The 72,089-nt window shown below is 34.2% G+C and overlaps 1 protein-coding gene across 1 annotated transcript; it reads right to left on the bottom strand.

Moving 5' to 3' along the window:
• Positions 1-12,500: 12,500 nt before the first annotated feature.
• LOC134727781 (uncharacterized) lies at positions 12,501-66,086 on the bottom strand. The gene is made up of 9 exons (XM_063592168.1): positions 65,987-66,086; positions 65,506-65,643; positions 63,581-63,762; positions 62,316-62,385; positions 61,491-61,814; positions 21,660-21,971; positions 18,143-18,187; positions 13,062-14,944; positions 12,501-12,794 (listed from the first exon to the last, which is right to left on the bottom strand). The coding sequence occupies exons 1-9, from the start codon at positions 66,084-66,086 to the stop codon at positions 12,501-12,503; spliced, it is 3,348 nt and encodes a 1,115-aa protein (XP_063448238.1).
• Between the last annotated feature and the right edge of the window lie 6,003 nt (positions 66,087-72,089).

The raw sequence follows: 72,089 nt of genomic DNA, 5'->3' as shown, positions 1-72,089 counted from the left end.
GCTATCCAAAAATGAATTCTATTGCACACTAGCTCTCATATTTGAAAAATCCACAGGGTCCAAAATGAGAAACTACACACCTAACTGTGGAGTGCTACCTTAACTGTAATTGCCGTTTTCTAGTGTTTTAACTGTAATTGCCGTTCCCTCTTGGTTTAATTGTAATTGCCGTTCCCTCTTGTTTTAATTGTAATTATCATTGATTGTTTTAATTACAATTGCCGTTTCCTTTTGGTTTAACTGTTATTGCCGTTCCCTCCTGTTTTAACTGTAATTGCTGTTCCCTCTTGTTTTAATCGTAATTGCCGTTCCCTCTGGTTTTAATTGTAATTGCCGTTTCCTCTTGGTTTAACTGTAATTACCGTTTCCTCTTGTTTTAACTGTAATTGCCGTTTCCTCTTGTCTAACTGTAATTGCCGTTCCCTCTTATTTTAACTGTAATTGCCGTTCCCTCTTGTTTTAACTGTAATTGCCGTTCACTCTTGTTTTAATCGTAATTGCCGTTCACTCTTGTTTTAATCGTAATTGCCGTTCCCTCTGGTTTTAATTGTAATTGCCGTTTCCTCTTGGTTTAACTGTAATTACCGTTCCCTCTTATTTTAACTGTAATTGCCGTTCCCTCTTGTATTAACTGTAATTGCCGTTTCCTCTTGTCTAACTGTAATTGCCGTTTCCTCTTGTCTAACTGTAATTGCCGTTCCCTCTTATTTTAACTGTAATTGCCGTTTCCTCTTGTCTAACTGTAACTGCCGTTCCCTCTTATTTTAACTGTGATTGCCGTTCCCTCTTGTTTTAACTGTAGTTGCCGTTTCTTCTTGTTTCAACTGTAATTGTCGTTTCCTCTTGTTTTAATTGTAATTGCCTTTTCCTCTTGTTTAATTGTAATTGCCGTTTCCTCTTGTTTTAATTGTAATTGTCGTTTCCTCTTGTTTCAATTGTAATTACCGTTTCCTCTTGTTTTAACTGTAATTGCCGTTTCCTCTTGTCTAACTGTAATTGCCGTTCCCTCTAATTTTAACTGTAATTGCTGTTTCCTCTTGTCTAACTGTAACTGCCGTTCCCTCTTATTTTAACTGTGATTGCCGTTCCCTCTTGTTTTAACTTTAGTTGCCGTTCCCTCTTGTTTTAACTGTAGTTGCCGTTTCCTCTTATTTTAACTGTAATTGCCGTTCCCTCTTGTTTTAACTGTAATTGCCGTTCCCTCTTATTTTAACTGTAATTGTCGTTTCCTCTTGTTTAACTGTAATTGCCGGTCCCTTTTGTTTTAACTGTAATTGCCGTTTCCTCTTGTCTAACTGGAATTGCCGTTCCCTCTTATTTTAACTGTAATTGCCGTTTCCTCTTGTCTAACTGTAACTGCCGTTCCCTCTTATTTTAACTGTGATTGCCGTTCCCTCTTGTTTTAACTGTAGTTGCCGTTCCCTCTTGTTTTAACAGTAGTTGCCGTTTCCTCTTGTTTTAACTGTAATTGCCGTTCCCTCTTGTTTTAACTGTAATTGCCGTTCCCTTTAATTTTTTAACTGTAATTGTCGTTTCCTCTTGTTTAACTGTAATTGCCGTTCCCTCTTGTTTTAACGGTAATTGCCGTTTCCCCTTGTCTAACTGTAATTGCCGTTCCCTCTTATTTTAACTGTAATTGCCGTTTCCTCTTGTCTAACTGTAACTGCCGTTTCCTCTTATTTTAACTGTGATTGCCGTTCCCTCTTGTTTTAACTGTAGTTGCCGTTCCCTCTTGTTTTAACTGTAGTTGCCGTTTCCTCTTGTCTCAACTGTAATTGTCGTTTCCTCCTGTTTTAATTGTAATTGCCGTTTCCTCTTGTTTAATTGTAATTGCCGTGTCCTCTTGGTTTAACTGTAATTACCGTTTCCTCTTGTTTTAACTGTAATTGCCGTTTCCTCTTGTCTAACTGTAAATGCCGTTCCCTCTTGTTTTAATTGTAATTGCCGTTTCCTCTTGTCTAACTGTAATTGCCGTTCCCTCTTATTTTAACTGTAATTGCCGTTCCCTCTTGTTTTAACTGTAATTGCCGTTTCCTCTTGTCTAACTGTAATTGCCGTTCCCTCTTATTTTAACTGTAATTGCCGTTTCCTCTTGTCTAACTGTAATTGCCGTTCCCTCTTATTTTAACTGCAATTGCCGTTCCCTCTTGTTTTAACTGTAATTGCCGTTTCCTCTTGTCTAACTGTAATTGCCGTTCCCTCTTATTTTAACTGTAATTGCCGTTTCCCCTTGTCTAACTGTAACTGCCGTTCCCTCTTATTTTAACTGTGATTGCCGTTCCCTCTTGTTTTAACTGTAGTTGCCGTTTCCTCTTGTTTCAACTGTAATTGTCGTTTCCTCTTGTTTTAATTGTAATTGCCTTTTCCTCTTGTTTAATTGTAATTGCCGTTTCCTCTTGTTTTAATTGTAATTGTCGTTTTCTCTTGTTTTAATTGTAATTGTCGTTTTCTCTTGTTTTAATTGTAATTACCGTTTCCTCTTGTTTTAACTGTAATTGCCGTTTCCTCTTGTCTAACTGTAATTGCCGTTCCCTCTAATTTTAACTGTAATTGCCGTTTCCTCTTGTCTAACTGTAACTGCCTTTCCGTCTTATTTTAACTGTGATTGCCGTTCCCTCTTGTTTTAACTGTAGTTGCCGTTCCCTCTTGTTTTAACTGTAGTTGCCGTTTCCTCTTATTTTAACTGTAATTGCCGTTCCCTCTTGTTTTAACTGTAATTGCCGTTCCCTCTTATTTTAACTGTAATTGTCGTTTCCTCTTGTCTAACTGTAACTGCCGTTCCCTCTTATTTTAACTGTGATTGCCGTTCCCTCTTGTTTTAACTGTAGTTGCCGTTCCCTCTTGTTTTAACTGTAGTTGCCGTTTCCTCTTGTTTTAACTGTAATTGCCGTTCCCTCTTGTTTTAACTGTAATTGCCGTTCCCTTTTATTTTAACTGTAATTGTCGTTTCCTCTTTTTTAACTGTAATTGCCGTTCCCTCTTGTTTTAACGGTAATTGCCGTTTCCCCTTGTCTAACTGTAATTGCCGTTCCCTCTTATTTTAACTGTAATTACCGTTTCCTCTTGTCTAACTGTAACTGCCGTTCCCTCTTATTTTAACTGTGATTGCCGTTCCCTCTTGTTTTAACTGTAGTTGCCGTTCCCTCTTGTTTTAACTGTAGTTGCCGTTTCCTCTTGTCTCAACTGTAATTGTCGTTTCCTCCTGTTTTAATTGTAATTGCCGTTTCCTCTTGTTTAATTGTAATTGCCGTTTCCTCTTGGTTTAACTGTAATTACCGTTTCCTCTTGTTTTAACTGTAATTGCGATTTCCTCTTGTCTAACTGTAAATGCCATTCCCTCTTGTTTTAATTGTAATTGCCGTTTCCTGAAGTTTCAACTGTGATTGTCGTTTCCTGTTGTTTAACTGTAATTACCTTTTCCTCTTGGTTTAGATAGCACTCCACAGTTAGAAAATTAATTTAAAAATGATCCACAAAATGTTTTATCATCTTGTTTCCCTGGGTTTCTAATACATTAACCTGACTGTTTGTGTTGTAAATGTGCATATGTATGTAATCAGTATCTTCCATAGATTCGATTTGCAAAAGTTAAAGGGTGAAAATTAATTCATTTTATGTGTATCAATGGCAACATTCTGCATTTATTTCCCATAACATATTGCAAAAAGGGGGGTGAACATGTTACATTTCCCCCAAAAATTGGATTAAACTAGAATTTCAATGCCTTTGAGTGATACCTTTTTATAAACTGTTTTCCTAAATCTTCCTAATGATCAAATAAAAAATGGGTGTCTTTCGCCTCATTTTTTCGTAAAATCCAATCACAAAGTTCGTGCGATAAAAAGTTGGAAAAAAACATTACCATAAATGCCGGACCGATGTATGGCAGGGACATGCAAATAAGGACTATCATACAAAAAAGTCTTTATTACATACATTACATAACCTTGATTTTAATATAAACCCAATACAAGGGCTATTTTAATACTCAGCTATCCAAAAATGAATTCTATTGCACACTAGCTCTCATATTTGAAAAATCCACAGGGTCCAAAATGAGAAACTACACACCTAACTGTGGAGTGCTACCTTAACTGTAATTGCCGTTTTCTAGTGTTTTAACTGTAATTGCCGTTCCCTCTTGGTTTAATTGTAATTGCCGTTCCCTCTTGTTTTAATTGTAATTATCATTGATTGTTTTAATTACAATTGCCGTTTCCTTTTGGTTTAACTGTTATTGCCGTTCCCTCCTGTTTTAACTGTAATTGCTGTTCCCTCTTGTTTTAATCGTAATTGCCGTTCCCTCTGGTTTTAATTGTAATTGCCGTTTCCTCTTGGTTTAACTGTAATTACCGTTTCCTCTTGTTTTAACTGTAATTGCCGTTTCCTCTTGTCTAACTGTAATTGCCGTTCCCTCTTATTTTAACTGTAATTGCCGTTCCCTCTTGTTTTAACTGTAATTGCCGTTTCCTCTTGTCTAACTGTAATTGCCGTTCCCTCTTATTTTGACTGTAATTGCCGTTTCCTCTTGTCTAACTGTAACTGCCGTTCCCTCTTATTTTAACTGTGATTGCCGTTCCCTCTTGTTTTAACTGTAGTTGCCGTTCCCTCTTGTTTTAACTGTAGTTGCCGTTTCCTCTTGTTTCAACTGTAATTGTCGTTTCCTCCTGTTTTAATTGTAATTGCCGTTTCCTCTTGTTTAATTGTAATTGCCGTTTCCTCTTGTTTAATTGTAATTGCCGTTTCCTCTTGTTTAATTGTAATTGTCGTTTCCTCCTGTTTTAATTGTAATTGCCGTTTCCTCTTGTTTCAATTGTGATTGTCGTTTCCTCTTGTTTCAATTGTGATTGCCGTTTCCCCTTGTTTCAATTGTAATTGCCGTTTCCTCTGGTTTTAACTGTGATTGTCGTTTCCTCTTGTTCAACTGTAATTACCTTTTCCTCTTGGTTTAGGTAGCACTCCACAGTTAGAAAATAAAATTAAAAATGAGCCACTAAATGTTTTATCATCTTGTTTTCCTGGATTTCTAATACATTAACCTGACTGTTTGTGTTGTACATATGCATATGTATGTAATCAGTATCTTCCATAGATTCGATTTGCAAAAGTTAAAAGGGCGAAAATTAATTCATTGTATGTGTATCCATGGCAACATTCTGCATTTATTTCCCATAAAATATTGCAAAAAGGGGGGTGAACATGTCACATTTCCCTCTAAAATTTGGATTAAACTAGAATTTTAATGCCTTTGAGTGATACGTTTTTAGAAACTGTTTTCCTAAATCTTCCTAATGATAAAAAAAAAATGGGTGTCTTTCGCCTCATTTTTTTGTAAAATCCAATCACAAAGTTCGTGCGATAAAAAGTTGGAAAAAAACATTACCAATGTATGGTAGGGACATGCAAATACGGACTGTCATACATAAAACAGCCGATATTACATACATTACATAACTGTGATGTTCATAAAAACCCAATACAAAGGCTATCTTAATTCTCAGCTATCCAAAAATGAATTATATTGCACACTACCTCTCATATTTGAAAAATCCACAGGGGCCAAAATGCGAAACTACACACTTATAACTGGTGAGTGCTACCTTTAGATGCAAATTTTCCCCTCCTGTCTCAATATTAATTATATTTTCTGTGTTCTACCAGCTTTAACGATGAAAATGGTACCTTAGTTTTTAAAATTGGTTTAGTTATAAAGATTTTATGAAGGTTAGCAGTTGATGTTGAAACGCGACAAAAAGTGATTTTAAAATAAATGCTGGATCATAGTGAAAAACTTCAAGTCTGTCTCATTTTTGGGGTAAATTTCTAAAAATTTTCACTTTATCTTATTTAAAATCATAAAATCACCTTAAAAGAGGACAAATTGTACAATTTTTAGGCATTTGAAAGTACCTATAGGTAAATTTTGCTCTAAATAGCATACCTAACCTTGGTTTAGAAGCTCTCAAGCAGGGTATACATTTCTAGCCATACTGGCATCATTAAATGTAAGTAATCTTTGGTTGCAAGGGCAAAGCTAATGGAGTACAAATTTAAGACCGCAACATAGCTAAGTGTCAAAATGTGTAGATTTGGTTGCTAAGGACAGTAAACAATAAAATAAACATAAATTGCATTCCTAGCAGATTTTTTACCTTCAGAACTAAAACAAGAATATAACAGACTAAAGATTTGTGGTATTTTTTTTCTTAAAAAGTGCATTTCTGTGCTTTCTGATGTGCCATAAGGTAGCACTCCACCGTTAGAAAATAAAATTAAAAATGAGCCACAACTTGTTTTATCATCTCCTTTTCCTGGATTTCTAATACATTAACCTGACTGTTTATGTTGTACATGTGCATATGTATGTAATCAGTATCTTCCATAGATTCGATTTGCAAAAGTCAAACAATTAATTCATTTCATGTGTATCCATGGTAACATTCTGCATTTATTTCCCGTAAAATATTGCAAAAAGGGTGGTGTACATGTCGCATTTCCCCCCAACATTTGGATTAAACTAGAATTTCAATGCCTTTGAGTGATACCTTTTTGTTCTCCTAAATCTACCCAATGATAAAATAAAAAATGGGAGTCTTTCGCCTCAATTTTTCGTAAAATCCAATCACAAAGTTCGTGCGATAAAAAGTTGGAAAAAAACATAACCATAAATGCCGACCAATGTATGGTAGGGACATGTTAATAAGGACTTTCATACAAACAACAGCTTATATTACATACATTACATAACCTTGATGTTCATATAAACCCAATACAAAGGCTATTTTGATTGCCGTTTTAATTGAAATTGCCGTTCCCTCTTGTTTTAATTGTAATAGCCATTTACTCTTGGTTTAACTGAAATTGTCGTTCCCTTTTGTTTTAACTGTAATTGCCGTTCCCTCTTGTTTTTATTGTAATTGCCGTTCTCTCTTGTTTTAATTGAAATTGCTGTTTCGTCTTGTTTTAATTGTAATTGGCCTTCCCTCTTGTTTTAATTTTAATTGTCGTGCCCTCTTGTTTTAATTGTTATTGCCATTCCCTCTTGTTTCAACTGTGATTGTCGTTTCCTCCTGTTAAACTGTCATTGCCGTTTCCTCTTGGTTTAACTGTAATTGTCCTTCCCTCTTGTTTTAACTGTAAATGGCGTTCCTTTTTGTTTTAATTGTAATTGCCGTTTCCTCTTAGTTTAACTGCAATTGTCGTTCCCTCTTTTTTTATTTGTAATTGTCGTTCCCTCTTGTTTTAATTGCAATTGCCGTTTCCTCTTGGTTTTACTGTAATTGCTGTTCCCTCTTGTTTTGAATGTAATCGCCGTTCCCTCTTGTTTAAATTGTAACTGCCGTTCCCTCTTGCTTTAATTGTTATTGCCGTTCTCTCTTGTTTTAATTGTCATTGCCATTTCCTCTTGTTTTAATTGTAATTGCCGTTTCCTCTTGTTTCAACTGTGATTGTCGTTTCCTCTTGTTTAACTGTTGTTGCCGTTTCTTCTTGGTTTAACTGTAATTTTCGTTCCCTCTTGTTTTAACTTTGATTGGCGTTCCCTCTTGTTTTAATTGTTATTGCCGTTCCCTTTTGTTTGAATTGTAATTTCCGTTTCATCTTGGTTTAACTGTAATTGCCGTTCCCTCTTGTTTTTATTGTAATTGCAGTTTCGTCTTGTTTTAATTGTAATTGCCGTTCCCTCTTGTTTTTATTGTAAATGCCGTTCCCTCTTGTTTTAACTTTAATTGGCGTCCCCTATTGTTTTAATTGTAATTGCTGTTCCCTCTTGTTTTAATTGTAATTGCCGTTCCCTCTTGTTTTTATTGTAATTGCAGTTCCGTCTTGTTCAATTGTAATTGCAGTTCCCTCTTGTTTTAATTGCAATTGCCGTTTCCTCTTGGTTTTACTGTAATTGCCGTTCCCTCTTGTTTTTATTGTAATTGCCGTTCCCTCTTGTTATAATTGTAAATGCCGTTCCCTCTTGCTTTAATTGTGATTGCCGTTCTCTCTTGTTTAAATTGTAATTGCCATTTCCTCTTGTTTTAATTGTAATTGCCGTTTCCTCTTGTTTCAACTGTGATTGTCGTTTCCCTTTGTTTAACTGTAATTGTCGTTCCATCTTGTTTTAACTTTAATTGGCGTACCCTCTTGTTTTAATTGTAATTGCCGTTCCCTTTTGTTGTAATTGTAATTTCCGTTTCATCTTGGTTTAACTGTAATTGCCGTTCCCTCTTGTTTTAACTGTAATTGTCGTTCCCTCTCGTTTTTATTGTATTTGCCGTTCCCTCTTGTTTTAATTGTAATTGCTGTTCCCTCTTGTTTTAATTATAATTGCCGTTTCTTATTTTTTTCCATTGATAAAGGATCTTAACTCGATAATGATTGACGTGACGTCACAAACATGCACCTTGATAGTTGTTTTGTTGTATAACGCATTGTGTATAAGTTTCTTAACATTTAGTTGAGGCAACTAAGGTTAGAGAAGGGAATGATTCTTTATAGCATGTTTTCCATTTATAAAGGGGCATACCTCGAGAATGATTAAAGTGACGACATCAAAATTCAAACTTGATCTGTCCAAAAAATACAATTAGTCATACGTTTATAAGTTTATTAGAAAGTATATTAAGTAAGTATGATAAACTACAATAGTATATAATATCTATATAGTACGTGTTCCACTTCAAAAAGTAAGAAATCATTTGGTTTATTGAGGCTGTAGTTCATTTACAGTGTATGAAAGATCCATCTTCTATTGAGAATATAATCACATAATCATGATCCACTGTTCTTTAAAGACTCCAAATACAGTAATACAATAATACAATACTTTATAGATGATCACACTTCAAAGACAATATACTATAAATGTCTATTTATTTTTGTTTTGCTTTGATAATTTCTTAGAATGTGTCAAAATAAATAAACATTTCAGTTATTTCAGTTACTTGTCTACTAGTATTGAATTCTCATTTAAATCATTATTCCAAAATATGACCAAATGGAATAAATCATTTTGGTAAATATATAGATTTAAAAAAACATGTACTATACATAAAAAAAGAAGATGTGGTATGTTTGCCAATGAGACAACTCTCCACAAGAGACCAAAATGACACAGACATTTACAACTATAGACTACCGTACGGCCTTCAACAATAAGCAAACCCGATACACATATACTTTATTTATGAGACTTATGTGTCTTTTGTTTCTTTAGAGGTAAAAATATAGAAAACTTCAAAGTCTTTTCTTTTTCACCTTTAGATACAGTAAGTCATTATAACGCTCATAAAAATATTCTAAAGCAGAAAAAAAAAAAACAGTATGCAATAAAAATATACATGTTTATACATCTATTGGTCTAAAATACATTAAAATTGTCAAAGCCTGTCATCTACATGTATATCAGAATATTATCTTTATTTCCTTTTTCCCTTCTTTTTGTTGTTTATTTATATAAATTTTTACAAAATTTCCATTCTCAAACAATAAAATTTAGAATATCTGTATGCATGTTAAAATATTTTTTTCTATATTTGCATCATACATATTTTTTTGGTCCTTCTTTTGAACATTCTACTTTAATATATTTCTTATATAAATGTATAGTATATACCTACAGAAATGTGTAAGTATATTAAGTAGCTACAACTGATATAATATTGCTTTTAAATGAACTTACTGAAACTATCCTAACAGATATAAATATACATGTTCTATTACTAACAATAACAAGATATACCTCTACTAGAAATCATTATGAAAATTCAAATTCATTGATACATGTATCTTAGACTTAGGCCATGTTCACTTTGACCTAAACTCGGTGTTGTGTTAGTGTAACTCACACATAAACTAAACATAATTACGTTCCCATTGATAACACTCAATGTTTACATGTAGTTTAAATCATGTTTTGTCTACATGCAGTCGATAGTCGACGTAGGCCTTGTGTAGAGTCAGTGTACACAAAACTAGACATTCCGAACTGTAATTTTTAGTTATATGTAAAAAAGAAATAATATTTATATAAAATTGATACTTGTAACACTTATTAATTAAGTTCTTTACAGAAATATTTGTCTAAACTTGATATATTTATTTGTTATAAAATCACTTTACGGAGCCTTATTAACCCCTAATCAAAACTCATTCATCTTCATTGCTGAACACATAATTCCTTAGAAAAGATCTTCCGGACTCGACTAGACGTACACACTGACAGAAATATCTGCCACTGGTCTTTACTCAAACAACGATTCACTCATAAATGCATTACTGAAAAAGGGTGAGGTTAATTGTTTGTATGTGTAGAATCTAAGATCTGTTAAAATACAATTAGAAATAAAAAAAGTATCACCCTCTCCTTTTGCCAAAAAAAAAAACAACTTGTAGAAACAATACCATTTGAAACAAACAGGAAAGATAGAAATGTAGCGATCCTTAACATCACAATTCTTTTTCTTTGTCTATAAGCACGCTGATGCAGCCAACATTTTTAATGCGTAGTCGAGACATCTTTAAACTACTGCAAATCATCCAAAATGACTTTCTTAAATGAGCAACCAATTTACTTTTAAAAAAAAAGGGGGAGTCTGAGTCGGAATTTTTTCTCGCGCGAAAGTTAAAATTCAATTTTTTCGATGGTACCAATTAAATATTTAACACTATAATGTATGGGGAAACTTTGGAATCAGACTTTTTTTTCATTCTAATCATCTGTATGACCCAAATTGTGGAAAAATCCATCCCCCTTTTTTTTAAAAGTCATGGTCGTTCCCTTACTGTTAGAAAACTTGTTCAAAAATTTGAGTTCGGTTCTACGTAATGAACATTTCAATGACATATATAGTTTACAAGCGTGAACACATCTTGTGTACCGGTAACTAAACAAGGTGTATAGATGTGGACAAATCTTATATAAAACTAGTGTAGAGTACATTACACCAAATGTAAACATGTTTACTGTACACGGCGTAGCCGTTTGGTGTGAACACGGCCTTATATGGGTAGTTTAACATGAAACATTTAAATACTTGACCATCGATATAACATGAATAAAAAAAAATTCCATTTACCAGTATAACATAACAAAGGACTACATAATGACAGTTGGATCTAAGCTCTGAAATTAAAGTACATTAATTAATTGTACATTGATAATAAAATATATGTCAGATAGAACTACTTTTTCTCTAATTTTGACCTTTACAGTTATAGTAACCTACTTCTCATTATGTATCATCTTCAGGTAAAAATGATACTATTACTTATAGTCATGGAGGTATGATTTGGTAGATTGGTGTTTAACACCACTGTCAGCACCATTGATCCCATTACTTATAGTCATGGAGTAATGAATTGATGTGATTGGTTGGTGTTTAACGCCACTTTCAGTAATATTGATACTAGTACCTATACTAGTCATTGAGATATGCTCTGATTTGATTGGTTAGTGTATGAAGCTACTTTGAGCGCTTTTGGTAATAATACTTACTAGTCATGGAGGTATGGTATGATTTAATTGATTGGTGTTTAACGCCACTTTCAGCACTATTGATACTAGTACCTATAGTCATGAAGATATGCTCTGATTTGATTGGTTAGTGTATGAAGCCACTTTGAGCGCTTTTGGTACTAATACTTATAGTCATGGAGATATGATTTGATTGATTGATGTTTAACACCACTGTCAGCACTTTTGATACTACTAATTATAATAATGGAGATATGTCATATGATTTGATTGATTGGAGTTTAACGCCACTTTCAGCACTATTGATTCTAGTACTTATAGTCATGGAGATTTGAACTCAGATGTTAAACTAAAAAAGGCAGTGTGAACCTTCTACTTTTTATGTTCAAGATATTTTAAAAGTATTTATATATATTTGTGTGTATTTAAAAAAAAATCAATAATTTTTAAAACCACTAGGTTTTATTGAATTACAAGTCCATTTGAAATTTGCATTTGGGTTAAAAAAAATTACAATTTTACAATATTATAGAATTATTTTTTCCAAGAGATTATAATGAGGACATTCACGAAAACATTGTTTTTTTTCATTTTCAAATTTATCCAAATAACCTTTGTTATTATCTATATAATTGTTTTTCTTTTTCATATCCATCCATCTCTGTTTTTAGAGGGTGCGTACCTACTTTGCATACTGCTGGTCAATCTTTAAATGCATTCAATTCCAAATAATTTGCTTATTTTGTTTTATTGAAAAAAAACAAGTCAAAAATCATTCGAATTATTCGGAAAGACACGATTTGTATATTTGCATAAAAAGAAATTTATTGATATAGACAGGAACCTAACAATACTATTAAGAAAAACCCAAAAAACCCAACTACTGGTTAATAGAAGTACAATGTATTGACTAGTGCCAATACTTCAAACTATAAAGTATTTTCAGCTAAACATGCTATATGAGGGATTTGAGTAAATGAAATCTTATGTATGAACATGTCCAAATTCTAACAATAAAAAAAAACATCCTTTGCCACTCTCACTTGAATTGCTCATTTTGACATAAAAGTTGATTTAATCCTTTTCCCTTTAACAATGATTCTATTTCTATATGTCCTTTCTCCTGTGCTACATTTAGAGAATTTTTACCTCTAAAGTCACACTTATTGACATCAGCTGAATGTTTTAACAGTTCTTTAACAACATTAACATGTCCATTTTTACTTGCCCAATAAAGTGAGGAACATCCATCATCATCACAGAGATCAACATCAACATCATGACACTGAAGAAGTACATGTACAACCTCCATCATGTTGTTGTAACAAGCAATCTGTAATGGTGGGGTGCCATCATTCATACATTTATTGACATCAGCTGAATGTTGTAACAGTTCTTTAACAACATCAACATGTCCATTCTGACTGGCTATAAACAGAGATGATGTACCATTATGTTTACACTTATTGACATCAGCTGAATGTTGTAACAGTTCTTTAACAACATCAACATGTCCATTCTGACTTGCTATAGACAGAGGTGATGTACCATCATTAAAACATTTGTCAACATCAGCTGAATGTTGTAACAGTTCTTTAACAACATCAACATGTCCATTCTGACTTGCTATATTCAGAGGTGATATGTTATTGTTACACTTATTGATATCAGCTGAATGTTGTAACAGTTCTTTAACAACATCAACATGTCCATTCTGACTTGCTATATACAGAGATGATGCATCATTATTGTTACACTTATTGACATCAGCTGAATGTTGTAACAGTTCTTTAACAACATCAACATGTCCATTCTGACTTGCTATAGACAGAGGTGATGCATCCTCATTGGTACACTTATTGACATCAGCTGAATGTTGTAACAGTTCTTTAACAACATTAACATGTCCTTCCTGACTTGCTATAGACAGAGGTGATGCACCATTATTGTTACACTTATTGACATCAGCTGAATGTTGTAACAGTTCTTTAACAACATCAACATATCCTTCCTGACTTGCTATATACAGAGGTGATGCATCATTATTGTTACATTTATTAACATCAGCTGAACGTTGTAACAGTTCGTTAACAACATCAACATGTCCTTCCTGACTAGCCCATAATAAAGGAAACCAACCATTCTCTGTACAATAATTAACATCACTATTCCTACTGATCAACCATTTGACAAGGTCAATAGTACCCATATAACAACTTCCACCTAGTGCTATATCTTTACTGTGAATATCTTTAGTACAAACAAGTTCTTGTTGCTTTGATAGATCAAGTTGGTTTAAATGAGTTACTAAGTTTTCAGTAAATGTTGTAGACTTCATGTTTCTGTTGTGACATACACTGTATACATAACCGTTCTCCCAGTCTTTGAGTAACCTATCTATATATCTATTTATATATTTATCAGTTATCATTATTACAAACTCTATTTCTGTGCCCATGTTATCTGTTATCTTCCAAAGAAATCTCTCTCTAATTAAACCTGTATTAGCATGATCAATAAAAATCTGTAACATCTTCTCCCCAAAGTATTTGGCAAGGAAATCAAACAACTTATCATGGATTATTTTGTAATTATTATCTTCCTTGAATACATAGGTACCTTCAAGTATTTCCAGTGATTTCTTTAAACGTTTGATAGATGTTCCTTTATTCAGTTCACATTCTTCTAGTAAATCTTCTATCATTGCTCCTATCTTCTTATCTTTTGGTGACAAGTTTTCTTCTGTTAATGTGTTGTTAAACATTACACAAAGGACTAAGCTACAATACTGCATCTTACCAGCATCACTTTCTCCATACATTTGTACAAGTTGATCTTTGAAAACTTCAAAAGGATTGCTAAAAAAAGAGGTAACGCTAACATTCTTCTGGAGGTTCTGTTTATGATATAAGCTACATAAAAGAGGGAAAAAGTCATATTTTTCGGACAATTCCTTTACTTCATCAGTATTTTCTTTAAAGTACACTTCAGCTAAAGCAACTTTTTCAGCAGCACTAAGTTTGAATTCGTCTGAACTTAAATCGATGTTACACATTTTGAAAATAGAGAGATTACTAAATAGTTCATCTTTGTAAACCTCCAATCTACATGTAGAGATGATTTTACAACATTTGTCTACAAGAAGAGATTTTATGTGATCAAGACTTTGTTTCCAGTCAGTGTAAATTTGTTGATTAAGAGTATATCTGCCACAGACATCATCAAAGACAAACAATGTTTTCCGCCCATGTTTAAACCATTTTCCAATATCTTCTGGTTTACTGCATGGAATAACAGTATAGCCATGTATCGTCATCATGAGGGCAATGTGTTTAGAAAGAAAACTTTTTCCAGTGCCAGAATTTCCAACCAGTGTTACTGAACTTTGTGCCAAAACTTTTTGCATTACATGTTTCTCTGCTTCAGTGCTAACAAACTGTTGATCATCCTTTTTCCACTGTTCCAAGCGTTTTTCAAACTGCTCTGTAAAATATGAAATTCAATAAATTAACTATATACATGATATATATTAAGTTCAAATTTTAAGGAGTAATAACACAAATATAAAGTATGTGACATCCAGTTTCATCATGTTCATGTTTATTTTTTGTTTTAAGGCACCATATTTCATGTATTTTGTTTAATTCAGTGTTCCAATAAAACATTTTTAAAACTTAAGATAATGGTTTTTTCGTCTACATGGTCTATGCAAGGAAATGTGGTTTGAAATTAATTTCAAGTAAAATGTTACAATTTCTTTACTTAAAGTCACAAAAAAACTCAAATCAAAAAAAAATAATGCATATGTTTTTTTTATAACTCAATGGATAGTTTTCATTATGAAACTGATGTATATATACTTTTTTCTGAAGAAAATTCGTTAGTTTATTCATATTTAGAAGAAGTTAATTTTATTTTTATTGGGAAGGAAGCAATTCCCCTGACATATTTTCCGTATGCAAAGTGACCTCAGTGTGATCGTTTTCAGTTTTCGTCATAAAATTAATAAGAGCCTAGTTTATTATCCCAAAGCACTTATTTTCTGTGCGTTTTCAATTAAGTCAGTGCCCCAGATCCCCTAAAACAAAGTTGATAAATACAAACTAGAAAACTTACACTGCATGCACATTTTTTTGTGTCATAGATATAAATGATAAATACTGATGCCAAAAAGCGAATCATTTTCCTTTTGTTTAATTTCATGTTACATGCAAAGCTTATGTTGTACTATTATACCACTGTCCCAGCTAGGTTGGGGAGGGTTGGGATCCCGCTAACATGTTTAACCCCGCCACATTATTTATGTATGAGTCTGTGTCAAGTCAGGAGCCTGTAATTCAGTGATTGTCATTTGTTTATGTGTTACATATGTGTTTTTCGTTCATTTCTTATATAAATAAGGCCGTTAGTTTTCTCGTTTAAATTGTTTTACATTGTCATATCGGGGCCTTTTATAACTGACTATGCGGCATGGACTTTGGTCATTGTTGAAGGCCGTATGGTAACCTTTAGTTGTTAATGTCTGTGTCATTTTGGTCTCTTGTGGACAGTTGTCTTATTGGCAATCATACAACGTCTTCTTTTCGTATTCTTAAAATAATATTGAGTGCCTAACGACATTTTTGTTGTATCAGTCTAAAAATTATTCCATTGTGAAATGGCAGACAACAGATAGTGCGAAAATGGAAGGAAAACAAAACATTTTTTGACACCAAATATGAATTCATGACATCATATTCTACCTTTATCATGTTTATATATTACAATTGTCTGTTTTTATAAGTTGCTACTGGCTTTGAACTAGCTGTCAGTAACTGCGAGTACTCTCAGATCTGTACTTAGTATCTTTTTGTTGGTTGGATGTATAAGTACCCAGCCAAGTCCACTTGTATTTGAAGTATTTGTATTTTTATCCATCTGATCAGTTAAGTGCGCATCTGGTGCAAGAAAATTGGTACCGTTAATTTTATTACTACCACTGGGTTGATTCCTCTGCTGGTGGACTATTAGTCCCCGAGGGTATCACCAGCCCAGTAGCCAGTACTTCGGTACTGGCATGAAAATACAGATTTTTTTGTGTTAAAATTTGCTGTTACAAAATATTAGAAATTATTATAAATTAAGGAATGTATCTCCCTCATGCAAAGCTCTGGTTCCTTTCACTGATTTGGCTATACTTTTTGGACCTTTTGGATTATAACTCTTCATCTTTTATATAAGCTTTTGATTTCAAATATTTTGGCCACGAGCATCACTGAAGAGACATGTATTGTCGAAATGCGCATCTGGTGCAAGAAAATTGGTACCGTTAATTTTATTACTACCACTGGGTCGATGCCTCTGCTGGTGGACTATTAGTCCCCGAGGGTATCACCAGCCCAGTATGAAAATACGGATTTCTTTGTGTTAAAATTTGCTGTTACAAAATATTAGAAATTATTTCAAATTAAGGGATGTATCTCCCTCATGCAAAGCTCTGGTTCCTTTCACTGATTTGGCTATACTTTTTGGACCTTTTGGATTATAGCTCTTCATTTTTTATATAAGCTTTGGATTTCAAATATTTTGGCCACGAGCATAACTGAAGAGACATGTATTGTCGAAATGCGCATCTGGTGCAAGAAAATTGGTACCGTTAATTTTATTAAGTCTCTCAGGAGCATGTAATACAGTGGTTGTCGTTTGTTTATGTGTAACATGTTTGTTTTTCGTTCATTTTTTTGTAAAAAATTAAGACAATTAGTTTTCTCGTTTAAATTGTTTTACATTGTCATTTCGGGTCCTTGTTTACAGCTGACTGTGTGGTATGGGCTTTGCATTTGTGTGTCATTTGGTCTCTAATGGAGAGTTGTCTCATTGGCAATCATACCACATCTTCTTTTTTATATTTTTTAAAATAATTTGATAATTGATCAGTAGTTTAACTCCTCTATCAGCACTTTTGGATATTTTGTGGTGGTCAGGTTTTATTATTGGAGGAAACTGGAGTGCTAAAAAAATTTGACCTTCAACAGGAAAACTGACAATCCAAGTCAATTTAGACATGTTACATTATAGTCCAGCACATCTGCATGGTTTAAGGTTCAAACTTACAACCTGAGTGATGACAGGTTAATAAAACAATACTTGAACTATTTAGACCACTTATCCACCGAGGCCCTTTTTTTATTTCTAAGAAATTTGAATGTTTACATATTTTGGTATTATTCTTTAAAATTGAGGCCAACAAATGAATTGTTACACCAGAAAATAAGGCAGAATTTCAAGTCATACTTAAGAAGCAAATTTGAAAACTGAAAATGGCAGCCAACAGATAATTTTGACACTCAGAACCAATTGAGAATAGCACAATATACTTGTTTATCAATTGAATAGTAGCTTGAAAGATGTTTCTCAAAATTTTGCATTTAATATATCAACTGTCTACATATAACAATCATGACAATGTATAATGTACAACAATTGATCAATTTGTTTGTATCTATCTTTGAGCAATACTTAAGGAATAATTGCATTTAAAAAAGTTAATAGTCAGACAGACAAAGTGAAAAGTATAAAGTGCATGTATCCTCGATACGAGCCCTTATCGGTCCAAAGGTATGAATTTTCTAGTTATATGTACTGAAGATGCCTTGCTAAAGGATTAAGTAAAGTTCCAATGTTCTACATCAATAAACTTACCAAGTATATGTTTAGGTATAACTTCATCGTGACTCATTAGAATATCTAAAAAAAAATCATGAACATGTCAGATTTGAACTTATTGTCTTTTGCGCTTTGTATCGATCTGGTGAGCTAATAGAAATAAGATGACAAGCCCTTTAAACTGATGTTTATAGTTTGTTCTTTTGTTGTACTGTTACATCACTGTCTAAGTAAGGGGAGGGTTTAAACACCGGTACACATTTTTTACCTCGCCACATTATGTATGTTCATCCCCCAAGTCAGGAGCCTTTATTTCACTGATTGTAATTATTTGCAATGTATCATATGTCATTAATTAATCCGACTGGTAGCTGTCTTGTTAAAATTGTTTCACATTTGTCATTTCAGTGCCTTAAATAGCTAACTTTGAGGTATGGATTTTGCTCATTGTTAAAGGCTGTATGTTGATCTAAATTCGCTAAAGTTTACGTCAATTTGGTCTCTGGTAGATAGTTTTCTCATTGGTAATCTTACCAGATATTGAATAAGTTTTTTCTTACACCAAAAATACATGGCTTAATATTAAAAGAGCATACTGAAATGTCTAACCTGCTAAATCGATCATTACTATATAATACTGACAGTCCAAAGATATCGGTTATTAATTCATTGCACTGGAACAAAATGATAACTTTATCTGTTAGTTGTCATGGTGTAAACTATAGAACAATATCTTCAGGCATGACCAAGAAGAACATAAACTGTTAACACAGAGCTAAGTTACGTCTTATACAATTTGTAATTTTGATAATGAAATGTTGAAATAAACATGATAAGCATAGCAATACTTTAACATTTAAGTTATGCAAACATTCAAAGTCAATGAACCATGACTGAAGGTACATGGCTAAACAATCTCAATGGAAATGAGATGTGCCAATACTAATACAACTGCATACCAAATACCACCGACTTACCATAAGTCCTTCCCTTTAAACAAACCTAAACACAAACATTAACTTGTAAACTATGTAAAAGTGTCCAAATCCAGGAATCACAATGAGATGGTGGGGCTTTTTAATCTCGATGGCAATAAGACTTGCAAGTGCCAATAAATTTGAAAATCAAATATCATTGACTTAACAGTAGTGGTTCATCTTAAACTGATCTAATCACAAACTCATACATGTAAACCAAGCAAAAGTTTCAAAGTCAATAGACTATGACTGAAGGGGTGGGGCAAATAATCTCCATTGCAATGAGATATATATATATATATATGCCAATGATTAATGGCTTATACAACTGCATACCAAATAGCATTGACCTTCAACTAGTGGTTCCCCATACACAGTGACCTAATCACAAACTAAAACATTGTTGAAGCCGCTGTCGCCGTCTGCGAAAATGTATACCTATGTCTCTCTTTTTGACTCTGTCATGGCGAGACAAATACTGATTATTTAAGTGATTTTTTTCCAAGGACCATAATTACTCTACATAAAATCATCAGACCTGAACAAAATTCGAACTTGGATCTGTAACTAGTCGTGATAAAACTATATACCAATTATCAAATCAATATCTTGGAAAACTGATTTGACGGACAGACAGACAGACCAGACAGACAGAGAATACAGAAAGACAGACAGAGAATACAGAAAGACAGACGGATGGAGTGCAAACCTTTTTGCCCTTAGACTTCGTCCGTCCGTAGGGGACTAAAAATAGCTGTAGATTATCACACTAAGGGTAAAACTGCTATAAGACAATTAACATCAATGTCAGATTATATATATACATCTTTCAGTTTTGCCTGAAGTTCAGTGAACTATATTATATGGTTACCTTTTGTCTCATGTCTGTCTTTGAGTGTCTTCATTCCTAAAACAAGAAAAACTGCCCAGATGTTTCATAGTCTAAATATTTCTATAACTGAAACCCAACATTGTACAACATAATTTTATCATAAAGGTAAAGAAAAACAATATCTATATCTTAAGTCCTTTTTTATCCATAATTTTATCAAATTGAAGATTTAAAAAAGAATTTAACTAATTACTATTACCAGTTAATGTGTCTAAATATTGGCCAGCAGATTTTTCTTAATCTTCTGTAAGACTTCTTAGTCAATGAACTTTCAAAGTTTAGTATGAAAACTGGAAGTTAGAGACCATACATTTACAAAATCACAGTTATTTTATAAGTGTAATATTGGGGCAACTAAATTTTTTTTTATTGAGGAAACATCAAATAATACTTTTTTTTAATTCAATGAGGTGATTGCTTTTCAAAATAACTTCGAAATATCAAATAAAATAAGGGGGTTCCAGGCTTTTTTTTATTGAAAAAAACTGATTTTTCAGAACAATTTAATTAAAAACCAGCTGTTTAATAGTTCCTCTCTCTTTTCTGAATTAGCAATCTGTTTGTTTTCAATATTAGATCATTCCCTTTACAATTAAACATATAATGATGACATGTGTCTTTTTGTCCTTGAATTGTGTACTTGTTTTGGCATATTATGTGATGACTATAAGGCCAAAAAAAAAATATAGGTGTGTTTCCTGTTGCAAGCCCCCAAAAATTAGGGTCGGTAGGTAGGTATTTTTTATTTATTTTTTTTCTGGCCTGCTTTGGTTGTTTTATGTGTATTTTTATAATCAGTTTGTTATTCTTTCAGGTTATTTTCATCAGTTCATTGTATAAAGTATACAAGATATGAATAGTGACTATTATAGTTATGAATAGATATTTGATAAAAGTTCAAAAGTGTCAGATTCTGGAACAACACACTTGAATTTAAAGTCCCTCACATTAAAAAGCTGCACAACTTCCCCAACTGTCAATGTGGGAGATATTTCATGGTTTTTTCCAGTCACAGTAAATTCATTGTTCTTTAATCCAAAGTCATGATACTGATTGAATATATCAATAAAGGTGGTAGAATTAGAAAATGGGGCTATTATACTTTTTTTCTCGTTCCTGTGTGGACACTCATCGATTGTTATTGATAACACACTTTGACTGATGCCGTTGCCGTTGTTTGACTTCAATCTGTATCACACAAATGCTTACTGTATTAAATTTTTATTTGAAATCAAACGTTTAAAAGATGCCATTCAAAGGCTACACTAAACAAAAACCGTTTCCGGAAAAAAACGAAAAAAATCCGGATTTTTTTTTTTTTTTTTTCCGGGAAAAAAAGTTAGGGTCGGCGCCAAAAAATTAGGGTCGGTCGGGCGACCGGAAACACACCTTTTTTTTTTTTTTTTTGGCCTAATGAGAGGGGCACTGACTGCCTGAGAGGGAGGCCCACTACAGTCATGCTTCATTGATTTCCGAAATCATCAACCAAATTTTTCCCACAAAAGAGGGGGCAGCTAGTCCCGTGCCCCTACATCTGCCTCTAAATATATACATGATATACACACAATATGCTCTGATGTATAAGAAAATGTCAGATTTGTATAATTATAATGTAAAAATCAGGATATATACATTGGAATCATCTAAGTAAATCAGGTACAATATCAGAATCTGCTATAATTACCAATTTGACACAATTGTATTTCTTGATCTGACAATTCTGTCTTCTCCATTTCTGAAGCAACATCCTGGTATTTTCCGTGTCTTACAGCTTCAAGAAGGTGTGTGTATGCATCTCCACCTTTGCGAATCAATTTGTTGTATAAAAGTCTATTACTTTCATGTTGAGTGAGTAAAGAATTACAAATTTCCTCTTTTTCTTCAGTACTTAAAACATCAGACGAATACAGGTGGTCAGTTATGTCTGTTTTGGAGTCAACACCATGGACAAACATCTTGTAATTCTTTTGTAGTTTAACTTTGTGTTTATTTAAAACTGAAATATAAGAAAGGTATGAATGAAATATTCTCTTCCTCTTTCACACACATAATTTTTTTTCCCACTGTGATTGGCTGTTTTGTTAAGAGTTACTACATTAAATATCAATCATTTTTCAATTGAAGGAGTAATTTGTTGTGTTTGAAATATTGGTTTTATTCTAATACACAGAACAAAAAAACTGTACCAAGAGTGCATTCTGTAATAAATAGAATTACATTATGTATATATACATGATATATCAAATTAGACATGTCATGCATGTTGACAATGAATGAACAAAACAGTATTTTAAGATTAAAAGGCGGAAGATAGCAAGGGGATATTGATCAATACTCATAAGGCTGAGAGTCTGACAATGTCATGGCGAACTGGAGGCTCTTAAGAGTGTGTCACTCAACTGGAGCTATGCGAAACATGAACAAGAGGCTGTCACAACGACAGCAAACCGGATTTATTAACATTTATTTGTGTCCTGCCAATATCACAAGAACCATAACTGATGAACGGCGAAAGCGAAAATCGTCAATATCAAATTTGACCTCCATTTTGTCATCAGTATCAACATATTAAAATTTGAAAAGCTTAGGTTGAATGGTAAAATCATGAGTAAATGCAACAATATGAATGGAAAAGCCATTTTTTTTCGATCTTTCAAGAATCATAACTCCTGAACAGTCAAATTCAAAATCGACATTATTGAACTTGACCTCCATTTTGTCATCAGTAACAACATATTAAAATTTGAAAAGCTTCAGTTGAACAGTTCATGCGTAAATGCAGGAACACGACTGGAAAACCCATTTTTCAATCTTTCAAGAATCATAACTCCTGAACAGTAAAAGTCAAAATCGTCAATATTGAACTTGACCTCCATTTTGTCATCAGTAACAACACAATAAAATTTGGGAAGCTTTGGTTGAACGGTTCATGTGTAAATGCACGGACATGACAGGAAATGCCATTTTTCAATCATTCAAGAACCATAACTCCTGAACGGTAAAAGTCAAAATTGTCATTATTGAACTTGACCTTCATTTTGTTGTTAGTAACAGCCCGTCGTACATCCCCAAATCAATAACCGACATTTTTGTCACTCTTTTTGGCATTCTTATATTATCTACCAATCATTTTTGAGGATAACTGTGAGTTTCTATATATCTCTTATAGTTTTCAAGATAAGAGGCAAATACTCTGAAATTCTAAATAAAGGAGTAGGTCCAGTAGGGATCCATTTTGGCCTCAAATTTCGGGTTGATCTGAAAAAGATTTTGACCACTTTTTAAACACTTACTGTAAGTCAAAATTTAAGTGTCTATTTTATTTGAATCAATTAGTTTATATGAAAGATTTTAACTGATGTAGTCATTAAAAACGATCCGATTCAAGCTCAAATATGAAAAAATCTACTAAATATGCCAAAACATGTCACTTTTCAGATGGTTTTAGTCACAAATGAAGGTGGCCGCATCCTTGTTCATCCTCAACCTTTATATGTTATGTATTATCATAAAATAAACCAGATGCTCGGCAGGGCGTAGCTTTATACGACCGCAGAGGTTGAACCCTTAACGGTTGGGGCAAGTATGGACACAACATTCAAGCTGGATACAGCTCTAAATTTGGATTGTGATTAAATAGTTGACACAGCATAGGTTTCTGACACAGAATGAATGTGTTCTAATGAACTTAAAATTTTTGTTTTCTCTTAGAGCAATTCACTATGCTGTTGAATATTAATCCTCTAAAAAAAATGTTTGAAGAAATTTTCTTTTTATTTGATTCTGGACAAAGAAAGATATAACTCCAAATAAAAAAAATTCTTACAATTAGATATTTCTTGCTTACTATTCTGGACAAAGAAAGATAACTCTAATTAAAAACAAAATTGCTATTTCACAATATTTTGCAATAAGATATTTCTTGCCATTGGGCAATACTGTGCAATTGAAAAGACTTGCTATTGCACAAATCTTAATATAATAATTTTAGATCCTGATTTGGACCAACTTGAAAACTGGGCCCATAATCAAAAATCTAAGTACATGTTTGGATTCAGCATATCAAAGAACCCCAAGATTTCAATTTTTGTTAAAATCAAACTAAGTTGAATTTTGGACCCTTTGGACTTTAATGTAGACCAATTTGAAAACAAGACCAAAAATGAGGAATCTACATACACAGTTAGATTTGGCATATCAAAGAACCCCATTTATTCAATTTTTGATGAAATCAAACAAAGTTTAATTTTGGACCCCGATTTGGACCAACTTGAAAACTGGGCCGATAATCAAGAATCTAAGTACATTTTTAGATTCAGCATATCAAGGCACCCAACCGATTAATTTTTTGTCAAAATCAAACGAAGTTTAATTTTGGACCCTTTGGACCTTAATGTAGACCAATTTGAAAACGGGACCAAAAGTTAAAAATCTACATACACAGTTAGATTCGGCATATCAAAGAACCCCAATTATTCAATTTTGATGAAATCAAACAAAGTTTAATTTTGGACCTTTTGGGCCCCTTATTCCTAAACTGTTGGGACCAAAACTCCCAAAATCATTACCAACCTTCCTTTTATGGTCATAAACCTTGTGTTTAAATTTCATAGATTTCTATTTACTTATACTAAAGTTATGGTGCGAAAACCAAGAAAATGTTTATTTGGGTCCCTTTTTGGCCCCTAATTCCTAAACTGTTGGGACCCAAACTCCCAAAATCAATCCCAACCTTTCTTTTGAGGTCATAAACCTTGTGTCAAAATTTCATAGATTTCTATCAACTTAAACTAAAGTTATAGTGCGAAAACCAAGAAAATGCTTATTTGGGTCCTTTTTGGCCCCTAATTCCTAAAATGTTGGGACCAAAACTCCCAAAATCAATACCAACCTTCCTTTTGTGGTCATAAACCTTGTGATAAAATTTTATAGATTTATATTCACTTTTACTAAAGTTAGAGTGCGAAAACTAAAAGTATTCGGACGACGACGACGCAGACGACGACGCCAACGTGATAGCAATATACGACGAAATTTTTTTCAAAATTTGCGGTCGTATAAAAATAATAACTCCTTCTTTTGGCGGTACTACTTATTTAAGTAATTTTTATTTACTTGAAGAAGTAAAAAAAATATACACATATAAGTAAATTTGTAGGATACTTATACAAGTGAATTTTATTAACTTATATAGGTAAACAAAAAATGGCTGAGTTATGTCCCTTAGACATTCAGATTTTTTTACTTGCATAAGTAAAAAAGTCATCTTTTCTTCTTTTCTTGAATTCTAAGATTTCTTTGCTCTATTAGCATTTTAAATTGTGTATCCTTTGCAGATGTCTTAACTAATCATTTAAGTTTAATTTCATGGACAATGAAAATCCCACTTGTCTGTTATCTTCATAACACTGCTCATTTACAAGCCCCAAAGGAGCAATTTTTGAAGGCCTTGCACAAATATACAAGATCTTTGCTCAATCAGTTTCTTTGTTGAATAAATGAGATGAAACATTGAACTTTAATCAAAAAAATTTATCAAACCTGGGAAAAATCATTAAAGGCATGATTTTACATCTCAGAACTTGAGGATTTTTGTGGGATTGTAAGAAAAATTTACTTACAATGTATACAAGTAAATTTTTGAGAACACTAAGGGGAGATTATTCAAACATTATTCATTTACTTATATGTGTATATTGTTTTTACTTCAAGTAAATAAAATTAACTTGTACAAGTAGTACCCCTGACTGTCCTTAGGGGGTTAATTGACCATTTTGGTCATGTTGACTTATTTTTAGGTCTTACTTTGCTGTACATTATTGCTGTTTACAGTTTATCTCTATCTATAATAATATTCAAGAGAATAACAAAAAACGGAAAAATTTCCTTAAAATTACCAATTCAGGGGCAGCAACCTATCAACAGGCTGATTGATCAATCTGAAAATTTCAGGGCAAATAGATCTTGACCTGATAAACAATTTAACTCCAGTCAGATTTGCTCTAAATACTTTGGTTTTAAAGTTATAAGCCAAAACTGCATTTTACCCCATATGTTTCTATTTTTAGCTGTGGCGGCCATCTTGGTTGGATGGCGGGGTCATCGGACACATTTAATGAACTAGATACCTCAAAGATGATTGTGTCCAAGTTTGGATTAATTTGGCCAGCATACATGTACCTGTCAACTGACCCGTATTTTGCGGGTGTGACCCGAGATTTTCACAATTCTGAGGGATCACCCGGGACACCCGCCGGGTCACTGAATAACAGGGGAATTCAGAAAATGACCAGTTTTCACCTGGATTTCTAAGCCTAGAGAATGATTTCATAAGTGATTTTTCTTTGAAATACCAGCAAATTCGTAATTCTTCCAACAACAGAAGTTCAGCTACCTGTGTAAACTGTCAAATTAAGTGACCCATCAAGTGCATGGCTTTACTTGACAGCTTTGGTGTCAAACACACTGTTAATAAACACCAATTACCTTAACTTTAGGTCGAAAATAAATTTCACTGTTGTCACGTTTTACAAATATTTTTCAACTGAGTTACTTCCCCTTTTGTGTCATTATTCAAAATTGTTCCTTATATTTACGTTTTTTGGGGTAAAAAAGATCAAATTTACTACAAATAGAATTTAAATACATATTGAAATATAACTTTTCATTTAATTCATAGCTTAATACAATTATAAAAATAAAGTTGAAAATTATTTTTTTCATCTATACTTCCTTTAACTGGTTAACTTTATTTTACTATACTCTAATTACGAAAGTGAATTGGATCAGCTGATGAGCAAAGACTGATTATCCAGTCACAACTTTCTAAAAATAATTAAAAAAAAGCCAGTCACAACTTGATGAGTGAAATACTTTACATATAGAACAATGTTAGAAATCTCAAAAATAACATTAACCAAAGAAGAGGAGAAAGTGTCACAAAGTTATCAAAAGCTTTTCAAAGTGTAATTAGATAATGATTAATAAAGTGAACATGTTTTGGAAACTTTTATTTAAATTATGAAAAAAAAAATGTCCCCTAATTACTGAAATTCTGCTCGAAAAAGTTTGTATGCGTTATGACCTAAGATTTCATTCTTCAATGCAGGTCATGACCTGCGATTTCATCGTCACAGGTTGACGGGTATGGCCCAGTAGTTTCAGAGGAGAAGATTTTTGTAAAAGAGTACTAAGATTTACGAAAAATGGTTAAAAATTGACTATAAAGGGCAATAACTCCTAAAGGGGTCAACCGACCATTTCGATCATGTTGACTTATTTGTAATTTTACTTTGCTGAACATTATTGCTGTTTACAGTTTATTTCTATCTATAATAATATTCAATATAATAACTAAAAACAGCAAAATTTCCTTAAAATTACCAATTCAGGGGCAGCAACCTATCAACAGGTTGTCCGATTCATCTGAAAATTTCAGGGCAGATAGATCTTGACCTGATAAACAATTGAACCATGTCAGATTTGCCCTAAATGCTTTGTTTATCGAGTTATAACCAAAAACTGCATTTTACCCCTATGTTCTATTTTCAGCCATGGTGGCCATTTTGGTTGGTTGGCTGGGTCATCGGACACATTTAATTAACTAGATACCTCAAAGATGATGATTGCCAAGTTTGGATTAATTTGGCCCAGTAGTTTCAGAGAAGATTTTTGTAAAAGAGTACTAAGATTTACGAAAAATGGTTAAAAATTGACTATAAAGGGCAATAACTCCTAAAGGGGTCAACTGACCATTTCGATCATGTTGACTTCTTTGTTAATCTTACTTTGTTGAACATTATTGCAGTTTACAGTTTATCTCTATCTATAATAATATTCAAGATAATAACCAAAAACAGCAAAATTTCCTTAAAATTACAAAAAAAATTCAGGGGCAGCAACCCAACAACTGGTTGTCCTATTCATCTAAAAATTTCAGGGCAGATAGATCTTGACCTGATTAACAATTTAACCCTGTCAGATTTGCTCTAGAGTTTTTGAGTTATAACCAAAAATTGCATTTTACCCCTATGTTCTATTTTTAGCCATGGCGGCCATTTCGGTTGGTTGGCCGGGTCACCGGCCACATTTTTTAAACTAGATACCCCGATGATGAGTGTGTTTATTTTAATTTGGCCCAGTAGTTTCAGAGGAGAAGATTTTTGTAAAAGTTAATGACGACGGACGAGGACGCAAAGTGATGAGAAAAGCTCACTTGGCCCTTTGGGCCAGGTGAGCTAAAAAAGTAGATCAGCCACCATTATAGAACTTGTCCAAGATATTGCTGATTTTTACCTGTAGTATAAATTTTAAAACTAGAGGCTCTAAAGAGCCTGTGTTGCTCACCTTGGTCTATGTGCATATTCAACTAACAGTCTCTCCAACATTGTAGACAAGAATAGAATTTATGACAAAAATCTGTTTTGTTGATCTTGTAACAAGACAAATTTATCAGTTACTTAAAAAAACTAAACAAACCCGACCAGAGTTTAATCCATTTCAAGAAAAAATTCTCAAAAATTTTGAAACATTATTTGATGATTTTCAAAAAACAACAGGCATGACAGGACAAATGACTTCAGGATTTTTTGAGATTGTAAAGGCAATTAAGTCCCTTAAAAATGGGAAAAGCACAGCTACTGATCTTATTTCAAATGAAATGTTTAATAAAGGGCTGCGCTTTAGCGCATGATACACCCGTTGCTCTTTTAACTTGTCTTTTAATGAATTAATATGATCAACTAGAAATAGTGTGAGCCTTGTCAAATAATAAATAAAAATGCACAAAAAAAATTGGCACTATTAAGGCTACCTCAAATTTAACTATTTACTAAGTTTGTTGTCTTAATTTTTCATCCATACATTCTATCTTGTTCACAACACACTTTCTGAGTACCAAGTACCTTTTATATTTGTAAAATGAAAAGGGAGCTTATGTGAGTTATTGTCTGAAGTGTGGACGACGAATGAACAGACGGACCGACAACGGTATACCATAATACGTCCCGTCTGAAAGACGACGGGCGTATAAAAATGACAAAAAAGACTACAATGACAATGAGGAGCAGCAAGAAGATAATAGGGAAAGTGAAGATGGTGAAAGTGACTCTACTGAAAGTTATGATCTAAATGAGGAAGTAGGTGATGAAAGTATGTTAGCATAAAATGATATATGCCTCAGGGAACAGTTAGTATCTCAGGGACTGCTAATGTGCTTTCATCCTTGCAACCATTCAATAATAGTACAAACGTATTCATGGAACCTATTTTTTACAAGAAATTTAATGTTTTAAATTGAACTAAAGATTTTACAAATTTTATGTTTTCATCAGATTTTATTAAGTATTATGAGTTACATCAATAGATATAAACAATTCACCAAAGTTTCATGGACATTCGTGAAAGCCTTTTTGAGTTATTGTCCGAAGTGTTAAAAATCCCCCTTTTTTTTATGAATAAAGCCCCATAAATCCAAAACTTAAAATCTGAAATTTATAAAAATTGAAAGGGAGCTTACATCAATAGATATAAACAATTCACCAAAGTTTCATGGACATTCGTGAAAGCCTTTTTGAGTTATTGTCTGAAGTGTTAAAAATCCCCCTTTTTTATGAATAAAGCCCAATAAATCCAAAACTAAAAATCCGAAATTAAAAAAAAATGAAAGGGAGCTTACGTCAATAGATATAAACAATTCACTCAAGTTTCAGGGAAATTGGTGAAAGTGTTTTTGAGTTATTGTCCAAAGTGTGGACGACGGACGGACGGATGGACAGACAGACGGACGGACGGACAACGGTATACCATAATACGTCCCGTCCCGGGCCTATAAAAATGGAATATCAGTCTTAACAAAACCATTACAAAAGCTATTTAACTTTATTTTAAATAACGGAACTTTTCCAAAGCTTGGAATGAATCATTTTTAGTACTTCTATATAAAAAGGGGAAGTAAAAGTGACCCTGGTAATTACAGGTATATCCATTACTTTGAACCTGGGAAAATTGTTAAATAAAATAATCCTTTCTCGATTACTCGCTCATATAAATGTTAACAAATTAATAAATAAAAACCAGATTGACTAATTGATCAGGGTATTCAGGAACAACATGCAAATATTTCAGCATCCTTAAAATTAACATTTTTCCAGAGGGTTTACAAAATGAGTGAACCGGCAGGTTATGTCACGTTTGATGCTTTAAGACATAGATAAGAGTAAGTGCTCATTTAAACCTTGCCATTGAAAGAGGAAGATAATGAAACGTGCCCAGAGATCAAAGAATTTGTGAAATCTGTAAAAGTGGCGAAATTGAAAATGAACAGCACATGCTGCTACAATGCAGAGGTTACTCCAGTATTAGAGAGACTTTTGTATTCAAAATTTTCAAAATTACAGGAAAAAAATATAACCACATTGTGCGATAAAAATAAAATAAATCTATTTCAATAGATTTTCATTATACCTTTAATTTTTTATTCACAAATATACAATTAAAATTGAGAATTGAAATGGGGGGATGTGTCAAAGAGACAACAATCCGACCATAGAACAGTTTAAGAACAAACAACAGCAGAAGGTCAACAATAGGTCGTCACTGCAGCGAGAAATTCCCGCATCCGGAGGCTTCCTTCAGCTGGCCTCTAAACAAATATATATACTAGTTCAGTGATAATGAACACCATACTAAACCCAAATTACATGTATACAGGAGAAGCTAAAATTAAAAATAATACAAGACTAACAAAAAATTGAAAGGCCAGAGGCTCCTGACTTGGGACAGGCGCCAAATTTTTTTGTATTTTACTACCATGTAGTTGCTTATCCATTCGGTCATTACCATTTATTGTAAATGTGTTTGTGCCAATAAAATGTTGTATTGTATTGTACATGTATTGCATTGGATTGCTGATAATTTAGCCTATTTAGTTTCTCTCTATCTTCTTTAGTTTTTGCTCAAAAGACAAAAGAGGATAAAAAAAATCCTCATTTAAGGGCAATCACTCCTATAGATAAAGCAGGGGCGAATCCAGCCGTTTTTAAAAGGGGGGGTTCATAACCAAGGATAAAGGGGGGGGTTTCAACTATATGTCCCCATTCAAATGCATTGATTGTCAAAATAAAAGGGGGGGTTCCAACCCCTGGAACCCACCCTTCTCTGGATCTGCCACTGTAAAGAGTGACAGTCTACTAAACTATATCAGCAACATTTGACTTGTTAGTAGATCTTGACTTGCTGATCATTTTTGTGATTTAAGGAGGCTCGCGGGTATAAGATTTTCCCAAAAAAATGAAACATTTATTTTTCATTAAAAATTTTTTAATTGCCTTTAGTAGTTGTTACTTTATCATTTGGTACAAAAATCATTCCAAAAAATCAATTGGTGATGGCCCGAGGTGAGTTTTAAAAAGTAGATATCATTGAAAAAGCTCCAAATTATCTCCCTATGGTGCAAAAATCCCATTTTTTGGCATTAAAATTGAAATATCTTTTTTAACTCATCGGTGACCTATATTTTTTATTGCTGTTTTCTAATAAGCTGTACATAAACTAAATAATTGTAAAATTTAAGCGATTTCTGTAATTTGGTTCTTTTTTTATTTCGATATTACCGCTATTTCTCCTATTAGTTCAACAGAAAAAAAGGACATTAACAAAAATGTATGCTTCTTTCTATAGAAAAATATAGCGAATTCTTATATTAAATAAAAAAAATTGATTAAGATCCGCGAGCCCCCTTAAAGTGTATCTTTATCTATTTTAATTTTCCATCATATATGGACCATAATTTGCTATTGGGCTCCGTTTCCTATAACTATAGAAAAGTGATAAAATGTGAATAACTGTAAGAAAAGTAGCAACTACATCTAAAGATGCCATTATTTTTATCAACATACAAGTGTCTGCTACTCTTCCCTAGAATTTTTTTTAAAATATACGAATTTCAAAGATTCTACAACCGTATTTTTGTGTCGTTTCTCACGTTACTTATTGCTTCCGAAGAGCATAACGCTGACTGATTTATAGATAATCGTCACCGGCAAATTCGTAACTTTTGCTTTCAAATAACAAAGAACATCGACCAATAAGAATAGTGAGAAGAAAATGCCGAGAACTATAAGTATTTATGTAGCAGATGTAAGAACAGTGGTGTGATTTTTGTGTCCGATTTTATAACGCAATTTTTAGATGATGTAATCTGCTTTGTTGTAATCATGGTAATAGAATTCTTAAAAACAATATGCAAATATGAACTTTCGGGAGATGTTCAAACAGGTAAATCCGAGATGATTTACATTCTTGTTTTGATCTTCGTAATAATTAAGTAAGAAAATTACGTTGTCGTTATGCGATACATTTCACACGAAACAGAAGTCCAGTTATTTATTAAAATTGTTTTTGTCCTTAAGTTCTAACCATTTCTGGTCATACCTGAAACATGTGACTAACATGTGATAACGCCATTATGGCCGGATGTACGAAACACTAGGTCCAAACATTGTTTTTGTTTCCAACGGGATGTTAGCAAACATAATCTGTAGACTTGTCTCGTCTTGTTTAAAAGAGGAAAATACAATTGTCAAAGAGATTGCGCCGGTGGTCTGTTATTTTTCCTATGTGCATAATGTTACATACGATCCTGTGTGAAAATAAATGCCCAATGACTTGACAAAATCGATTTCATATTTGACAGACGTTAGAACACACTTCGTTTCCCGATAATGACGTGAAGAGTCCTTGGAAAAATCAATCGAAATTACGTCTCTTATCATTGTACCAATGCTCGTTGGATTGATTTAACTTCAGCAGTAAATATTACTGGATATTTTAGGTGAATAAATATAATTTGATAACAAATACATGTTAATATACCGTTACACTTAGAATGTACAAAGTTGGAATCCTGTCACAGTTTTTAATTAATATTTTTTATTCATGTTCTGCAAACACTTATCAGAAACGCAATAAACTTGTCAAAGGAGAAGTAAACTTTTACCATGCATGACTTGAAAGGAAGTACTTTATTGATTTTAGCCCACTAAAGTAGGTTAAAATGTGGAAACCATGTAGATGGTGTACAGGTCACAAGTATCACATTGTGCCTATTTTAAAGATTTTAATTCCAAGTTAAAAGTTTTTTTCTTTACTGGATTTAAAGAATGTTACATTGCCAATGATTTGGAATAAATTGTATATAACTGGAATATCAAAACCAAATATAAATACTTTTTTTTGCTAAAACATCAAGATACAACGATTATGGTATCCTGTATCAATGGAGAAAATATGGAAAATTTTGAATAAATTGTACTAATTGTTTTCAAAACAAGCACATATTTAGGAGTTTTATAATACTGTTACATTTAAGATGGATTTTAAGAAAAAGTATACTGTTCAGAATATTTTACATTTGTTTTAAGCAGATTTTGCAATAAAATAAAACTAAAAAAATGCTTTCGGTTTCTTATGGTTTCCTGTCAGGTTTAAAAAAAACTTTAATATAACATTGAAAATAGATTTTAAATATTAACATGAAGCAAGTAACACTAGTGATGGTGTTTATTTATGCCTTTTGAATTATATTGTGCAAAATAAAGAAATAAAGATTGGTTTCCTGTTTGGTTTCATGTCACGTAAAACGGTGAATCAAAATGTATTAATTTTTTCTCGAAAAACTCAATTGTTCCATTCATACTATTCTAACACCAACACAACCCACAACATAAAAGTTAAAATTTTAGAACTTATAAAAAAGGATACAAAAAGAAACCAAAGGCCGAATACCAAATTCATGAAATTATGGTCCATATTGCAAAAGCAACAAAAAAAAGAGTGTGGATAGTAAACCCCCCATTGACAGAAACAAGTGCCTGTGTGTGATTTACTTGGTAACAGAGATATATAATACAATATGTCTCTGTTGGTAATCAAATAATCCATACCTAATATACATGCCATAATGCCCATACTGTGAAATTAAAATTTCTCACATGACACCCTTTCTTTGGGATTGTGCAACTGAAGCATTACCATTTTAGCATTATGTTGTTATATGTATAAACCCAGTACAAAGGACGTTCCACTCCATTATTGCTGTTTACAGTTTATCTATATCTATAATAATATTCAATGTAATAACCAAAAACGGCAAAATTTCCTTAAAATTACCAATTTAGGGGCAGCAACCCAACAACTGGTTCTCAGATTCATCTGAAAATTGCAGAGCAGATAGATCTTGACCTGATAAACAGTTTTATCCCATTTTAGATTTGCTCTATATGCTTTGGTTTCAGAGATATCAGCCAAAATCTAAATTTTACCCCTATGTTCTATTTTTAGCCATGTCGGCCATCTTGGTTGGTTGGCCGGGTCACTGGACACATTTTTGAAACTAGATCATGTAGATACCCAAATGATGATTGTAGCCAAGCTTGGTCATGTTGGTTTAATTTGGCCCAGTAGTTTCAGAGGAGAAGATTTTTGTAAAAGTTAACGACGACGGACAACGACGACGACAGACAATGGACGTAAAGTGATGAGAAAAGCTCAATTTGCTCTTTGGGCCAGGTGAGCTAAAAATGAAAAACTTCATCAAATAGATTTCAAAACAAATTGTTTCCTTAGTAGAAAATTAGTATTATAAATAGTTTTGATCACAAATTATTTTCTTAGTAGAAATTTATTATTATATGCTTATGATTACCAATCAAAGTATTTAAATAAACGTAATCAAAGAAATAATTATCCAATTTTCAATTCTGCATACCAACTTGAAGCAGTATTCCAAACCAACTATAAACATGATAAAAAAGGCTTTGTTCATGTTTTGTTAAGTTTTTTTCAACTAAAAATACATAAGCCCATAACTGTTAAAATGAAATTTGTAAATAATATCTAATTGATTCCAAAATAAGACGGACGCTTAACTTTTTTTTATTAGAGAAAACGACAAGTATGATTATAATTTTTTCCTTTTTTGTTTGTTTCTATTTTCATATGTATGATATTATCAAGTTATCAACTGAGACATACCCCATGCCTTATTTTTGTATAAAAAAAATCAAATTAAAAAATATAAAATAACACGTATTTACATGATTTATGTCCTGTGACTTTCTGTCCTACAATTTGCATACCTGCTTACTGTCATTATATGCGGGGGATTTTCCCAAATGAAAGTTCCTAAACGGAAATTTTGAAATTTTGAAAGAGCAACTTTTAAAATTATTTTGTTCACAACCATTGAACCAAAATGTACTAATAAATAGATTGCTGACGTAGCATGGGCATTCTCTTGTTACATGTATGATGTGGCCAATTAAATATAGAATGGAACTGCTTTGTGTGCATCACCTCAAACCATTCTGAAACAGCACCCCCCACCCCCCACCCCGACCCCTTTTTAATAAACCCTTATCATTTATAGATACAAATTTAAAGTTATTTATATTTTATTTCACTTTGGGAATTCAATCATTTTCAAAAAATTTAAACTCCTGTGGTGTTAAGTAACCATTCAACCTCCTGTGTACTGGTGTACATGGTGTACATGGTGTACATCATGGTGTACAAGGTTCCAATATAAACTCATCAGAGCATGTTGTGATTTAGCTTGGTAATCAAATAACTCATACCTGATATACATGTGAAATTAAAATTTTGCCATTTTAGCAATATGTTTTATATGTATAAACCCAGTACAAAGGAAGTTCCTCTCCATGTGTGATGTATCCCGCCTTTTCTACCAAGGGATCAATAGACGCAGGGGAGTGAAACGTAGCCTATGCATAAACATTTGCTGCAGGTGAAAACCATAATAAATGTTTTGAAGAAAAGCATTGCTAAGGATGTTCGCTACTCTGTTTCAAAATTAAAGACTGTTATAAATTGATAGTATATAAATAAAGAAACTAAATGAAAAAGAAAAACATGAAGGGTCCGTGTGCTTGTTTTCGAGATATATAAGCCATTGAAAATTTTGCATACATTTAACCAGAGACATATAATACTGGCAATATTATATGTCTCTGATTTAACATTAGCACCTTTTTTTCTTTAAAAAACGATGAAAAATAACAAGAATTTTACAAGATTTTCAAAGATAACATTTAAAAGTGTATGTAATCAAATCCTGGAAAGAAAAGTATGGATTAAGGATGCTCGCACCTCTTGTTTTAGAATTTTTGTCAGATATTCGTTAAGTTAAGGATGCTCGCACCTCTTGTTTTAGAATTTTTGTCAGATATTCGTTAAGTTAAGGATGCTCGCACCTCTTGTTTTAGAATTTTTGTCAGATATTCGTTAAGTTAAGGATGCTCGCACCTCTTGTTTTAGAATGTTTCCCAGATATTCGTTAAGTTAAGGATGCTCGCACCTCTTGTTTTAGAATGTTTCCCAGATATTCGTTAAGTTAAGGATGCTCGCACCTCTTGTTTTAGAATTTTTGTCAGATATTTGTTAAGTTAAGGATGCTCGCACCTCTTGTTTTAGAATGTTTCCCAGATATTCGTTAAGTTAAGGATGCTCGCACCTCTTGTTTTAGAATTTTTGTCAGATATTTGTTAAGTTAAGGATGCTCGCACCTCTTGTTTTAGAATGTTTCCCAGATATTCGTTAAGTTAAGGATGCTCGCACCTCTTGTTTTAGAATTTTTGTCAGATATTTGTTAAGTTAAGGATGCTCGCACCTCTTGTTTTAGAATTTTTGTCAGATATTCGTTAAGTTAAGGATGCTCGCACCTCTTGTTTTAGAATTTTTGTCAGATATTTGTTAAGTTAAGGATGCTCGCACCTCTTGTTTTAGAATTTTTGTCAGATATTTGTTAAGTTAAGGATGCTCGCACCTCTTGTTTTAGAATTTTTGTCAGATATTTGTTAAGTTAAGGATGCTCGCACCTCTTGTTTTAGAATTTTTGTCAGATATTTGTTAAGTTAAGGATGCTCGCACCTTTTGTTTTAGAATTTTTGTCAGATATTCGTTAAGTTAAGGATGCTCGCACCTCTTGTTTTAGAATTTTTGTCAGATATTCGTTAAGTTAAGGATGCTCGCACCTCTTGTTTTAGAATTTTTGTCAGATATTTGTTAAGTTAAGGATGCTCGCACCTCTTGTTTTAGAATTTTTGTCAGATATTCGTTAAGTTAAGGATGCTCGCACCTCTTGTTTTAGAATTTTTGTCAGATATTCGTTAAGTTAAGGATGCTCGCACCTCTTGTTTTAGAATTTTTGTCAGATATTCGTTAAGTTAAGGATGCTCGCACCTCTTGTTTTAGAATTTTTGTCAGATATTTGTTAAGTTAAGGATGCTCGCACCTCTTGTTTTAGAATTTTTGTCAGATATTTGTTAAGTTAAGGATGCTCGCACCTCTTGTTTTAGAATTTTTGTCAGATATTCGTTAAGTTAAGGATGCTCGCACCTCTTGTTTTAGAATTTTTGTCAGATATTCGTTAAGTTAAGGATGCTCGCACCTCTTGTTTTAGAATTTTTGTCAGATATTCGTTAAGTTAAGGATGCTCGCACCTCTTGTTTTAGAATTTTTGTCAGATATTCGTTAAGTTAAGGATGCTCGCTCCTCTTGTTTTAGAATGTTTCCCAGATATTCGTTAAGTTAAGGATGCTCGCACCTCTTGTTTTAGAATGTTTCCCAGATATTCGTTAAGTTAAGGATGCTCGCATCTCTTGTTTTAGAATATTTGTCAGATATTTGTTAAGTTAAGGATGCTCGCACCTCTTGTTTTAGAATGTTTCCCAGATATTCGTTAAGTTAAGGATGCTCGCACCTCTTGTTTTAGAATTTTTGTCAGATATTCGTTAAGTTAAGGATGCTCGCTCCTCTTGTTTTAGAAATTTTGTCAGATATTCGTTAAGTTACGAATGCTCGCACCTCTTGTTTTAGAATGTTTCCCAGATATTCGTTAAGTTAAGGATGCTCGCACCTCTTGTTTTAGAATTTTTGTCAGATATTCGTTAAGTTAAGGATGCTCGCTCCTCTTGTTTTAGAATGTTTCCCAGATATTCGTTAAGTTAAGGATGCTCGCATCTCTTGTTTTAGAATTTTTGTCAGATATTTGTTAAGTTAAGGATGCTCGCACCTCTTGTTTTAGAATTTTTGTCAGATATTCGTTAAGTTAAGGATGCTCGCACCTCTTGTTTTAGAATTTTTGTCAGATATTTGTTAAGTTAAGGATGCTCGCACCTCTTGTTTTAGAATTTTGTCAGATATTCGTTAAGTTAAGGATGCTCGCACCTCTTGTTTTAGAATTTTTGTCAGATATTCGTTAAGTTAAGGATGCTCGCTCCTCTTGTTTTAGAATATTTCCCAGATATTCGTTAAGTTAAGGATGCTCGCACCTCTTGTTTTAGAATTTTTGTCAGATATTCGTTAAGTTAAGGATGCTCGCTCCTCTTGTTTTAGAATGTTTCCCAGATATTCGTTAAGTTAAGGATGCTCGCACCTCTTGTTTTAGAATTTTTGTCAGATATTCGTTAAGTTAAGGATGCTATCTCCTCTTGTTTTAGAATTTTTGTCAGATATTCGTTAAGTTAAGGATGCTCGCACCTCTTGTTTTAGAATTTTTGTCAGATATTCGTTAAGTTAAGGATGCTCGCACCTCTTGTTTTAGAATTTTTGTCAGATATTCGTTAAGTTAAGGATGCTCGCACCTCTTGTTTTAGAATTTTTGTCAGATATTTGTTAAGTTAAGGATGCTCGCACCTCTTGTTTTAGAATTTTTGTCAGATATTTGTTAAGTTAAGGATGCTCGCACCTCTTGTTTTAGAATTTTTGTCAGATATTCGTTAAGTTAAGGATGCTCGCACCTCTTGTTTTAGAATTTTTGTCAGATATTTGTTAAGTTAAGGATGCTCGCACCTCTTGTTTTAGAATTTTTGTCAGATATTTGTTAAGTTAAGGATGCTCGCACCTCTTGTTTTAGAATTTTTGTCAGATATTCGTTAAGTTAAGGATGCTCGCACCTCTTGTTTTAGAATTTTTGTCAGATATTCGTTAAGTTAAGGATGCTGCTCCTCTTAATTGTTTTAGAATTTTTGTCCAATATTCGTTAAGTTAAGGATGCTCGCTCCTCTTGTCACAGTTTAGAATTTTTGCCAGATATTCGTTAAGTTAAGGATGCTCGCACCTCTTGTTTTAGAATTTTTGTCAGATATTTGTTAAGTTAAGGATGCTCGCACCTCTTGTTTTAGAATTTTTGTCAGATATTCGTTAAGTTAAGGATGCTCGCACCTCTTGTTTTAGAATTTTTGTCAGATATTCGTTAAGTTAAGGATGCTCGCACCTCTTGTTTTAGAATTTTTGTCAGATATTCGTTAAGTTAAGGATGCTCGCACCTCTTGTTTTAGAATTTTTGTCAGATATTCGTTAAGTTAAGGATGCTCGCACCTCTTGTTTTAGAATTTTTGTCAGATATTCGTTAAGTTAAGGATGCTCGCACCTCTTGTTTTAGAATTTTTGTCAGATATTCGTTAAGTTAAGGATGCTCGCACCTCTTGTTTTAGAATTTTTGTCAGATATTTGTTAAGTTAAGGATGCTCGCACCTCTTGTTTTAGAATTTTTGTCAGATATTCGTTAAGTTAAGGATGCTCGCACCTCTTGTTTTAGAATTTTTGTCAGATATTCGTTAAGTTAAGGATGCTCGCACCTCTTGTTTTAGAATTTTTGTCAGATATTCGTTAAGTTAAGGATGCTCGCACCTCTTGTTTTAGAATTTTTGTCAGATATTTGTTAAGTTAAGGATGCTCGCACCTCTTGTTTTAGAATTTTTGTCAGATATTTGTTAAGTTAAGGATGCTCGCACCTCTTGTTTTAGAATTTTTGTCAGATATTCGTTAAGTTAAGGATGCTCGCACCTCTTGTTTTAGAATTTTTGTCAGATATTCGTTAAGTTAAGGATACTCGCACCTCTTGTTTTATAATTTTTGTCAGATATTCGTTAAGTTAAGGATGCTCGCACCTCTTGTTTTAGAATTTTTGTCAGATATTCGTTAAGTTAAGGATGCTCGCTCCTCTTGTTTTAGAATGTTTCCCAGATATTCGTTAAGTTAAGGATGCTCGCACCTCTTGTTTTAGAATTTTTGTCAGATATTCCTTAAGTTAAGGATGCTCGCTCCTCTTGTTTTAGAATTTTTGTCAGATATTCGTTAAGTTAAGGATGCTCGCACCTCTTGTTTTAGAATGTTTCCCAGATATTCGTTAAGTTAAGGATGCTCGCACCTCTTGTTTTAGAATTTTTGTCAGATATTCGTTAAGTTAAGGATGCTCGCTCCTCTTGTTTTAGAATGTTTCCCAGATACTCGTTAAGTTAAGGATGCTCGCATCTCTTGTTTTAGAATTTTTGTCAGATATTTGTTAAGTTAAGGATGCTCGCACCTCTTGTTTTAGAATGTTTCCCAGATATTCGTTAAGTTAAGGATGCTCGCACCTCTTGTTTTAGAATTTTTGTCAGATATTCGTTAAGTTAAGGATGCTCGCTCCTCTTGTTTTAGAATTTTTGTCAGATATTCGTTAAGTTAAGAATGCTCGCACCTCTTGTTTTAGAATGTTTCCCAGATATTCGTTAAGTTAAGGATGCTCGCACCTCTTGTTTTAGAATTTTTGTCAGATATTCGTTAAGTTAAGGATGCTCGCTCCTCTTGTTTTAGAATGTTTCCCAGATATTCGTTAAGTTAAGGATGCTCGCATCTCTTGTTTTAGAATTTTTGTCAGATATTTGTTAAGTTAAGGATGCTCGCACCTCTTGTTTTAGAATTTTTGTCAGATATTCGTTAAGTTAAGGATGCTCGCACCTCTTGTTTTAGAATTTTTGTCAGATATTTGTTAAGTTAAGGATGCTCGCACCTCTTGTTTTAGAATTTTTGTCAGATATTCGTTAAGTTAAGGATGCTCGCACCTCTTGTTTTAGAATTTTTGTCAGATATTCGTTAAGTTAAGGATGCTCGCACCTCTTGTTTTAGAATTTTTGTCAGATATTTGTTAAGTTAAGGATGCTCGCACCTCTTGTTTTAGAATTTTTGTCAGATATTTGTTAAGTTAAGGATGCTCGCACCTCTTGTTTTAGAATTTTTGTCAGATATTTGTTAAGTTAAGGATGCTCGCACTTCTTGTTTTAGAATTTTTGTCAGATATTCGTTAAGTTAAGGATGCTCGCACCTCTTGTTTTAGAATTTTTGTCAGATATTCGTTAAGTTAAGGATGCTCGCACCTCTTGTTTTAGAATTTTTGTCAGATATTCGTTAAGTTAAGGATGCTCGCACCTCTTGTTTTAGAATTTTTGTCAGATATTCGTTAAGTTAAGGATGCTCGCTCCTCTTGTTTTAGAATGTTTCCCAGATATTCGGTAAGTTAAGGATGCTCGCACCTCTTGTTTTAGAATTTTTGTCAGATATTCGTTAAGTTAAGGATGCTCGCTCCTCTTGTTTTAGAATTTTTGTCAGATATTCGTTAAGTTAAGGATGCTCGCACCTCTTGTTTTAGAATGTTTCCCAGATATTCGTTAAGTTAAGGATGCTCGCACCTCTTGTTTTAGAATTTTTGTCAGATATTCGTTAAGTTAAGGATGCTCGCTCCTCTTGTTTTAGAATTTTTGTCAGATATTCGTTAAGTTAAGGATGCTCGCACCTCTTGTTTTAGAATTTTTGTTAGATATTCGTTAAGTTAAGGATGCTCGTTCTCTTGTTTTAGAATGTTTCCCAGATATTCGTTAAGTTAAGGATGCTCGCACCTCTTGTTTTAGAATTTTTGTCAGATATTTGTTAAGTTAAGGATGCTCGCTCCTCTTGTTTTAGAATGTTTCCCAGATATTCGTTAAGTTAAGGATGCTCGCACCTCTTGTTTTAGAATTTTTGTCAGATATTCGTTAAGTTAAGGATGCTCGCTCCTCTTGTTTTAGAATGTTTCCCAGATATTCGTTAAGTTAAGGATGCTTGCACCTCTTGTTTTAGAATTTTTGTCAGATATTCGTTAAGTTAAGGATGCTCGCTCCTCTTGTTTTAGAATTTTTGTCAGATATTCGTTAAGTTAAGGATGCTCGCTCCTCTTGTTTTAGAATTTTTGCCAGATATTCGTTAAGTTAAGATTGCTCGCTCCTCTTGTCTTAGAATGTTTCCCAGATATTCGTTAAGTTAAGGTTGCTCGCTTCTCTTGTTTTAGAATTTTTGCCAGATATTCGTTAAGTTAAGGATGCTCGAACCTCTTGTTTTAGAATTTTTGTCAGATATTTGTTAAGTTAAGGATGCTCGCACCTCTTGTTTTAGAATTTTTGTCAGATATTCGTTAAGTTAAGGATGCTCGCTCTTCTTGTTTTAGAATTTTTGTCAGATATTCGTTAAGTTGAGGATTCTCGCTCCTCTTGTTTTAGAATTTTTGCCAGATATTCGTTAAGTTAAGGATGCTGCTCCTCTTAATTGTTTTAGAATTTTTGTCCAATATTCGTTAAGTTAAGGATGCTCGCTCCTCTTGTCACAGTTTAGAATTTTTGCCAGATATTCGTTAAGTTAAGGATGCTCGCACCTCTTGTTTTAGAATTTTTGTCAGATATTTGTTAAGTTAAGGATGCTCGCACCTCTTGTTTTAGAATTTTTGTCAGATATTCGTTAAGTTAAGGATGCTCGCACCTCTTGTTTTAGAATTTTTGTCAGATATTCGTTAAGTTAAGGATGCTCGCACCTCTTGTTTTAGAATTTTTGTCAGATATTCGTTAAGTTAAGGATGCTCGCACCTCTTGTTTTAGAATTTTTGTCAGATATTCGTTAAGTTAAGGATGCTCGCACCTCTTGTTTTAGAATTTTTGTCAGATATTCGTTAAGTTAAGGATGCTCGCACCTCTTGTTTTAGAATTTTTGTCAGATATTTGTTAAGTTAAGGATGCTCGCACCTCTTGTTTTAGAATTTTTGTCAGATATTCGTTAAGTTAAGGATGCTCGCACCTCTTGTTTTAGAATTTTTGTCAGATATTCGTTAAGTTAAGGATGCTCGCACCTCTTGTTTTAGAATTTTTGTCAGATATTCGTTAAGTTAAGGATGCTCGCACCTCTTGTTTTAGAATTTTTGTCAGATATTTGTTAAGTTAAGGATGCTCGCACCTCTTGTTTTAGAATTTTTGTCAGATATTTGTTAAGTTAAGGATGCTCGCACCTCTTGTTTTAGAATTTTTGTCAGATATTCGTTAAGTTAAGGATGCTCGCACCTCTTGTTTTAGAATTTTTGTCAGATATTCGTTAAGTTAAGGATGCTCGCACCTCTTGTTTTAGAATTTTTGTCAGATATTCGTTAAGTTAAGGATGCTCGCACCTCTTGTTTTAGAATTTTTGTCAGATATTCGTTAAGTTAAGGATGCTCGCTCCTCTTGTTTTAGAATGTTTCCCAGATATTCGTTAAGTTAAGGATGCTCGCACCTCTTGTTTTAGAATTTTTGTCAGATATTCCTTAAGTTAAGGATGCTCGCTCCTCTTGTTTTAGAATTTTTGTCAGATATTCGTTAAGTTAAGGATGCTCGCACCTCTTGTTTTAGAATGTTTCCCAGATATTCGTTAAGTTAAGGATGCTCGCACCTCTTGTTTTAGAATTTTTGTCAGATATTCGTTAAGTTAAGGATGCTCGCTCCTCTTGTTTTAGAATGTTTCCCAGATACTCGTTAAGTTAAGGATGCTCGCATCTCTTGTTTTAGAATTTTTGTCAGATATTTGTTAAGTTAAGGATGCTCGCACCTCTTGTTTTAGAATGTTTCCCAGATATTCGTTAAGTTAAGGATGCTCGCACCTCTTGTTTTAGAATTTTTGTCAGATATTCGTTAAGTTAAGGATGCTCGCTCCTCTTGTTTTAGAATTTTTGTCAGATATTCGTTAAGTTAAGAATGCTCGCACCTCTTGTTTTAGAATGTTTCCCAGATATTCGTTAAGTTAAGGATGCTCGCACCTCTTGTTTTAGAATTTTTGTCAGATATTCGTTAAGTTAAGGATGCTCGCTCCTCTTGTTTTAGAATGTTTCCCAGATATTCGTTAAGTTAAGGATGCTCGCATCTCTTGTTTTAGAATTTTTGTCAGATATTTGTTAAGTTAAGGATGCTCGCACCTCTTGTTTTAGAATTTTTGTCAGATATTCGTTAAGTTAAGGATGCTCGCACCTCTTGTTTTAGAATTTTTGTCAGATATTTGTTAAGTTAAGGATGCTCGCACCTCTTGTTTTAGAATTTTTGTCAGATATTCGTTAAGTTAAGGATGCTCGCACCTCTTGTTTTAGAATTTTTGTCAGATATTCGTTAAGTTAAGGATGCTCGCACCTCTTGTTTTAGAATTTTTGTCAGATATTTGTTAAGTTAAGGATGCTCGCACCTCTTGTTTTAGAATTTTTGTCAGATATTTGTTAAGTTAAGGATGCTCGCACCTCTTGTTTTAGAATTTTTGTCAGATATTTGTTAAGTTAAGGATGCTCGCACTTCTTGTTTTAGAATTTTTGTCAGATATTCGTTAAGTTAAGGATGCTCGCACCTCTTGTTTTAGAATTTTTGTCAGATATTCGTTAAGTTAAGGATGCTTGCACCTCTTGTTTTAGAATTTTTGTCAGATATTCGTTAAGTTAAGGATGCTCGCACCTCTTGTTTTAGAATTTTTGTCAGATATTCGTTAAGTTAAGGATGCTCGCTCCTCTTGTTTTAGAATGTTTCCCAGATATTCGGTAAGTTAAGGATGCTCGCACCTCTTGTTTTAGAATTTTTGTCAGATATTCGTTAAGTTAAGGATGCTCGCTCCTCTTGTTTTAGAATTTTTGTCAGATATTCGTTAAGTTAAGGATGCTCGCACCTCTTGTTTTAGAATGTTTCCCAGATATTCGTTAAGTTAAGGATGCTCGCACCTCTTGTTTTAGAATTTTTGTCAGATATTCGTTAAGTTAAGGATGCTCGCTCCTCTTGTTTTAGAATGTTTCCCAGATATTCGTTAAGTTAAGGATGCTCGCATCTCTTGTTTTAGAATTTTTGTCAGATATTTGTTAAGTTAAGGATGCTCGCACCTCTTGTTTTAGAATGTTTCCCAGATATTCGTTAAGTTAAGGATGCTCGCACCTCTTGTTTTAGAATTTTTGTCAGATATTCGTTAAGTTAAGGATGCTCGCTCCTCTTGTTTTAGAATTTTTGTCAGATATTCGTTAAGTTAAGGATGCTCGCACCTCTTGTTTTAGAATGTTTCCCAGATATTCGTTAAGTTAAGGATGCTCGCACCTCTTGTTTTAGAATTTTTGTCAGATATTTGTTAAGTTAAGGATGCTCGCTCCTCTTGTTTTAGAATGTTTCCCAGATATTCGTTAAGTTAAGGATGCTCGCATCTCTTGTTTTAGAATTTTTGTCAGATATTTGTTAAGTTAAGGATGCTCGCACCTCTTGTTTTAGATTTTTTGTCAGATATTCGTTAAGTTAAGGATGCTCGCACCTCTTGTTTTAGAATTTTTGTCAGATATTCGTTAAGTTAAGGATGCTCGCACCTCTTGTTTTAGAATTTTGTCAGATATTCGTTAAGTTAAGGATGCTCGCACCTCTTGTTTTAGAATTTTTGTCAGATATTCGTTAAGTTAAGGATGCTCGCTCCTCTTGTTTTAAAATATTTCCCAGATATTCGTTAAGTTAAGGATGCTCGCACCTCTTGTTTTAGAATTTTTGTCAGATATTCGTTAAGTTAAGGATGCTCGCTCCTCTTGTTTTAGAATGTTTCCCAGATATTCGTTAAGTTAAGGATGCTCGCACCTCTTGTTTTAGAATTTTTGTCAGATATTCGTTAAGTTAAGGATGCTCGCTCCTCTTGTTTTAGAATTTTTGTCAGATATTCGTTAAGTTAAGGATGCTCGCACCTCTTGTTTTAGAATTTTTGTCAGATATTCGTTAAGTTAAGGATGCTCGCACCTCTTGTTTTAGAATTTTTGTCAGATATTCGTTAAGTTAAGGATGCTCGCACCTCTTGTTTTAGAATTTTTGTCAGATATTCGTTAAGTTAAGGATGCTCGCACCTCTTGTTTTAGAATTTTTGTCAGATATTCGTTAAGTTAAGGATGCTCGCTCCTCTTGTTTTAGAATGTTTCCCAGATATTCGTTAAGTTAAGGATGCTCGCACCTCTTGTTTTAGAATTTTTGTCAGATATTCGTTAAGTTAAGGATGCTCGCTCCTCTTGTTTTAGAATGTTTCCCAGATATTCGTTAAGTTAAGGATGCTCGCACCTCTTGTTTTAGAATTTTTGTCAGATATTCGTTAAGTTAAGGATGCTCGCTCCTCTTGTTTTAGAATTTTTGTCAGATATTCGTTAAGTTAAGGATGCTCGCACCTCTTGTTTTAGAATTTTTGTTAGATATTCGTTAAGTTAAGGATGCTCGTTCTCTTGTTTTAGAATGTTTCCCAGATATTCGTTAAGTTAAGGATGCTCGCACCTCTTGTTTTAGAATTTTTGTCAGATATTTGTTAAGTTAAGGATGCTCGCTCCTCTTGTTTTAGAATGTTTCCCAGATATTCGTTAAGTTAAGGATGCTCGCACCTCTTGTTTTAGAATTTTTGTCAGATATTCGTTAAGTTAAGGATGCTCGCACCTCTTGTTTTAGAATTTTTGTCAGATATTCGTTAAGTTAAGGATGCTCGCACCTCTTGTTTTAGAATTTTTGTCAGATATTCGTTAAGTTAAGGATGCTCGCACCTCTTGTTTTAGAATTTTTGTCAGATATTCGTTAAGTTAAGGATGCTCGCTCCTCTTGTTTTAGAATGTTTCCCAGATATTCGGTAAGTTAAGGATGCTCGCACCTCTTGTTTTAGAATTTTTGTCAGATATTCGTTAAGTTAAGGATGCTCGCTCCTCTTGTTTTAGAATTTTTGTCAGATATTCGTTAAGTTAAGGATGCTCGCACCTCTTGTTTTAGAATGTTTCCCAGATATTCGTTAAGTTAAGGATGCTCGCACCTCTTGTTTTAGAATTTTTGTCAGATATTCGTTAAGTTAAGGATGCTCGCTCCTCTTGTTTTAGAATGTTTCCCAGATATTCGTTAAGTTAAGGATGCTCGCATCTCTTGTTTTAGAATTTTTGTCAGATATTTGTTAAGTTAAGGATGCTCGCACCTCTTGTTTTAGAATGTTTCCCAGATATTCGTTAAGTTAAGGATGCTCGCACCTCTTGTTTTAGAATTTTTGTCAGATATTCGTTAAGTTAAGGATGCTCGCTCCTCTTGTTTTAGAATTTTTGTCAGATATTCGTTAAGTTAAGGATGCTCGCACCTCTTGTTTTAGAATGTTTCCCAGATATTCGTTAAGTTAAGGATGCTCGCACCTCTTGTTTTAGAATTTTTGTCAGATATTTGTTAAGTTAAGGATGCTCGCTCCTCTTGTTTTAGAATGTTTCCCAGATATTCGTTAAGTTAAGGATGCTCGCATCTCTTGTTTTAGAATTTTTGTCAGATATTTGTTAAGTTAAGGATGCTCGCACCTCTTGTTTTAGATTTTTTGTCAGATATTCGTTAAGTTAAGGATGCTCGCACCTCTTGTTTTAGAATTTTTGTCAGATATTCGTTAAGTTAAGGATGCTCGCACCTCTTGTTTTAGAATTTTGTCAGATATTCGTTAAGTTAAGGATGCTCGCACCTCTTGTTTTAGAATTTTTGTCAGATATTCGTTAAGTTAAGGATGCTCGCTCCTCTTGTTTTAAAATATTTCCCAGATATTCGTTAAGTTAAGGATGCTCGCACCTCTTGTTTTAGAATTTTTGTCAGATATTCGTTAAGTTAAGGATGCTCGCTCCTCTTGTTTTAGAATGTTTCCCAGATATTCGTTAAGTTAAGGATGCTCGCACCTCTTGTTTTAGAATTTTTGTCAGATATTCGTTAAGTTAAGGATGCTCGCTCCTCTTGTTTTAGAATTTTTGTCAGATATTCGTTAAGTTAAGGATGCTCGCACCTCTTGTTTTAGAATTTTTGTCAGATATTCGTTAAGTTAAGGATGCTCGCACCTCTTGTTTTAGAATTTTTGTCAGATATTCGTTAAGTTAAGGATGCTCGCACCTCTTGTTTTAGAATTTTTGTCAGATATTCGTTAAGTTAAGGATGCTCGCACCTCTTGTTTTAGAATTTTTGTCAGATATTCGTTAAGTTAAGGATGCTCGCTCCTCTTGTTTTAGAATGTTTCCCAGATATTCGTTAAGTTAAGGATGCTCGCACCTCTTGTTTTAGAATTTTTGTCAGATATTCGTTAAGTTAAGGATGCTCGCTCCTCTTGTTTTAGAATGTTTCCCAGATATTCGTTAAGTTAAGGATGCTCGCACCTCTTGTTTTAGAATTTTTGTCAGATATTCGTTAAGTTAAGGATGCTCGCTCCTCTTGTTTTAGAATTTTTGTCAGATATTCGTTAAGTTAAGGATGCTCGCACCTCTTGTTTTAGAATTTTTGTTAGATATTCGTTAAGTTAAGGATGCTCGTTCTCTTGTTTTAGAATGTTTCCCAGATATTCGTTAAGTTAAGGATGCTCGCACCTCTTGTTTTAGAATTTTTGTCAGATATTTGTTAAGTTAAGGATGCTTGCTCCTCTTGTTTTAGAATGTTTCCCAGATATTCGTTAAGTTAAGGATGCTCGCACCTCTTGTTTTAGAATTTTTGTCAGATATTCGTTAAGTTAAGGATGCTCGCTCCTCTTGTTTTAGAATGTTTCCCAGATATTCGTTAAGTTAAGGATGCTCGCACCTCTTGTTTTATAATTTTTGTCAGATATTCGTTAAGTTAAGGATGCTCGCTCCTCTTGTTTTAGAATTTTTGTCAGATATTCGTTAAGTTAAGGATGCTCGCTCCTCTTGTTTTAGAATTTTTGCCAGATATTCGTTAAGTTAAGATTGCTCGCTCCTCTTGTCTTAGAATGTTTCCCAGATATTCGTTAAGTTAAGGTTGCTCGCTTCTCTTGTTTTAGAATTTTTGCCAGATATTCGTTAAGTTAAGGATGCTCGCACCTCTTGTTTTAGAATGTTTCCCAGATATTCGTTAAGTTAAGGATGCTCGCACCTCTTGTTTTAGAATTTTTGTCAGATATTTGTTAAGTTAAGGATGCTCGCTCCTCTTGTTTTAGAATGTTTCCCAGATATTCGTTAAGTTAAGGATGCTCGCATCTCTTGTTTTAGAATTTTTGTCAGATATTTGTTAAGTTAAGGATGCTCGCACCTCTTGTTTTAGATTTTTTGTCAGATATTCGTTAAGTTAAGGATGCTCGCACCTCTTGTTTTAGAATTTTTGTCAGATATTCGTTAAGTTAAGGATGCTCGCACCTCTTGTTTTAGAATTTTGTCAGATATTCGTTAAGTTAAGGATGCTCGCACCTCTTGTTTTAGAATTTTTGTCAGATATTCGTTAAGTTAAGGATGCTCGCTCCTCTTGTTTTAAAATATTTCCCAGATATTCGTTAAGTTAAGGATGCTCGCACCTCTTGTTTTAGAATTTTTGTCAGATATTCGTTAAGTTAAGGATGCTCGCTCCTCTTGTTTTAGAATGTTTCCCAGATATTCGTTAAGTTAAGGATGCTCGCACCTCTTGTTTTAGAATTTTTGTCAGATATTCGTTAAGTTAAGGATGCTCGCTCCTCTTGTTTTAGAATTTTTGTCAGATATTCGTTAAGTTAAGGATGCTCGCACCTCTTGTTTTAGAATTTTTGTCAGATATTCGTTAAGTTAAGGATGCTCGCACCTCTTGTTTTAGAATTTTTGTCAGATATTCGTTAAGTTAAGGATGCTCGCACCTCTTGTTTTAGAATTTTTGTCAGATATTCGTTAAGTTAAGGATGCTCGCACCTCTTGTTTTAGAATTTTTGTCAGATATTCGTTAAGTTAAGGATGCTCGCTCCTCTTGTTTTAGAATGTTTCCCAGATATTCGTTAAGTTAAGGATGCTCGCACCTCTTGTTTTAGAATTTTTGTCAGATATTCGTTAAGTTAAGGATGCTCGCTCCTCTTGTTTTAGAATGTTTCCCAGATATTCGTTAAGTTAAGGATGCTCGCACCTCTTGTTTTAGAATTTTTGTCAGATATTCGTTAAGTTAAGGATGCTCGCTCCTCTTGTTTTAGAATTTTTGTCAGATATTCGTTAAGTTAAGGATGCTCGCACCTCTTGTTTTAGAATTTTTGTTAGATATTCGTTAAGTTAAGGATGCTCGTTCTCTTGTTTTAGAATGTTTCCCAGATATTCGTTAAGTTAAGGATGCTCGCACCTCTTGTTTTAGAATTTTTGTCAGATATTTGTTAAGTTAAGGATGCTCGCTCCTCTTGTTTTAGAATGTTTCCCAGATATTCGTTAAGTTAAGGATGCTCGCACCTCTTGTTTTAGAATTTTTGTCAGATATTCGTTAAGTTAAGGATGCTCGCTCCTCTTGTTTTAGAATGTTTCCCAGATATTCGTTAAGTTAAGGATGCTCGCACCTCTTGTTTTAGAATTTTTGTCAGATATTCGTTAAGTTAAGGATGCTCGCTCCTCTTGTTTTAGAATTTTTGTCAGATATTCGTTAAGTTAAGGATGCTCGCTCCTCTTGTTTTAGAATTTTTGCCAGATATTCGTTAAGTTAAGATTGCTCGCTCCTCTTGTCTTAGAATGTTTCCCAGATATTCGTTAAGTTAAGGTTGCTCGCTTCTCTTGTTTTAGAATTTTTGCCAGATATTCGTTAAGTTAAGGATGCTCGCACCTCTTGTTTTAGAATTTTTGTCAGATATTTGTTAAGTTAAGGATGCTCGCACCTCTTGTTTTAGAATTTTTGTCAGATATTCGTTAAGTTAAGGATGCTCGCTCTTCTTGTTTTAGAATTTTTGTCAGATATTCGTTAAGTTGAGGATTCTCGCTCCTCTTGTTTTAGAATTTTTGCCAGATATTCGTTAAGTTAAGGATGCTGCTCCTCTTAATTGTTTTAGAATTTTTGTCCAATATTCGTTAAGTTAAGGATGCTCGCTCCTCTTGTCACAGTTTAGAATTTTTGCCAGATATTCGTTAAGTTAAGGATGCTCGCACCTCTTGTTTTAGAATTTTAGAAATATATTCGTTAAGTAGAGGATGCTTGTACCACTTGTTTTAGAATTTTAGCAAGATTTTCCTAAAGTTTAGAATGCTCGCACCTCTTGTTGTAACATCAATAATTTGTATAATACAATATATTGCGCCAATTTTTGGTTAACCTACATGTATATTGAGGGTGCATTTATTCAATAATTTTCCACGAATGACAAAATGTTGAACTTTGTCAATTTAAGTGCAATTTGGCATACAGTTTGCAAGGTTTATCTGACTAACTACATGTACGCACCCATCCTACACGTTTACCTCATGCAGAGTATATTATTTATAATGTGTATTTTATCAGGATGTTGATTTCCTTTATAATTTTCACAACTAACATAATGTTTAACCATTTTTTTTTATAGCTGCATCAAATTTTTCATTAAGACACAACTATTTCAAATGGTATTGCATCGTCCTGAAAAGGCATTCAATATTTGCCACTGGACGTTAAGCAACCGCCAATCAATCAATTCAAATTTTACTCCAACATCACTGTTTCGAAATAACATTTTGAAGCACCTTTTTATTCATGCATGGATTCATCGGTGACATCAGTATTGTGTAGTTTGGTAGGATATAACGTTGAAAAGCTAAACGTGCACCAAGTTAGGACGAAATAAAATTAACTCGGTCGAATGTTATATTAAATTATAAGGGAATTTCCGACAGAGGGAATGAAAATACAATAACAAAAACCGTTCAGATTCCGTTACATTTTTTTTTTGCAATACCTCTGAAAAAAAATATCGTTATTCTATATTCCTTAACGTCACACGTTTTTTGTCAAATTCTATGCGTATCGGTCAACTTTGAAGCAATGTATCTCAAAAACAAGGATGATGACATATGTGTTTCTTGATATGCATGGATTCAGTATACAATCCCGGATATTCAGTATGTTAGTTTTTAGTCTTTCTTGGTATATAAGAACACAGCCATCCATTGAAAAATCTTTAAAAAAAAACTAACTAAAAAAAAATGCATTCTCCCTTTATATCGATGTAAATTTGTAGCCAACATTGACGTTTTTTTTTATAAAAATTAGAAAAAAACAAAAATGGTCATAACCATTGCATATTCCGATGTAACTCGATTCAAAGTACCAGTGTGCCAAATTTTTTCAGTTGAATTATATGAAATTATCAAAACAAATAACAGTGTATATACGAATATCAGTATTTAAACATGAAAATAACATCGATGAATGTATAAGTGTTTTATGTCCAGTGGCAAATATTTCATGTACATTAGGGCGAGAACATGAGTTATTTTTATCTCAATATTAATATTGATTTTGCATGATCGACACGCTGGACAGGATTTGATACGTGAAAAGTCTTAAGGCAACCGTGGTCAAATATGGTAAGCATGATAAGAACCTTCAAAAAGACGAGCCTCCTCATGTTATTTTTTTTTGATTAAGTAATTACTTGGCTGTTTTTATAATGATTATTTGATATTCAGACCAAAAACGTCATGATTATTTGATAATCTGGGACTGTATTTTTGATTATTTGATTATCTTGATTCAAAAAATGAATAATGATTATGTGATGACTTTGACATTCCCATGAGGGGGCATCAAAGACATGTCACCCAATGCGTGCACAATTTTCAGCTATCGCCTAGTAAATACGTACAACGTGCGTAGCTAATAAACAATAAATGTCATGTGATGACCAAGTATGGTTTTCTTCTGTAAGGGATCGAACCTACGTACTGCTCCCTCACTTAACGCGAGGACATATCCTCCAAGGCGATTACCATGTATCGTTTACTTCTGTCAGGGATCGAACCCACGTACTAGCTCCTTCAGTTAACGCGAGCATGCATATCCTCTAAGGCGATTACTAAGTATGGTTTGCTTCTGTCAGGAATCTGACCTACTAGCTCCATCACTAAACGCAGGCACATATCCTCCAATGCGATTACCAAGTATAGTTTGCTCATGTCAGGGATCGAACCCACGTACTACCTCCCTTACTCAACGTGAACACATATCCTCCAAGGCGATTACCAAATATGGTTTGCTTCTGTCAGGGATCGAACCAACGTACTTCCTCCCTTACTTAACGCGAACACATATCCTCCAATGCGATTACCAAGTCTGATTTGCTTCTGTCAAGGATCGAAACCACGTACTACTCCCCTCACTTAACGCGAGCACATATCCACCAAGGCGATTATCAAGTCTGGTTTGCTTCTGTCAGAGATCAAAACTACTACTTCCCTCACTTAACGCGAACACATATCCTCCAAGGCAATTACCAAGTCTGGTTTGCCTCTGTCAAGGATCGAAACCACGTACTACCCCCCTCATTTAACGCGAACACATATCCTCCAATGCGATTACCAAGTCTGGTTTGCTTCTGTCAGGGATCGAACCAACGTACTTCCTCCCTTACTTAACGCGAACACATATCCTCCAATGCGATTACCAAGTCTGGTTTGCTTCTGTCAAGGATCGAAACCACGTACTACTCCCCTCACTTAACGCGAGCACATATCCACCAAGGCGATTATCAAGTCTGGTTTGCTTCTGTCAGAGATCAAAACTACTACTTCCCTCACTTAACGCGAACACATATCCTCCAAGGCGATTATCAAGTCTGGTTTGCTTCTGTCAGAGACCAAAACTACTACTTCCCTCACTTAACGCGAACACATATTCTCCAAGGCAATTACCAAGTCTGGTTTGCCTCTGTCAAGGATCGAAACCACGTACTACCCCCCTCACTTAACGCGAGCACATATCCTCCCAGGCGATTACCAAATCTAGATATAGGAAGATGTGGTGTGAGTGCCAATGAGACAACTCTCCATCCAAATAACAATTTAAAAATTAAACCATTATAGGTTAAAGTACGGGCTTCAACACGGAGCCTTGGCTCACACCGAACAACAAGCTATAAAGGGCCCCAAAATTACTAGTGTAAAACCATTCAAACGGGAAAACCAACGGTCTAATCTATATAAACAAAACGAGAAACGAGAAACACGTATATATTACATAAACAAACGACAACTACTGTACATCAGATTCCTGACTTAGGACAGGTGCAAACATTTGCAGCGGGATTAAACGTTTTAATGGGCCCAAACCTTCTCCCTTTTTCTGTAACAATAGCATAACATCACAACATATAAAAACATACTAGTTTGCTTCTGTCAGAGATCGAAACCACTACCTTCCTCCTAAACCCGAGAACATATCCTCCAAGGCGATTACCAAATCTAGTTTGCTTCTGTCAGAGATCGAAACCACTACCACCCTCACTTAACGCAAGTACATATCCTCTAAGGCGATTATTAAGTCTAGTTTGCTTCTGTCAGAGATCGAAACCATAACCATCCTCACTTAACGCGAGTACAAATCCCCTTAGGCGATTACCAAATCTAGTTTGCTTCTGTCAGAGATCGAAACCACTACCACCCTCACTTAACGCGAGAACATATCCTCTAAGGCGATTACCAAATCTAGTTTGCTTCTGTCAGAGATCGAAACCACTACCTCCCTCACTTAACGTGAGCACATATCCTCCAAGGCGATTACAAAGTCTGGTTCGCTTCTGTCAGAGACCTAAACCACTACTTTCCTCACTAAACGTGAGGACATATCCTCCAAGGCGATTACCAAGTCTGATTTGCTCCTGTCAGGGATCGAACAAACGTACTACCTCCCTCACTAAACGTGAGCACATATCCTCCAAGGCGATTACCAAGTCTGATTTACTTCTGTCAAGGATCGAAACCACGTACTACCTCTCTCATTTTACGCGAGCACATATCCTCCAAGGCGATTACAAAGGCTAGTTTGCTTCTGTCAGGGATCGAAACCACTACCTTCCACACTTAATTCGAGCACATATCCTTCAAGGCGATATCCAAGGCTGGTTTGCCTCTGTCAAAGATCGAAACCACGTACTACCTCCCTCACTTTACGCGAGCACATATCCTCCAAGGCGATTACCAAGCTGGCATGCTTCTGTCAAGGATCGTAACCACTACCTTCTACACTTAATGCGAGCACATATCCTCCAAGGCGATTACCAAGTCTGGTTTGCTCCTGTAAGAGATCGAACCTACGTTCTGCCTTCCTCACTAAACGTGCGCACATATCCTCGAAGGCGATTACCAAATCTGGTTTGCTTCTGTCAGATATCGAAACTACTACTTTCCACACTTAACGCGAGAACATATCCCTTAAGGCGATTACTAAGTCTGGTTTGCTCCTGTCAGGGATCGAAGCCACGTACTACTTCCCTCACCTAACGTGAGCACTAATTCTCCAAGGCGATTACCAAGTCTGGTTTGCTTATGTCAAGGATCGAACCTACGTACAACCTCCTTCACTAAACGTGAACACATATCCTCCAAGGCGATAACCAAGTCTGGTTTGCTCCTGTCAGGGATCTTACCCACGTTTAACCTCCCTCACTTAACGGGAGCACATATCCTCATAGGCGATTACCAAGTATGGTTTGCTCCTGTCAGGGATCAAACCCACGTACTACCTCCCTCACTTAACGTGAGCACATATTCTCTACGGCGATTACCAAGTCTGATTTGCTCCTGTCAGGGATCGAACCCACGGACTATCTTCGTCACTCAACGCGAGGACATATCCTTCAAGGCGATTACCAAGTATGGTTTGCTCCTTTCATGGATCGAACCCACGTACTATATCCATCACTTAGCGCGAGCACATATCATCCAAGGCGATTATTAAATCAGGTTTGCTCCTGTCAGGGATCGAACCCACGTACTACTTCCCTCACTTAACGCGAGCAAATATCCTTCAAGGCGATTACCAAGTCTGGTTTGCTTCTGTCAAGAATCGAAACCACGTATTGCCTCCCTCACTTTACGCGATCACATATCCTCCAAGGCGATTACAAAGGCTAGTTTGCTTATGTCCATGATCGAAACCACTACCTTCCACACTTAATGCGAGCACGTATCCTCCATTACGATTACCAAGTCTGGTTTGCTCCTGTCAGTGATCGAACCCACGTTCTGCTTCCCTCACTTAACGTGAGCATAATCCTCCAAGGCGATTACCAAATCTGGTTTGCTTCTGTCAGAGATCGAAACTTTTGCTTTCCACACTTAACGCGAGCACATATCCTCGAATTCGATTACCAAATCTGGTTTGCTCCTGTCAGGGATCGAACCCACGTACTACTTCCCTCACGTAGCGTGAGCACATATTCTCCTCGGCGATTACCAAGTCTGGTTTGCTTATGCCGAGGATCGAACCTTCGTACAACCTCCTTCACTAAACGTGAGCACATATCCTCCAAGGCGATTACCAAGTCTGGTTCGATTCTGTCAGGGATCTTACCCCCGTATAACCTTCCTCACTTAATGCGAGCACATATCCTCCAAGGCGATTACCAAGTATGGTTAGCTCCTGTCAGGGATCAAACCCACGTACTACCTCACTCACCTAACGTGAGCACGTATTCTTCAAGGCGATTACCAAGTCTGGTTTGCTCCTGTCAGGGATCAAACCCACGTACTACCTCCCTCATTCAACGCGAGCACATATTATCCAAGGCGATTATCAAATCAGGTTTCCTGTCAGGGATCGAACCCACGTACTATCTTCTTCACTAAACGCGAGCACATATCTTTCAAGGCAATTACCAAATATGGTTTACTCCTGTCATGGATCGAACCCAAGTACTACCTCCCTCACTTAGCGCGAGCACATATTCTCCAAGGCGATTATTAAGTCTGGTTTGCTCCTGTCAGGGATCGAACCCACGTACTTTGTTTCTCACTCAACGCGAGCAAATATCCTTCAAGGCGATTACCAAGTATGGTTTGCTCCTGTCATGGATCGAACCCACGTACTATATCCCCCACTTAGCGCGAGCACATATTCTCCAAGGCAATTTGTAAGTCTGGTTTGCTTCTGTCAGGGATCAAACCCACGTACTACTTCCCTCATTTAACGCAAGCACATATTATCCAAGGCAATTATAAAGTCTGGTTTGCTCCTGTTTGGGATCGAACACACGTGCACGTACTACATCCCTCATTTAGCGCGAGCACAAATTTTCCATAGCGTTTATTAAGTCTGGGTTGCTCCTGTCAGAGATCCAATCCACGTACTACCTTCCTGACTTAACGAGGGCACATATCCTCCAAGGCGATACAAAGTGTGGCTTACTCCTGTCAGGGATCGAACCAACGTACAACCTCCCACACTTAACGCGAGCACATGTCCTCCAAGGCGATTACCAAACATGGTTTGCTCCTGTCATTGATCGAACCCACGTACTATATCCCCCACTTAGCGCGAGCACATATTCTCCAAGGCGATTAGTAAGTCTGGTTTGCTCCTGTCAGGGATCAAACCCACGTACTACCGCCCTCATTTAACGCGAGCACAAATTCTCCATGGCAATTATAAAGTCAGGTTTGCTCCTGTTAGGGATCGAACACACGTTCTATCTTCATCATGATCACTTAACGCGAGCACATATCCTTCAAGGCGATTACCAAGTATGGTTTGCTCCTGTCATGGATCGAACCTACGTACTATATCCCTTACTTAGCGCGAGCACATATTCTCCAAGGCGTTTATTAAGTCTGGGTTGCTCCTGTCAGAGATCGAACCCACGTACTATCTTCCTCGTTTAACGCCAGCACATATCCTCCAAGGCGATTATCATGTCTGGTTTGCTCCTGTTAGGGATCAAACCCAAGTACCATTTTCCTGACTAAACGAGCGCACATATTCTCCAGGGCGAAACAAAGTGTGGCTTCCTCCTGTCAGGGATCGAACCAACGTACAATCTCCCTCACTTAACGCGAGCACATATCCTCCAGGGCGATTACCAAACATGGTTTGCTTCTGTCAGGGATCGAATCCACGTACAAACTGCCTCACTTAACGCGAGCACATATCTTCAATGGCAATTAGTTAGTCTAGTTTGCTTCTGTCAAGGATCCAAACCACGTACTGCCTCCCTTACTTAACGCGAGCACATATCATCCAAGGCGATTACGAAGTCTTGTTGCTTCTGTCAAAAATCGAAACCACTACCTTTCTCACTTAACGCGAGCACAAAGCCTTCAAGGCGATTACCAAGACTTCGTCCGGTTTGCACGTGTCAGAGATTAAAATGACTATCTCCCTCACTTAACGAGAGCACATATCCTCCAAGGCGAATACCAAGTCTGGTTTGCTTCTGTCAAGGATCGAACCTACGTACAACCTCCTTCACTAAACGTGAGCACATATCCTCCAAGGCGATTATCTAGTCTGGTTTGCTCCTGTCAGTGATCTAACCCACGTATAACCTCCCTCACTTTACACGAGCACATATCCCCAAAGGCGGATATGTGCTCGCGTTAAGAGAGGAATATAGTACGTGGCTTCGATCCCTGATAGGAGCAAACCAGACTTGGTAACCGCCTTGGGGGATATGTGCTCGTGTAAAGTAAGGGAGGTTATACGTGGGTAAGATCCCTGACAGATGCCAATAGGAATACATACAATCTGTCGACAAACCTTACTGTCGAAACTTACATAAATGTTTTACGGAGAAAATCCATGGCTGAATCATCTTATTACACCTCCAGTAAGTATATCTAGGACATTTACCTTTTTGTTTTGAGAAAAAAGGCTTTCCATGAGTTGCAGCAAAAACTTTTGCAATTAGATATATCAATCGACCAGTTGATTAAATAGGAATAGTTATCAAACGTACCAGGATTATAATTTAATACGCCAGACGCGCGTTTCGTCTACATAAAACTCATCAGTGACGCTCAGTTCGAAATAGTTGTAAAGCCAAACAAATACAAAGTTGAAGAGCATTGAGGACCCCAAATTCCCAAAAAAGTTGTGCCAAATACGGCTAAGGTAATCTATTCCTTGGGTAAGAAAATCCTTAGTTTTTCGAAAAATTCAAAGTTTTGTAACAGGAAATTTATAAAAATGACCACATAATTGATATTCATCTCAGCACCGAAGTGCTGACTACTGGGCTGGTGATACCCTCGGGGACGAAACGTCCATCAGCAGTGGCATCGACCCAGTTGTGTAAATAGTTATCAAACGTACCAGGATTATAATTTATTACGCCAGACGCGCGTTTCGTCTACATAAGACTCATCAGCGACGCTCAGATCAAAATAGTTGTACAGCCAAACAAATACAAAGTTGAAGAGCATTGAGGACCCTAAGTTCCAAAAAAATTGTGCCAAATACGGCTAAGGTAATCTATTCCTGGGGTAAGAAAATCCTTAGTTTTTCGAAAAAATTTAAGTTTTGTAACAGGAAATTTATAAAAAATGACCACATAATTGATATTCATCTCAGCACCGAAGTGCTGACTACTGGGCTGGTGATACCCTCAGGACGAAACGTCAACCAGCAGTGGCATCGACCCAGTGGTGTAAATAGTTTCGTCTACATAAGACTCATCAGTGACGCTCAGATTAAAAAGTCAAAACTGTCAACCGAATCAAAAGGAGTATCAGAAGCACATAATTTATCTAAACCATCCAAATACAGGTCAATAAGAAACGAAATTATACGGGTCTATTTTGTAAAGTTTAAGTAGCCTATATATAGTGGGGACCTTCAAATGTTCAGAAGAGGCCTAAGCTGATGTGTGGTTGTGACATGAATATGTTCTATATGACTCTTTGTGGAGCGTACGGCCTTGAATGTCGTTGAATGTTTAATTTAATTATTCCGTGTGGGATTGTCATGCATTGTATCACCACATTGTTGCCTGCTTTGTTGGCCGATACGAACACAAAACGCTCCTGAATACATGCATTGTGTTTTCAATCCTAGAGATGCATGTATTACTTATTCTTGTATGTGTTTCTAAATTATTTTTTGAAATGTGATATGCGAATATCAACAATATTGTGACATGTATTAAAATAGGAATTAAGTGCCTTTATGTCAGATTTCTCCCGTTTACACATTGTTTACCATAGGATGAAGAAGCAACTATGCATTGTCAACTCTTCTCAATTTATTTTCTACCGTGGACGATATTCACCATTTTGAACAAAAATATTAATCCTTTGAGAGTGGAAAGTAACCAAGACTATATGATATATTATTAGTATGGCGTTCAAAATCACTGAATTAGTATATATTTGTTTAGGGGCACGCTGAAGGACCCCTCCGGTCCTTCTCAATTTTATGTTTAAGTCTGTGGTATTCCCATGATACATAAGCACATCTTGACATATTTTATCTTGCATATTTAGAAAAGAAAAGATATCAGGTATGTCAAAAGTAAAATAACAAAATGTCGAACTCCAAGGAAATCTCAAAACGGAAAGTCCCTTAACAAATGACAAAATCAAAATCAAACGAATGGAAAACAATTGATATATTCCTGACTTGGTACATGTACATAGATTTTCCTAGTTAGAACCTGGTGGATTGAAACTGATATTACAGCTAACTAAACCTCTTACTTTTATGACAGTCGCATAAAATTCCTTGTATTGACAACACTGTGTGAATAAAGCTAGCAGACAATAACAGGTAAAAATGTCCAAAATTGGATATATATGTATAGCAGTCAATATTGTGTTATAATCTTTTAACTGCTCAACTATGTCAACTTAAAAAAAATGGCATAAACACACTATAAACAAAACATATAGCTAATGCGACGTTAACCTTGAGGACCTTGAGGATGTTTGCTACTTTGTTTAAAAAAACATGCTCTCTAAAAGACTTATATGAATAATAGTATATAAATAACAAAACTAAAGAAGCAAAAAAAAGAATGAAGGGTTCGTAACCTTGTTTTCAGTGAGCGTCACTGATGAGTATTATGTAGACGACACGCTCGTCTGGCGTATTAAATTATAATCCCGGTACCTTTCATAACTATTTCATTTCGAGATATAAGCCATTGAAACATTTCCGGGAAATAATTTTCTCTAGAATGTTCATACCTTTAACATTTGCACCTTTTTTTCACAGAAAAACTTTTGGAAAACATGGATTTTATAATTTTTTTAAATATGGCTTTTTTAAACTGTATGTTATACAATTATGAAAAGAAAATTAAAGAAGGGGTTACCGGGCAAAACATTGATCAACACTACATGGATAAAACTAGCGGACTCCGAGTATCTGACACTATACCAAAAACAGGAGTCCAATCACATTACCCTATGCTAGGCAAAATAATTGTATTTATTAGAATGTGATTTAACATAGCAGCTGTATAATATAATTGGATATTAATGACTGACCTTTTTATCCTGTCAGTTACAAATATGACAATTTTATGTTTCTTTCTTAAAACCGAACTCATAAAAAACACGGTAATTCCCTCTTCTGAAAAAAAAAATCAATGGTATCTATGATGAGATTATTCTGCAAATATATATCACATAGTACAAGCTATTGTTGATGGCACATTCTACATTTTTTTTAACAAATCTTTAGCTGGAACTACTTACCAATATCATGTCCTTGGAAACTTATGTGTTCGTCCCTACTTTCAGTACTCATCATTTTCTTGACAAGCTCTTGGATACAACTATTGTTTGGATCAGATTCCTGTAGGACATCCTTAAACAAATGGAAGGTAGAATATGGTCGGTCATTTAAGATATCAAGTAGAACCTTGTTACGTTCACGTTGTGTGGTTGGTTTGATAATTTCCTCTCTGTCTTCTATCATTATAATACATCTGGAAATGAGGTTATCTAGAACCAACTTGTCAAGTACTGTGATATCTAATAATTCATCATAGTAACTAGTAAGGTCTCGGTGTTCCTGATCTAAAATACATATAAACTGATGTTTTTAAATGATCAAAGAAAGATATTCACGGAATACCCCGCAAGTAAGTTGAAATGATATGTCTGTCTTTTATTTTTCACATTTCACAACCGAAAAAAAAAACTATATCAAGGGGTAAATAAATAACAGTTGACATGTACAAATATGATGTGTTCTCTTTTTCTATAATCGAATGAATTTTAACTGCCTTCCCGATTTTACAGAAAAGTGAAAAAACAATTACAAGGTTGTTGAATCACAAGTTCTTATAATAACTGTTTGTTCCCTTCATAGTTACATATTTTTCGTTTATTATATATATTTATATACATTTTCCAACTCAGAAATTAATAAAAAAAAAAAAAAACTATTGAGCTTGATTGTTTGTGTTCGTTCACCAGTTTTTGAGAAACAAATTACCGTTAAAATGAATAATATGAACAAAGCACGGCAAATCAAATGTCAATTGATGCATGAACATAGATCTGAAAGAATTGTACCTTTGTCTTTACTTTGTGTTTGTTTTTGTGTGGTTTCTTCTTTCAGATTGACTTGTATCTTCTCGGATTTCTAAAACAAAGTAGTTGCATCTTTTATTTTTACTTAACATGCTGAATTATTACTGTTTAATTTGAATTTTAATGCAAAGAATAAATAAACAAATACAATATTTAAAGAATATGTGTATACACGACACACTATATTAGTTCCAAGTTAAGTCAACTGTTCAATATTGGGTAAAACGCAGAAGTCATCATTCGAAGCGCAAACTCTAGAAAATATTTTCATTTGGGAGATCTGGTATTACTTGGATAAGTACATAATTACATAATTACATACTGACAGTTACAATCAACAGTTGTAATCATCTCTCTTGTTGAAAGTTTTGTTCTCCACCTTTAATGTCAATGTATGGATCATGTTGATGTCTGGCATAATACAAGGAAGACTTTACTGTATCTATGGAATCATGCAAGAGATGTTATGCTGCTTGATTTATATATGTGTATATCCAAATATATGAAGCGGGCCACGAAACTGAGAGATATATGACCAAACTATCAATGTAAACTTGAAAACAGCATGGTGTGTAAACGTAAAACCAAAACAGTTGAACAGCTACGACTTTCAATGATCTTAATCTTAATCTTTCTATGCAAACTTTAGCACCTAATAGAGGTTTCTTGATATTTTATTTTTAAAATTCATAAACTTGCAATTTGAGAAAAGTATGTTTTATCATTATATTCACGAAGTGTATATCATCAGAGGTATTAACCCAGTCCTGTTAAAAATGAATAACAAAGAGCCACATGACATTCTTTGTTCTTTAGTTTTAAATAGAATCGGACCTGAAAACCAGTCATTAACAGACTCGGTCATGTTCATGGCCGTTTGGGCTTGGTTTCTCTGTTTAGAGTGAAGTCCCGTAATAAAACGCATCGTGATTCAGACATCCATTGGGGAAAAATGTAAACACGTTATGGCAATGACATATAGTTATATCTATTGTTGATCTTCAGAAATCGTACATTAGCTCGAGTTTTCTGTGATCAATGCAATTGATGATTTTTATAAATACATGATATCTCAATGAAACAAACTAATTATTGAAGAACTACAACTCAGTCATTACCGCTGTTGCAGTCAATACTTCTGTCCTGTGGGCATTCTATATATCACGATAATAAATTGCATCTAATTTATATATTACAGATGCAAAGGACTTGTTTTAACATTCTATTGATTATAAAAGAAGCCGTACCATCAGTGTTAGTCCTTCTTGTTCTTGTGTATCCTTCCTTTGAGTCAGAGGCAAATTGTGTACCACAGAAGACTTCTCAGACTGTGACAGTGACACTTTATCAGGCTTCGACCCGGGTGGACCTGGAGACATTGTTGAAATATGAGCTTTCGTTATGTAGCTAGGTACTTGCGTGTCCTTTCCTAAAAAATGAAATACACATGTTAGTAAAAAACCAAAGCATCGGTTGATGAAAAAAAATACATTTTGACAAGTGTCTTCTTTCGAGCTTTGAACATGTACTTTACAAGAAGCCACTGCTGAATCGCAAATCATTTCGTATCTTCTTTGTTTTGAACCAACCTGTCTTCTAAAGTTCAGATATTAATCAAGTCAGGTTTGACAACTCTAAGTTCGGTGACCCAAGGGATCTTTTACGTCATAAGCTTTATAAATAATTAAACTGTTGATGCAATCGATATAAATACAATCAATGTATCCAACTTTAATGTTCTTTTAAAAAATGAGTAAAAGATACCATAGGTACATTCAAATTCACAAATCGAAATTAAACCGAAAACGAACTCCATGACTTTAAAACAACCAGACAAACAGATACGCAATAGTACACAACAATAAAGAAAACTAAAGACAAAGTAACATGAACCCCACCAAAAGCTTGGGGTGATCTTGAAGTCTCCCGCAGTAGATTTATTATTTATCAATAATACATTCCTTTGACAATTTCCTTCAGGAGAGAAGAGGATGCGTGTTATGAATTAGGAGGTTTTACCTTCGAAATGCTTAGAAATGAGTTATTATAATGTATAGCTTTTACATATAAATTTTACTAAATTGCGATTTGAACAACGTCGAGGACACACAATGCGAGAAAACGACACTAGTTGACAAAAATATATGAGTGTATCCACCAAAAATACCCTGTCAGGTTAAAAAATTAGCAACATATTTTAATTGTTACTGCATTGTGAAAAACTCATCATAGAAACCAGGATTATATTTTGTAAGTATGCCAGACAAAAGACTCATCAGTGACGCTCGAATCCTGAATAGTTAAAAAAAAAGCCAAATATTCCTTCTTTTTTTTAAATATGAAATTCGATGAATTTTAAAAGAAGATTATATCAACACCATCGAAATAGAAGTATCATTTGTCCTTAGTATTGTGTTTTCTATTTGATATTACCAGCAATTGATTTTTGATTTATAAAACTTAAGTTCCACTTAAGGGGATGAAAACGAAATCTCCAAGTAACATTGAAAAAGATTAGGCGTACAGAAAGAACAAAGTCTAGACCACGTATATGTTATACGATGTATGAGTACAGTATTTGTTTTCTATGACTTTAAACGTACTGTCATATTGACAAATGATTGATATTAAATAATACAAAATCACTAACGTTTTGATGAAACATCATAATTGAATATTATAGTGCTGATCCCTCTTTAGTTAACTAAAACATCTTACATTTGTTAGTTTACTTTCTTTCTTTCTTTATTTAGAGTTTTCAGTATAATAGTTTGATATTATTTTAACAAATATAAGACTATATATATTGTGTGTCTCCATCAAAGTCAAAATTAGCAAAAGTAATCCATGACAGGTCAAAGTACGGCCTTGTGTTTTTATAACTCTCCAAACTATTGATTGTCTTCCTACCTTCTAAACAAACAAAATTATGGATGCTGCGGATGCTGAAGACTGCGTGAAATACAAGAACATTATATTGTAAGTTATCCAAATGAATCTTTAACACAAGTAAAAGTTACGAACAAAAACATGTGCAAAACAACAACAAATTTTGATTCCCGTTCTGCTCATTGATGACATTTTTGAATGTAAATTAACATCCACAGGACTTAATTCTAAAACAAACAGACACTGTTATATACTATTTCATAGTATTACAGACATGGCTTACCTGGATCTTTAACCCATTCAAGGAGCGAGTTTTTGAACTGTCGCACATGTATCGATTTCTTTGCCATTCCAACTTTCTCCATGACGTCTTTGAACTTATCATCGTCTGATTCAGATAACTGCAGTACATTGCATTCACCTGGAACAACGTTTATAAGCAATAGATAATTGAGTATGTGCTAGAACTTCAATATATATGTATCCGTGACTGTATCTCACGATTATTAACGATATATAATAATGCTAATCTGCAATCAATTCCATGTGCATGCCGTACTGTGTAACAACTCTAGATTCTATTGACGAGTGAATGTAACACTAGGTCACTGAAAGCTGAATGTTTAGTTCCGACTAGGTCAATTATTTCCCACTTGTTATTTTAACTACCCCTATATACCTTGTGAACTATGTATATATTTTTTTGAATTAATCATGCAATTTTGAAACAGATGCAATTGATTCAATATATTTTTTTACTGTACCTTGTCTAATGAAACTGTCATAATACTGAAGAAGGCTCGCTCTTTTTAAAACATAATGCAGTTGCCATTCTAACAAGTTCGGAGGTTCATTAGTCGCCATTTTGATAAACAAATTATCTGAAATGAAAAAAAAAAAGTTATAAACACTTACAAGCTTATAATATATCAAATTAATTAATGATTAATAAATAAACTCTTGTTTTTTTAAACAAGTGTCCATTTACCAACTCAAAGTTAAATAACCAGGCCAGCTGTGCCAGAACAAAATAGGCAAAGAACATTAAAGAAGCAATTTTATCAAGTGTTTTGAAACAATGATCCTTATCTTTCATCTGTTAATGAATTATTTGGGATAGTATAATAGAATATGTGAAACAATGCCCTGTCCTGGCGAGAACATGTTAACACTTTTACTCGACAAGCATTTAGTTGTAAATTCTTATTTTGTTTATTTTAATGTAGATAAAGAAAGAGTTTTCATACAAATGGAACAGCCTTTCATCTCTGTTAAAATATCGTAAATCAATTGAAAATAATAAAAGAGGTAACAAATACAAACTGATGGAATCCCATGGACGCTCACACGAATGGTAGATAGTTGTGACATTGACCTTCATACTGCATGTCCTTACCTTATAGTGATACTGAATTTCCAAGAGGAAACCAAATCAAGACCTGCATTAAATTAAACTCAAAGGAATGAGAAGATACGAATTCTGATATTTGTGACTGATGTTTAAGTCTTGTAGATAGATAAGTTTATTTCTATTCATAATTTCATGCATTAACTAAGTACTCCCATTACACAAAAAGGTACTTACACTAGGTACGTCAAATAGGTCAGTGTCATGTTATGCATACATAACACACCTTAAAAAGTTACACTTAACACAATGTCGCAATAAGAAATAGGACGACATTATTATACTAATATCGAAAGGTCAAAAGATGTAAACAGACTGCCTGTGAGAAGAGACACTGACATCCTCTAGATCAAACTAAAAAATCTATACTGTGCATGATGTGTATATAAACTCATCATTGATACCAGGATAACATGTTCTATTTACGCAAAACGCGCTTTCGTCTATAAAGACTTATCAGTGACGCTCGATTCGATAGAAGGTTAAAAAGGCTAAATAAAATACGCAGTTGAAGAGCATTGATGACCAAAATTACTTAAAGTATTGCCAATTACAGATAAGGTAATCTATTCCTGAGGTAGGAAAGCCTTAGTATTTTAAAAACTCTAAATTTTGGTAAATGTTGGTAAACAGTTAATTTAAAAATATGACCATATCAATAATAATTCATGTCAGCACAGACGTGTTTACTACTGGACTGGTGATACCCTCAGGGAATAAGAACTCCACCAACAGTGGCTTCGACCCAGTGGTTGTAAATAAAGTCATTATAGAAACCAAGATTAAATTTGTTATTTACGCGCGTTTCGTCTTCAAAAGACTCAGTTCTTTTCACAATGACATCGATGGAGCAGTTTTTGTATAAGGAGGACATTTGTGAAATTTAGTATAGTGTACATATGCATAAGCGTAACCTATATACTTTGACCTATAAACGCGATTCCATGTAGCGAATGGTAGATAACGACTACAAAATTATGATAGGAAAGTTGAAACCGTTCAGGATACGAATATCATGTTTTTTTTAGATGATCCGCGTCACCACCATTTGTTTCGGTAGTTCATATTTACTCCTTAGTCTAAGGAAGTATGAACAAATAAGGAAGCACGAGCAAATGATGAATCGTTGACAGCCAAAACGTCCGTAGTGCAACAATGTTCAATTTACAACCATGTACAAATGAAATGCAAATTTTAATAAATTTAAACAATACCGATTATAGTTTTCCTTACGTTATAAGGCAAAACCAATTAACATGACAAGACTTTTTTAAAGTTTAGGTTTAATTAGTTTCGAAACATTACATTTGGGTGAATCTTTTGTTGTTTATTCAATGAACCATTTGTATTTGAAAATGTCATTCATAAAAAGACTTTAAAAAGATACACCAATGAGGACAATATTTTGACTTAGACGATTAACATGAATGCTATAGACATTTCTTATCTTGAAGGATAATCTTCCCTATTTACATGTTTTGCTTTAATGTCTCTGTATTGTTAATGTACGTGCATTATCCTGGAAGTTGTCAGTTCTATTAGTTTGTAAGGACAAGAAATGAACACTGTGTAAAAAAACCCCGAATAATCTAAATATCCAAATTTTTGCTTTTTGGATTGTTTTATAAACTATTTCGGTAAAGAACGAAGATATAGCATGTTATCTTCTTAGCCCGTATAACAATTTTGTATTATTTACATAGCCACTGAAGGCCCATATCATTTCCTTTGAATCCTATTTCCAAAACAGAAATGTCAGCTCCATTATAGCTTGCAATGCGGTTTGAGATGTTATTAGTAATGAATTGAGCACGGTTATCTATAGTTTTTATCTTCTACCTCATATGAACTCTGATGAAGAGTTGTCTTATTGACATTTTAATCATAATATCCTTGTTTTTTTATTAAACAGCTATTGCTGATTCTTAGTTATCAAATTTAATTTCAAATTCTAAAAATATCACAATGTCCGGTTTGGCTGTGCGGTATTTTCATAGCTTTGCTAGTTCAGTTTTGTTTTGTATGCCTGTGTGTGTGTAAGTTTGTTTGTTTATGCAAATTTAATTTTGTTTCTGTCCTAAATAAGCTTGAAGTTATAAAGGCCAAACGTTTAACAAACCTATACACATTGATACTACATACATCAGGCATGACAAGGTCATTGTAAAGCCGCCTCAACGGTATTGTTCTTTATTCACGTATTTTGTCAAATCTGTGTATTTGGGACATTTCCTTTTTTATTAAATTGAAACACATTTTAACAATACATCACTGACAATATTTCCTTGATTGTTAACAAATGTTAAACTTTGGAAATGAAATTGTTTTTGTTCATAGTGTGATTGCCGTAAACGAATTCTTAAACATGGAAGATGTTACAGATTTCAGTATCATTTTCCTGTCGATAGAGAACACATATTTTACGTTTTTATTATATATGTTAAGTAAAATTCCTTTGCTAATTTTCCTTGATGGACATTCACGAGCGTAATGTAAAATTTACATATACCGCGAAAAAATAAGTGCATGTTGGGTTTCTACATTGTAAGCTGATTAATCGAAAACTTATATTTGAATATATGTAATCTGTTTTGAATCTTAATGACGTATATTTACGATGAACTAGTACACATTTTCGGTAAGGTACCAGCTGAAGCCCGCCGATTTTTTTTTTAACCTATGATGGCAATAGGCTGTGTTTTGCTCTTTTGGTGGCTTAGTATCTATTGGACACTCCTGTTTCCGTTCTAGATTTAATGTTGCCGACATAAAACACAGAAAAGAGTTGATAATGTCTTGGGTGTATCTTTTTAAATTGGTATATGTCTTTACAAATTAAAATTGCTGATATTAGGATTTTACAGGTATCTACGATTATTCCCAATGTTAACAAAAGATATAATACAACTACGTCGTATCACAACATTAGGTCAATTCGCAACTGAGCAAGATACATTATAATGTAAAGTGAAAATATCAAATTTACAGAATTTAATATAGTGTGAGTAAAAAACTAAGCAATGACGATTTATTTCTCTAGAATATACTTTGCATAAACTTCCTTTTGCTAAATATATGTGATTATAAGTCATCATGCATAAGTAGTCTTTCTGAAGTCAACATTTGACAATCGAATTAAATTTGTTAAGAACTTTTTATTCACACATTTTGATTTTACGTCTATACATGGACATCGTTTTTGTATGATTGATGCCGGGAAGTATATGTTTTCCAGTAAACTGACAATTGTTATTTTTATTTACATGTTTTATGTAAGTACCGAATGAGTGACGGGTCAGTGACAACAATCAATCAATCAAATCATTATTCAAAACGTAATTTCCAGATAACATTCTCAACAGAACAAAACAAACTGTCACATAAAAAAGAGACACACCAGTACACAAATCGCTAAATGTACTAAAGACTGAGCAATACTAACCACCCACCAAAACTAGAATGAATTCACGTGCTCTAACTGATTTTTCCCGAACACAGTTCAAGTAGTAACTTTGTAATCAACAATTATTTTTCCTGAACCATTAAATATATTAACAAATACATTTGACGAATAATAAAACACCATACATCAATGATCGTACTATATCTTGTTATTCTTTTTTCAGAATATCATAGTCATTTCAAACATGTTGGTCATTCTTACAACACTAATTTGTATATTTCAAGACTTTTAATCTAGTGACAAAAATCATTTTAGTCACAACAAAAGTGAAAAAAGTGATGCTACATTTTATGTTTATACCAACGTTTACTCATGGAATATTTGCCTTGCTTAACACATTACTCAAGTTATATACATCATCACAAAATTTAGTGACTAAAACAAACTAATTAGTTTGAACAATTATCACATACTCATAACACCCACATGATAATCTTGTATGACGTATAATTATTAAACAGTATTGGTTTATCTCATCTAAACAACCATTCTAAAAATGCAGTATGGCGGAAGTTGCCATTTAGCTGACATGTTTTGAATGTGGAAAATCCTATGTACACAAATAATATGAAAGGTATTACACAAATAATCTGAAAAGCCTTTATTGAAAATGTCTCTGTTACATTTCATGCAATACGTTCTTCCGGGAAGATATGTTACAAAAACTTCTTCATCAAAACACCTTTTTAAATTCTTCTTTTAATGTGACATAAATTATGCTGCAACTGTTAATGTATATTCCTTCTTTATGTTTTTGTCAAAAATAAAAAAAAAGATCCTATATTACTTTTCACATATGCTTCGGAAATTTTAACATTTTTGACTCACACTGAAGAACGATAGTAAGGTCGCCAACGTGCAGGACAAGTGGAGGTACTGTCCATGATGCACATGGTTACTTTTGTCATATGTTTTTGTCAGATAACAAATATTATTAGAATGTTAGTCTATAGCTTTGTGATCGTTCCCTTTTGTACATATATTATAAAAGGTTAGAGCTAAAGATAATATAAGTATACCGCTGTTCTATAGTCATAAACTGATACAAAACCGATACCAAGGAAACACATCAAATATAAAAGGAAAATATCATAAACACTTAACGGATACATAAAATAAACTCTAACATACGTAGAAACAGACTATGCGACAGTTGTTATCTATTCGTTTGATGTAATTTTGACATTTGGAAAGGGTCTTTCTGTTTAACATTTTCATTGGAGTTCAGTATAATTGTGAATTTACCTTCTGATAACAAAAAAAGTAGTTTAAACCAGATTGTATTACTAACCAAACAATACGCTTAGTATAATCATATCGGTAAAATGACTTCATTACGTGACAGTAATCCAGTACAAATAAATGCAAAAACACTAAGGACTTAGAGAGATAGATGTATACAATATAATAACATTAAGGGTACAATTAGTTATCAAAAGTACCAGGATTATAATTTTATACGCCAGACGCGCGTTTCGTCTACATAAGACTCATCAGTGACGCTCAGTACAAGTTGTTCTGCACCAGATGCGCATTTCGACAACACTTGACTCTTCAGTGATGCTCGTGGCCAAAATAGTTGAAATCAAAAGATTACATAAAAAATAAAGAGCTATAATCCAAAAATTCCAAAAAGTATATTCAAAATCGTGAAAGGATTCAGAGCTTTGCATGAGGGAGATACATTCCTTAATTTATAATATTTTCTTACATTTTGTAACAGCAGATTTGAATTACATAAAAACAACGTATTTTCATGCCTGCACCGAAGTACTGGCTACTGGGCTGGTGATACCATCGTGGTAGAACTAAACTTAACGGTACCAATTTTTCTGCACTAGATGCGCATTTCGACAATACGTGTCTCTTCAGTGATGCTCGTGGCCAAAATATTTGAAATCTAAGTTTGAATGTTCATTTTAACATCTAAACCACAGAAACACAACGAACCCCTAATTTGTTTTTTAACGGCAGTTGATTGCAAGCGATAAACACG

Source organism: Mytilus trossulus, chromosome 8 (assembly GCF_036588685.1).
Source record: "Mytilus trossulus isolate FHL-02 chromosome 8, PNRI_Mtr1.1.1.hap1, whole genome shotgun sequence".
NCBI classification, from domain to species: domain Eukaryota; kingdom Metazoa; phylum Mollusca; class Bivalvia; order Mytilida; family Mytilidae; genus Mytilus; species Mytilus trossulus.
This window is presented reverse-complemented; position numbering and strand designations above follow the sequence as displayed.

Bases quoted from the DNA above. Each gene is read 5' to 3' on its own strand.
- LOC134727781 (XM_063592168.1), bottom strand. From the start codon at position 66,086: ATGGCGACTAATGAACCTCCGAACTTGTTAGAATGGCAACTGCATTAT. The intron at 62,386-63,580 runs GTACGGCTTCTT...ACTTTGTTTTAG, and splicing joins AAGAAGGACTAACACTGATG to AAATCCGAGAAGATACAAGT. The intron at 14,945-18,142 runs GTAAGTTTATTG...CATATTTTACAG, and splicing joins TATACCTAAACATATACTTG to AGCAGTTTGAAAAACGCTTG.